Source organism: Ictidomys tridecemlineatus, chromosome 7 (genome assembly GCF_052094955.1).
Source record: "Ictidomys tridecemlineatus isolate mIctTri1 chromosome 7, mIctTri1.hap1, whole genome shotgun sequence".
NCBI lineage: Eukaryota > Metazoa > Chordata > Mammalia > Rodentia > Sciuridae > Ictidomys > Ictidomys tridecemlineatus.
In genome coordinates, this window is record NC_135483.1 from 88,877,822 (window position 1) to 88,949,910 (window position 72,089).

At 45.3% G+C, this 72,089-nt stretch overlaps 1 long non-coding RNA gene across 1 annotated transcript; it reads right to left on the reverse strand.

Annotated features, from left to right (window-relative positions):
* Positions 1 to 43,065: 43,065 nt before the first annotated feature.
* On the reverse strand, positions 43,066 to 55,051 carry LOC144365315 (uncharacterized). The gene is made up of 3 exons (XR_013423623.1): positions 54,995 to 55,051; positions 45,382 to 45,449; positions 43,066 to 43,091 (listed from the first exon to the last, which is right to left on the reverse strand). It is a non-coding gene; the product is annotated as an uncharacterized LOC144365315 (long non-coding RNA).
* Positions 55,052 to 72,089: the final 17,038 nt, after the last annotated feature.

Below are 72,089 nucleotides of genomic sequence, written 5' to 3' on the forward strand. Positions count from 1 at the left end.
AACATTGCAGCTGAATAGAGGTGAGCCTGCAGGATCTAAAGCCAAGTACCAAAATCTTCTGCTGCATGTAGTAAGTGGCTTGCTGGAAGTCAAGGAAAGACATTTGTGGTTCATTTTTCTTCAGAGATGCTGACCAAGACCTCAGAAACTCAACAAGATTGAAGTCACACTCTCTTTATGTACTCTGGGTTTCTACAGTTGCCACTTGTTTTTTTCTCAAACGTTTGGTTCTTTTGTCTTGGATATATGGGAGAATAACCCTTTCTTGCTACATGGACTTAGGCATGGTCAAATGACTTACTTTGGTTAATGCAATACAAGAGGAAGGGACACTTCTGGACAATAGCTTTAAAAGCCGGTGTGTGATTCATTACCTCTTTGTCAGCCAAGTGCATGTTGAAATGAACTTCATAAATCTGAGATCCTGCATAACTGTGTAGCATAGAACTCTCACCGACCCCTGATGGACAAATTACTGAGAGTTTGGGGAAAATAAATAGAGTTTGGGGGGTCCATTTCTTACTGTAGCATTACCAAACTTATCCTGACTAATATATCTGTCTGGAAACAACATGTATGGAATTTGCCTTTTGTATAATTTAGATATAAAAAAACACTTGTTGATTAAATGGTAATGATTGCGGGGGGGGGGGGGAGTGCATGTGGACAATTGAACCTATCTCACCAAAACTAAAAGTGCATTGTGCATCTGAAAGTTACCTAAATCATTTTATTTGCTGCTTTGATCATTGTAGCCACTATTTTCTTCCATTTGCCACCAATGTATATCCACCTTTATTTGTCATTCTTAGAAAAGCCACACCCAAGAGAAAAACATTTCATGTATAATTTTTATGCATACCCTCGCACTGTACCCATCTTCTGGAAGGCCCTTCCCGTGGCCTCTATCTGTTCATGCCCCGCCCCCTGCCAGCCCCACACCTGTTAGTGCTCTCAGGAGTTCAGCTGACATGTCAGTGTCAAGTGGCTAATGAAAGCAATCAGCCCAAAATGAAGGAGTTAAGCTTTTAACCACTTCCTGTGGTGGTGTAAGCTGGATCTCAACCCAGAGGAAATGCCCATCTCTTGTACCATTTCCCAATGGGATGGTGAGTAGTAGGGGCCAGATAGACCCAGCACAGTCTTGGAGTTCATCTCACCCTTGAGGGAGCCCCAAACAAAATGCTCTGGAAGTTTTATAGACCTTGGGGCTGGGGAGGGTGCAGGGGAAAGGATTAGGAGTGGGGAAGTCCTGGGTACTGAGTCAGAGAGGGGAAAATATCTTTAAGATTTTCTCCTCCACCCCCATAAGAAGCCCCATAGAGGAAGCTGAAAAAGCTCTGTCCAAGCCTGTGAAGAAGACACCTGGCTAGAAATTTAAAGAGGTGAAGTGATGCCAGCCCAGGGCCCCGAGATCTTAACTGCACTTCCCAAAAAGGCTATGTACAAAATCTGGCATGTGGAAGGCACATTTCCCCATAATGCCTGCCAGGTAAATAGCCTTCATAGTTGTTTGATTGGGCCTGAAACATCATACATAGACTTTTAATCAAACAGCTGGATTCCTGAAAAGCTTGTCAAAATGTTGCCTTGAAGGTCAAGGTCCTATCCCTAGCCAGTGGTTCAAAGTGGGAAAATCCTTGAAATCAAAGATTTGGAGCAATGGTTAGGTACCTCCTTTGTACCTAATACCAGACACAGGACACAACCAGTCAACCTAGGTCCATCCACATGAGGAACCATGGCCATGCAACATTCAGAAACCAGGGAGTCAAATGGTCAGTCTCCTGGACCCACAGTGGGGTCCAAAGGCAAGTCTAATCCGGAGCCAAATCCCAAGGTGAAAGTTGTTGGGATGAGGGGTAGAGATTGCACGGGGCTGCTCTGGGCCTGTTGGAAGCTCTAGCGACTAGAGTTGACTGCATAATAAGAAGGTTACTGACATGTTTTTACTCAGGCTCTGAGAGAGTATGAGAGCAGGGGTTGGCAGTGTAAGAATGGCTTTTCTAATGCAGCTAAATTAGAGGACAACTGACCTCTATGGTGAGTCACCTTGCTCATTCATTAGAGACTGCCTGGCCAGATGTGCAGAATGCATCAAATTGAGCCCAGCAAATGGAGACCTCCCACTGGCTTTCCACACTCAACACAAACTAGTGGACACCATCCACATCATTGGGTGTTCTTGGTATATGAGCTTCCAGTCTTTGCACACCTGGTTCCCGAGTCTACTCTCCCCAGGTGGAACTCTATCCACCAACTTCAGATGGTGGTCCACTGAAAATTGCCTGCCTAGCCCTAACCTCATTGAAGGTAGCAAAGCCCAACAGTTTGCTATGATGACCTCATAAACTGCTGGCCTGGGCCAAGTACCATAGCCAAAGGGATCCAAACTTCCCCTCTTGTGCAACCTCACCCTCCCACCTTCTTTCCATCCCCCCCAAAAGAGGGGAAAATCAATTTCAATCAACGTGGAATGTAATATTATCAAATGTCAGCTGCTGAGGTCATGAACTTTGAAAATTATCTTTGACAGCTTCTGGTTGACTTAATTAAGTGCTCCCCAAAAATGGGGGAGGGGGGCAAAAATGCTCTGATTGCTAGTGCTATGCCTTTGTGCTTTAGAGCTTCTATTGACAACTCTAAGCAAGATTGCCTTAGGGGGTTTTATTGATAGATTCTCACCTGATATTGGAATGATTCTTGCACAAATAAATCACATTTAGATTTGTTGGTAATTGAGGAGAATTGATTGGAGCAGGAGGGAAGCCCCCAAGGGGTGGTCTCCTTGTCCTCGTTGTAGGAAACTCTGGGGAAAGTGGGGAGGGGTGTCATCAAAGAGCCGAGAGCCTGCAGGGGAGGGGTGCAGGCCTGATTGTTTACCTGTCAATTCTGCCTTCCTCTGAACCCTGATCTACCACATCCCCTCCCAAAGGAGAGGCACAGAAAGATGGAGACAGAGGCAAGGAAAGGTTTGTTCCCGTTGCATTTTGGAGGTGCTGTTTCAGGAGTGTCTTAAGTCATGTGGCCATTCTCTTGGCCTTGATTTCTCTATCTTCATTCCAAATTTGACTATGGCTCCCTGTTTAAAATACTTCAAGGACCTCCCTTTAAGGGCCAGGTTTAAACTCTATGACATGCTTCAAGTGGGCTGCTCACATCTCAACTTCCTCCCCTGACACACTATAAACTCCAAAACTTCTAGCCTCTTTCTCAACTCCTTTAGGTCAGTTTCTCCTGGGGACAGATGGCTGAGACTTCTCCAGAAACCAGAGACTCAGGTTGGGTGCAGCCAGGTGGGCTCAGAAGGTAGAGCCAAAGCTGTCTGAGCAGAAGAACCTTGTGCCCCCACAAATCTCTCAATGCACCCCAGGAAACAAAATGGGGAACAATAGAGCTGCTCTTGCTGAAAACACAAGAGCAACCACCATCCTGTCAACGGGGCATTTCTCCCTCCCACCTGCAGTGAGCCCCTGGGTTTGTTGGTGACCAGCGTTTTCCCAGTTCAACTGTATGATTTTACAGACAGCTAATCATAGAGAAGGGACTTTTCCAAGGCATCACAACTAGGAGTCAGGTTAGAGTTAGAACAGGACTCTGATCCCCAGAGTGTTTTTTGTTTGTTTGTTTGCTGTTGTTGTTGTCATCATCACTTTGGGGTTATTTTTTAGACAAGGTCTCACAAAATTGCCCCGGCTGGCTTTGAACATGCAAGCCTCCTGCCTCAGCCTCCCTAGTCACTAGGATTACAGGTATGCACCACATGCCCGGTTTATAACCCCACACCGATGATACCTTATTCCCTCTCCTTTGAAGGTGTGGGTAGTCACACTAGCTCTTAGCACCATAGTGATGGAGGCCAAGGTGGCCTTTGATTCCCTCAAGCTTCAGTTCTCTCCCTTTCTTGCCCACAACTGATTATTCCTGCCTAATTCCTGAGAGTGACTAGAGTAGAGAGACATTCTGGAGACACTTAGTGGCCGGTAGTGAATTTTGAATTGCGAATCCATTTACAGATTTGTGGTAGTCTAAATTATTGCTGCTCATAAACACTTGCTGCTCCTTCCCTTGGGAGAGTTAAAGTCCCCAACCTGCTGAACTCAGGTGTGGCCATATGGCTTGCACCAGTTACTAAATAGAGAGTAGAAATGATGAGTGTCTTCTAGACTAAATCTTCAAGAACTGGGATGTTCTTGAACTTCATGGTGTGGTCTGCCAGAGGAGCATGAACTCATGTGTGATGATGGTGCCTCTGCCATACTGGGTATCTGAGTGACTTAAGACAAATAGAGACTTGCAACAAAAAGACATGAACTGTCTTGTTTAAGAGCACTTGTTTCTGCTGCATAATCCCACCTGGCCAGGGTCTGAACAGGTGTCTGTTCTTTTACAGGAAAGCATGATTTTATGCTTAAGCTCCTCAGCCATTAGTATAGACACAGCACACCTCAGAGCCTCCAGGGGCCACAAAGAGCCGCTATGTGTGGGTCCAGCAGGCCCCAGAGTGGGGCAAACAAAAGGCCCCAAGCTTCCTTCCTCTGGAGCAGCTCCTCCTGGGCCCAGCCAGTGGTCACTACCTGGAGGACAGGTCATGGTCACCACACTAGATATCTTAATTTTCAAAAAGGTACAGAAATCTTTAATTTTTTTTAACAGAAAATCACCCTTCCTTAAATATTAGCTCAAATTTTCTGTAAGATGCTACATGAACCAGAGAAATATAGACTGTCTCCAGATTGCAAGACGCTGGTGGGCAACCACTGATTTTTGGTCTTGCCACTGACATGGTATTTATCAAGTGCTAACCAACCTGTTTGAGGTAAACAATGATAGTAATGATGATGATGATGATGATGATGATGATGATGATATAATATGCAAAATTTTTTTTCTTTCATCATCTCATAAAATCCTCACAACAAATTCAAGAGCAGAGTAAAATGCTGTCTCCTATTACCAGATGAGAAGCCATCAACCACCTCCAACTTAGCCATAAGATCCACGGAGATCTTGGCCATTATTTCTTGAGGCATCTCACAAAGCATATCTATTGCTCACTCATTTCCTATCACCATTGCTTGTCACCTACCCTGCTGACCCTCTCATTTTAAAATTTAGAAAACTGGTTCAAAGGCTTGAAGTGATATGTCCAAGGGCACACAGAAAGCCATGGATACTGGTCAAAGTCAAAATCAGATGTCCAAGTCCTGGCTGAAGATTTGAAAAATAAGAGGCAACATCTCATTCATTCTCAGGGTCAAGGCCAACCTCCATCTTCCAGGTTGGTACTGTCAAAAGGCAGTGCTGCCTGCTCTCCACTGACCTCACCCCTCCAGCATGGGAGACTGAGGGGCTTGGCTCTTCATGGTTATCTTTCAGCTGCCTCCATATTCTGAGATCCCTTCTCCCACTCCTCCGTCTAGCCTGCAACAGGGAGCAATAGCAAATAATTAAGTGCTCAAGAAATCTGGGCTCAGAGATGCAAGCACCTGTTTCTCAAAAACTCTGAGAACTCTGAGGTCCCAGCAGAAGAAACAGGAAGAGGGTGTGAGCCCCAGGGAGAGGTTCTGAGCTGGGTCCCTGGCAACAGACAATGGCTGCTGCAGAACCTAGAGGCTGAGCAAGGTGGAGGTCCAGGTCCACGTGGTTCTTAAAAGACACACATATGCTAGATATAGTGGTGCACTCCGATGATCCCAGAGGGTCTGGAGGCTAGGACAGGAGGATGGTGAGTTCAAAGGCAGCCTCAGCAAAAGCAAGGTGCTAAGTAACTCAGTAAGACCCTGTCTCTAAATAAAATACCAAATAGGCCTGGGGATGTGGCTCAGTGGTCAAGTACCCCTGAGTTCAATCCCCTGTTCCACCAACCCACCACAAAAAAAGAGACTACATATGTGATGGTAACTACAGACCCATTTGTTCATTTTTTAAACTTTGATCTTTATAGTCAGGTGCCCTCCAGTATGTCAGGACTCCCTTTGGAAACACTGCCCACCTTCTTGGTTCCCATAGCCATTCGAATTAGCAAAACTCAGACAGTGCATAGTTATGAGAGTCCCAGAAGGGTACACATCCTTTCATGTGTATACCATTGGCCCCAGTATGTGTGGAGGCCACATCTGTGGATTCTACCAACAGTATTCACATTGAAAAAACCCAAGAAAGAAAAAAAAAAAGGACTTCTTGACATCATTTCTTAAACAGTATTTTACAACTATTTACATAGCATTTAAATTGTATTACATATTATAAGTGAACTAGGGATGATTTAATGTACATAGGAAGAGGTATGTGCATTATGGCAAATACTACACCATTTTATATTTCTATTTTGGTATCTGCAGAGTTCCTGGAACCAATCTCCCACAGATGTCGAAGGACTACTGATCACGGGGAATACTGTCTGTGGATGTTCAGGAGGCAGTAACTTTGTTGAAGAGTAGGTTCGTGCCCTTTGTGTGTTTGCATTTCACCACTTTAAAGTTGTGGGCAAGGTCATTCTCTCTTCAACACAGGGAGGAGCTTAGCCCTAGAGAGGCTGACAGCCTCACCCAGATCACGGGGCCAGTCAGCACTAGCCCCAGCTTGGACTCAGGCTTAAAGTTCATTGACCCTCCTCACACCTCTGAGACTCAAGAGAATTGCTCCCTGTCCATCTCAGGACCCAGAATGTCTGTCCTCAGCAACACAGGTGGCCAGAGCTGTCCTTAGGGTCCAGAGCCATTGCAATGATCAAGAGGAGGACCAGTGACCCAGGGATGCAGCCAGGGTGATGACTGGAGACTGATCCCAAAGGACCCAAAGCTCAGACAAACAACAGGCTGCCTTCCTGTCCCCAGGTTGAGTTCCAAGTTTCTTTTTGTGGAGGGTCACCTTCTCCAAGTGCCCCTCAGTAACACTGGTATTCTGCTGGCCAGATACAAATTAAGCTGCCTGGTCCCTGCCCCATTTTTCTCCCTGTTTGGATTTCTATTGGTTCCTTCCTTCCACCTCTGCTCTTTTCAAGGTTCCTGGAGGTTCCCAGGGCTGGAGTCACAGACAAAGCATGAAGTACCTGAGAGGACCCCCAGAAGGGGTAGTGTTTTCATTTTCCCTTTCCTGCTTCCAAGCTCTCCCTGGGCATCAGCTTCAGGCTGCTGAGCAACTGAACACCTGGCTGAGGGAGCCAGAGTGGGAGCTGAAATTAGGCCATGTCCTGCTGCTTCAGGTCCAACTGAGAGCCCTAGCTACTGGGCATGCCAAATGAGGGCAAGGGGTCTCTTTTCTAATTGGGTTCACTCGGTGGGGATTGAGGAGTGCTGTTATCACAAATGCTTCTTGTGCATTAGCTTTGACCCTGATTGGACACAGATTGCCCTCCATGCCCTCTGCAGAAGGGCCTCCTCCAGGGGCAGCAGTCTTCTAGGCACCACCCCCTACTGCCTGCCTTCCACCTGGGAGGAAGGCCCTCCTCTTTCTCACTCTGCTGTTGCATGGACCCTGAGCTAGAAAGTCAGTAAAAATGCACATGTGAAGATGTCTTAATATTAAATATAATTAGATATTATACCACATGCAGGGCTGTATGATTAGTGAAATATATGATCATTAGTTATTAGATTAATGTGTCTACTTGTGTAACTGAAAACCATTTTCAAGCCGAAATGAAATAGCTCAATTTGCTGTAATTGACTGATCTCCCAGAGAGAGAGAGTCGTACATTTGCTTATGTACAAGGCAATTTCTTCAGATGTCGTCCCAAATGCAAGACAAAGAGCAGGTTTTCTCTGCACTCCAAATTGCAGGGCCAGCCCTGCCCCTAACGAACTGTTTGGCAATAGCCAGGTCACTTACAGGTCCATTTGGGAGTTCTCAGGGAATAGAGTCCCAGATTTCTTCTTGCTGAGGGGTTACCTTCATCTAACTTCTCCAAGTGCCCCCTAGGGAACATTGGCATCCTGCTGGCCAAAGACAAATTGAGCTGCCTGGTAGACACTTTACCCTGGCCTCTCCCCCATTTTTCTTCCTGTTTGGGTGTATATTGGTTTCCAGGACAACCAAACTGCAACTAACCAATAAAAATTATTGCAAAGCACTCTCCAAATAAAAAGACACAACTGGAGTACTTATTATTGTGGTTATGATCTAATAATATCCAGATGCTAACAAGGGCAGCCCAAGATTAAATTAAAAATAGGCAAGCTGTTAGGCAGGCAGAGTTGGCTCCCAGGGCTGCTTCCCCAACCTCCCTTTCCCCTGATGGCAGGTGATTCCTGTTGGCACAGGTAAGACAAGGCTTCATCTTCCAGTAAAATAATAGGTGTAGCAGCAGTAGTGAATGTGCTCTGTGGGCAGGAACCCTCTGCCCCTTTAAGGGCAGCAAAGAGAGGAGCCATATATGGGTAGGTGATGTACACCTTGACTCCAGTGGCTTGGCAGGCTGAGGCAGGAGGATTGTGAGTTCAAAGCCAGCCTCAGCAACCTAGTGAGGCCTTAAGTAATTCATTGAGATGCTGTTTCTAAATAAAATACAAAAAAGAACTGGAGATGTGGCTCAGTGGTTGAGTGCCCCTGAGTTCATTCCCTGGTAACAAAAAACAAAACAAAAGCCATGACTGGGAAATGAACAATTACCCTAGGTTGAAGCCCATCCTTTAAAAATTCCTTCATATCTCATTTTATCTTCACAACTTCCTTTGAAATAAGTGACTTAGATGGTCACTCACCCCATTTTACAGATAAGAAATCGGAATCAGAGAAAAGCCTAAGTATATAGGCTTAGGTAAATTGCCTTCCTCTCTGGATCCCAGATTCCTCTGGGGGAATAGAGTATGTTCACACATTCTGTTTTTTATCATAAGAATAGAATAACTAGTACCCTAATTTTGCTTCTAAAGATGTTTTCCCCTTTGTAGAGTGTTTAATAATCAAGAGCCTTGAAAAAACTCCTTAAGAGACTTTAACTGGAGGTTTCACTTGCAATTTTATTTGTGAATCATGCAATCAATCAAATTAACAAGTATTTATTGAATATCTAACAAGAGCTGAGCTAATGCTGCAAGAAAGCACGAAACAGAAGCCTAGGATGCGGCCCCTCCACAAGGAGCTGCTAGCTGGGTGTGGAAGCCTCTGCCACAATCCGGAGGAAAGGCAAGGGATGCACAGGGGTGTGTGGCAGCGGCCACATTCAACAGGAAGGCTTTGGATGCCCTGGGGTCTCTTTAAAGGGAATAGAAGTCACTGTAGGCAAAAGAGGACAGAGAAGGCTTCTGGGACAGCCAGGAGAGGTGGAGTCTGAAAGGTCACCCAGCAGAACCTCAGCTTCTCAAAGCACTCATCATCCTCTGATGTGCTATGCATTTTATTTATCCATCTTGCTTTTCTCAACCAGACTTGTAAGTTTCATGAGTGGGAGGGTCAAGAGAATAGTTTTATGGCTTCTTGTTTTGACGGGAAAGGGTTGGACCCTTAACAGTGTTAAAGGGGAAGATATGGGGCAAGGACTTATCAGATCCATGTTCGTACCTTCCTTGCTCAGCACAGTGCCTGCAGGGGTGCAGTAGCTACTGTCCCCATGCTACAAATTACCATGCTACCGACTTGCCCTCGACTCTAAAGAGGAATTACCATGTCCCAGCCCTGCCTTCATTCCTCAGCCTTTGGCCATCCACTGAGTGTGTGTGTCTGCCCAGCTGGGGATGGACCATACACAGACTCTCTTCTTTGCTCAAATGGGCTCATTCCCAGAACTTGGAATAGAGAAGAAGGAGAAGGAGAAGAAGGAGAGAAGAAGACAATCTAATCTTCAGGTTGAAGACCACTGAAGACTAGTTATCGTGAAAATGTTTAAAACAATGGAGAATCCAGTTGTTTTTTAAGAGAAAAACCTTTTCTAGAAGTAGCTGGTTAGACTCCCTTATTGACCAACGTGAATCACACAGCCATCCCTAGGATAAAGGAGGCTGGGGACACAGGAGGATCTGCCATGGCTAGTTTAGACCAGATTTCACTACATTGCTCCCCAAATAGAACTGGAGTTCTGATGAGCAAGGAAAGAGTGAAATGGCTACTTAAGTGAATGACTCACAGGGTCTGCCTTTCCCAACTGATATGTGTGTGTGTCCATGTGCCAACTGATGCACAAACTGAGTTAATTAGCAAGATTATAAAGGGCAGCCATTTTGAACCAACTTCCCCAGCTGGAGTTGAGCACTGGAATAAGGGTAGTTAGTGAAAGCACAGATAATAATAACATCTTTCTCAAAGGAGAAAGATGTGAGAATTAAATGAGTTCACTCATGGAAAGCAGTTAGAACAGAACAAGATTTTGCTAGATGTTAGGCATGCAGTGTCATTATGAGACCCCACGATGAACTAGACACTCTAAGTGCATTGTCTATAATTCTTGAAATAACCCTGCATGTTAATCCTAAGTCCATTTTACAGATGAAATAACTGAGGTTCAGATAGGTTAAGTAAGTTCTCAGAAGTCACAAATCAGCAGCGCAGGAGTTGGAAGCAGTCTGAATGCAAAGTCCAGGTCTTCCTAAGAGGATGTGCTCTCTTGCCACAAAATATTGACGAGTTCAGCCATAAGCTTCAGCCTCACAGAATTTCCCTCTGGCCTTCTGCAGCCCCTGAAGCTATAGTTGCCTCAGATGGGCAAAGCTGCTTCTGCAGGCCATGTGACTTGTCCTGGATTTGCACACAGGAGCTCCAGGCAGGATCTTTCTTAGTTCCTCCTGTGTGGCACCGTATCCCACCCTCCCCCTTCCTAGCCACCTCTGCAGGCAGAGGGTGGTGTGTGAAGCTCCTGCAGCATCCTCTGTGTGAAAGGCATTTTGGCACATCCACCACCTGGGTCTCACAATCTGAACTGATCTCAGGCCCTGTGTCCTTGTGTACATACCTTGTGTATGACCTTGCTCTCTTCCAGGAGGGACTTCAGGTGAGGGGTCAGAGAGCCTCAGGTCCTCCCAGCACCTCCACAGCCCTGTGTCCACCTCTCTACCTACCCAAATTCTATGCCACCATTTGGCACTCAGGCAGAGTCCCAACTCTCCCATCAAATGTACTTGGACTACTGCTGACCATGGCCCTACCTATGTCTCTGCTCCTCTATATGAGAAGAGACCATGCTTGATTCCGGTGTCTCAGAACTGGCAAGGACTGTCCTCCTCCATGCCTCCTCTAGGAACAACCACTAGTAAAATACTACGTTTCTCTTGGGCCTCCTTTAGATGCAAAGTAAGAGGAGGGAATAGAGATGTCCAAACAAAACAAAAACCTTTAATATGGATACAGAGAACCTGGGCTCAATGCCTGGCTACTGTGGGGAGGGGCCTCTGCTGTTAACCATCCCAATCCTCGTGCTGAGGTGACAGTACCTACCTTTGTAGAGGCTGCACACCCCACACCTCAAACAGTTGGTATAACACCAGGATGGCAGAGGAACAAGTGTTTGCTAATAGAGAGGCCATGGCCAGGAAGCTGGAGCCAAGTGCAAACCCACCCTAAAAATGTGTGATGACAACTCAGGAATGTAGATCAACCTCCACCAGCCAAGCCTGGTGACAGGAATGAATTTCATCCACCTACCCTACAAATAACAGCTCATAGATGAAGAAACTGAGGCACAGCATGTTTAAATAATTAGCTCAAGGTCAACAGCTAGAAGTGGGGAAGGGGGAAAGTCAAGTTCAGAGACCTCCCTCTGCAACGGTGGAGTGAAAGCATTTCTAATCAGGAATCCCCAACCGTGGTGAGGATGGCTCCTGACACATTCTCCTGCCAACACACACATTTCAGTGTTTGTAAAACGACAAAGGTAACTCTTTTGTTCTTAAAGAACTGGATGTAGCCAGATCATCCCTATTCTGCAGAGAACCCCATCTCCCCCTGCCTGCCTCTCTCCCTCCCTCCCGGTTGTCCCACCACCCTCTTGCTGCCTGTTACCATTGTGCATTCTGTACTCATCCCACCCGCAAACTCTCGACATCGCCCCGGAACAGACACCTCATACCGAATCAGCACCCGCAGTGCAGCACCCTCCGCCAGCCAGCCAAGGGGCGCCTGCCTCCATACAAGCTCGATGCAGAGGAGCAGAGCAGGACCCAGGCGGGTCCCTGCCGTCCCCTGCCCACTCTGAGCCTTAAAAACTTCACTTTCAGGCCAATTTCTAGTGGTTTTTCATTTCACCAGATAAAGCTATCTGTGGAGTACCCCATCTATCCACCCACCCATCCCTCCATAGATGTATTCATGTTAGCCACGGCAACTAAGAAAGCCATTCAAATCGAGGCACCGAAATGAACAGAGATGAACAATAAGCTAAAACATGCCTAGAGCAAGTTGAGAAATAAACAGGTTTTTAATTTTTTTCCCTTTCATCTCTTGAGTGTCTGTCTCTGATGGATGATGTGACAGAGGAAGGCAGCTCCATAAATTCTGAATTCTGAATACTAAATCAGTGAGCGGCAGCCGGGTTCTGGGAGCCGGACCCCTTCTTCCTGGTGCGGCTGTTTTATGGGGATTCTGTGACCTAGCTTTGCTCCTCCTGAGCTCCATCCCCTGACCTGACCCATGAACAGGCAGTGGGGACACAAGCCATCACACTAACCCAAGAGGACAACTTGGAATCCTTAACTAAGGAAATGAGGTTCAGAAAAGTCAGGTCACACAGAAATGCTGGGATCAGTTTGCAATAAAACAACGTGGGTTTTTGAGACTCAGGCCAATCCTAAAAGTTAAAGCCATTTCCCCAATTTGAGCTGAGCTTCAGTTAGTCATGTAACTTGCACACAGCTAGCCTGTGGCAGAGATGGGACTTGAGCCCTGTTTAGTTTGTATCCAGAATTCACATCCGTTGTAGCAGAACAATGCTTCCCAAACATTTTTAGACTGTGGAACATAAACAAAATAATATTTGTGCTGCATACTCAATAAACTAGAAGCTTATTTGGGAGTTTTTCTGTGGGGCTTGATGGAAATTTTTTATTGCCTTTTCTTTATACCATATAATTACAATGAGAAAAATAAGTATTGGGGAATATATTAAATATTGAATGTGTATAAAATTTTCGAATAATATATTTTCAAGTTTGTAATAAGAAACTAGCACTTACATCCATGAACATAATGTTTTCTTATTGCTTTATGTTTGAAATGACTACACACCAATTCCTGATCGATACCTTTTAATGATGGTCTCTTCAGATTCTCAATAATCACCACTCATAAGAAACTTTGTTCACACAAGTAGGTAATAAAAATTTTAAAACATTTTTACAGACAGTTAAAAAATTTATAACAATTGAAGTTATATTTTAAGAATCTAACAGCTTTTCCTTTTACTTTTAGAGAAAATTGCACTGGTGAAATTTCCTGTGACATTACCTTTGGAACTGAAATTTGACCTATCAAATATTTCAACAAAATGCCAATTTCAGCTCAATTTGAAGGATGCATGTGCAAATTGGAGCAGTCCCCCACCCAGCGGTTAACTTAGACCTCCCCAAAAGGACTTAGCTACAAATGGAAAAGAGTATCTAACAAACATAAAGAAAAGACTCTGGGCTCCATCTGTCCCTGAGCCTTCCAGAAAGTCCACCAAGTAACCCCCTTGGGCTTACATGCCATGTAACTTGGATATCTGAAAGTCTTCCAGCAGCTCCTAATGTTCCTTGCACTCAATGGGGGACCACTTGGAGAAACAGGCAGGTCACATAGCACTTAACGATGCATTCAGCATGCCCTGGAGGGACAGTGCATGCACTATGTGCAAGTGTCTCACATTGTCCATGCTACAGGTGAGGACCACAGGGTGGCCCTTTGGAACCTGCTGCCCCAGACTGCTCACAGCCAATGCTGAGACTCCAGGGGCTCTGGGTATCCCAGGAGTTCCCAGGGCAGAGGGCACCACTATTTCTTTGCCTACTTATAAACCATTTGTGGCTGGCTACCTGTTGGGAAGCTTTATTCTAGATTGTGCTCCTGAGAATAATTATTGAATAGAGTGGTTCATAATTTGAGGTAATAGTCCAGGTGTCTCCTCTCAGGGCTTTGATGGTGTTTCCTTTCTTTGCCACTTAGGCACCTTTTCAGGGAGGGTGGATAAAGCCAGAAATATGGAGCCATTACCTCACTTAGAATTTCAGAGAACTCTTTTGGAAGTCCTTAGCAAAACAAGAATGCATTATGAATCTCGAAATAGTTATAAGACATGTAGGTATTTGAATGTATTCACTACAAAGAAATGACAAAGGTTTAAGATATGCTAATTATCTTGAATTTTCAATACCTAATGTATACATTAATCCAAACATCATGTTGAACCTCGTGAATGTGTGCAGATGTTATGTGTCAACACACACACACAAAAAAAAAAAAAAAATCAAAGAGCTAAAATAAGAAAGCCCTTAGCATGAATGGAGGTCTAAAAGCAAGTATTTGTGAACAAAAATTTTATGGCATGTTGAAGGGGCATAGAAGTCTCTGAGCACAGATTTTTAAACATAAGATAGAGAAGAATACAAGATGAGTAAGAGTCATTTTCTTAACCAACTGCACTCCAAATCCCAGAGTCAAAGGTGAGGAGATCACCTAGCAGGTGAGAAAGATCAGAGGGTACAGGATTGGGGGTTAAATGAGGAGATCCCTGCCATGGAGCTTAGAAGCACTGACCCTTTGGAGCTGGGAAGTGGCATGGGGGTGGGGAAGGTAAAAGGAAGGCTGCAGAATGACTGAAACCCTGATTACAGATCTCAGATGGATGCAGGAAAATGTGAGAGCTGAAGGGAATATCATTTGCCTTCTCATGGGTAGCCCAATCCAACATGGTGCCTGAGTAGAAGACCTGAGTTCCAGGGGATCAGATCCGTTCTGGAACTGGTTTGCCTGGTGTACAGTAAGGAGAGCCACCATCATACCCAAACTCCCCCAAAAGAGATGTAGATGTGGTCCAGAGGACAGCCGGAAAAGAGGCCAAGAAACTACGCAGGTGGGACAGCAGCAAGTCAAAACATAGACCTGGCATCTGGAAGTCTCTGGACACTAAAGTCATATGCTACATATGGGTCAGGGGTGGAGTCAATACCCCAAAACTAAAGGATAAGGTAATCTCAACAGAGCTAGCAAGTTGCCCTTCCATTATGGCTGCAAGAAACCCAAGCTCCAGAAATTGATTACCCCCAGGAGGAAGAGTGTAAAGCAGAGATTGAACCTGAACTGAATGTTTAAATGAGAAGTGGTGAGTCCTCCTGAATTGGTAAGTTTGTTTTCCACCTTTGGAATTGAAGGGTAGAGAACTAAGGCGAGTTCTGTTACATAGAAACATGGATAGCTATAATTTTGCACATTTAAGATTGTGATGTATAAATAATCTATACCTGTCTCAGAAATTATAAATGAACTCATAACTATTCACTTTTGAGTAAAACCAACATAAAGAACTAGAAAATCCTATTTATGGAATAAACCATTACTGAATCTCAACGGGCAAAAGAGGTAAGTATTTACTTTATAAAATGATTTTTCATTTTGCAAAACATGTTACTTCTAAAGTCTTTTAATTGGCCAGGCATCTTAATGTGGTTAAAATAGTATTGAATTTTATAAAACTCATTTTTCTAGGCAATCATCCAGCTCAGTGTTGAAGAAATCTGAACTCATTTGCTTTAATTCAGACATCACCCTGCTGGCTTTGCGCTAGAACCAATGAGAAGAGAGGAAGGGTTGATACAGATGGACAATGGAACTGGGGGCCGTGTGGATGCTGGACACTATCAAATGATTTAAGCTCTGACCTCAGCTGTACCACCAACCAAATATGGGGCCCTCCAAAAGGCCCTCCTCTTGGGCTTCTTTTAGAAAGGGAAGATCAGACTCACATGGCTCTAGAGTTTCTTCCAACAATAACCCTATGGCTTTGTATTAAGAATGGACTTGGGTTATGAACCGGCCTGTTTGTGTTCTCATAGAGCATAACAAAGAATGGGATCATGTCTAGGACTATGGGTACATGCTAGGTAGCATTTAATAAGGTGCATATTGAATGCCTTCTGTATACCAGGCATTGGCTAGGCACTGTTAAGAAAATAAAAGAACACCCCACTTCCTGCCCTCAAAGGAGCAGGACGAGAACCAAAAAAGTCAACTGACTTCAGGTCCAAGGAAAACAGAGAACTAAATATCATAATTATGGTTTTCATCAATATGGTCAGCAGAACGATGGAAAAATAGGGGTTTGATTAGCATAGGAAGGATCTGGACCAATATTTTGGGGATAGGACTCAGAGAGCTTATTAGCTGACCTTAGTGTAGAATGCATCATGTAGAGATTTTCTGATTCCTAAGAGTAAGTTTAATCCCTATAATCTTAAACCTCTATCAGGATAGGTTTTAATTCTATCAGAATAAACTATTTTGTCATATATATGTGCGTGTTTGTGTGTGTGTACATATGCATATATATGATGTGTGTGTGTGTGTATATACACACACACACACACACTAGGGATTGAACTCAGGTGTATTTAACCACTGAGCCACATCTCCAACCCATTTTTATGATTTTTTTTTTTTTTTTTTTTTTTTTTTTAGAGACAGGCTCTTGCTAAGTTGCTTCTTTGAACTCACAATCCTCTTGCCTCAGCCACCCAAGCCAATGTAATTACAGGCACGTATCACCATGCCCAATGATTTTGTCATATTATTTTTATGTTTGCAGTAGAATACTTGATAATAAAATAGGTATTGAGATGTCATATACCAAGGCTAATGTGAATGGTAAGACATCTTTTTACAGGGACTGGAGTTGTGACTCAGTGGTAGAGCGCTTGCCTAGCATGTGTGAGGCGCTGGGTTCAATCCTCAGCACCACATTAAAATAAATAAATAAAGGTATTGTGTCCATCTACAATTTAAAAAAAAAAGAAATCTTTTCACAGGAGATGAGTAAGTTGATCATATCAAAATTATGACTATGATACTTAGATTTATAAGACTGAGACTAGAGAAGGATCTTAACAACAGACTTACTTGTCCAAACCACTGGTACAGTAGGATCCTGAAGTGCTCCTAGGAAAAGAATGACAGTTAGGGCATTTATAATAATGTTAGTATATTCTGATAGAGAGAATGACTGAATCAGCCTGTGGTGACGTTAAAGCCTGGTTCACCTTCTGGTAGTCGAGCTTGACTGGTTTTTGTGAATGTTAAAATAAACCATACTGCAGCTAAAAGTCACGATGATAGAATTAGCCTTATATATTCTTAAGTAATAATTAAAATTAATACCGTGAATGATACATTTGTTAGGAGAAGTGCTGGCAGAGCCCTGGTTAGTGTTACTTCATATGAAATTATTTATGCTACTGCTTGCAGGGCTCCAATTAATTAATGAGTATTTTGAATTTGATGCTCTCCGAGCTGCAGTAATCAAGTGCTGAGCTGGATCCCACAGCACCGGCAGTTTCCAGAAGGAAGAGAGGTCATTGAGGGAAGGCAGGAGCCGGAACAGAGCTTCTCAAACTGCCCAGCAGCCGATGGTCAGCAACAAAGTTACAAATCCTGCTGCATAACTGGGGATGGAGGGTGGACAGTGATAAATAGGAGAAGGGGGTGGAGTGAGCACAGCTTCAATCCTCAAACACACCTGAGGCTTTTGCTCTGGTTCTATTTTCTCCTTTCTCACCCAGTCATGTGCTGGGAGTATCTCCACAGTGCAGCTGTGGATGGCAAATCCCCCAATTCTCTTTAACCAAATTTAAATAAAAAAGAAAGAAGGAAAGAAAAAAAGAAAAAGAAAAAAGAAACCCAAGCCAAATTCTTGCACTTAACACAAAACTCATTCACTTACTTAAACAAGCCAGACTCCCCTTCTTTTATATATCATTCTTACCTTGCTGTTTCCAAATGAAATTTTGTTTTGAAGTACAGAAAGTACAAGTCAGAAATAGAAAGTTGGGAGCCATAGATACATTAGTGTAAACGAAGAAGACCAAAACAAAGTTAGTTTTGGCCAGTGAACTACACTCAGCTGTGAGCTTCCTGAAAACCAAAGAGAAGAGGGAAATCATCATACTGTAGAGCTAATAAAAGTAACTATATCAACTGTTTATAATAGACCCAGTCTTCCTGAATGCTCAGAAGATTTTAAGGGTGTTATGGAAGGTTTCCAGAAATTTGCTTTGATTACCCCAATGAATAGAATATAAAATGAATTATGTATTTATCAGGCACCTACTGTTATATGGAGTCTTTACCAAACACTGCAAGGTAACATGAGGCATAAGATACATTTCTAAGGTAGCACTTAGAATAGTGTAGACTGGAAAAACAGTGACAAGGGCTTTGTCATATCATCACAGTCTCCTTAAACAAGGCAAAAGCACTCAGGGTTGAGTGGAAACCCAATTTTGCCATCAGGAAGCCAGTCTTTTCCCATCTCTCCTCTCCACAACTTCCAAAATGGTGTTTAGCCTCACACCTAGTTCCTCATGTTACAATATGGCTGCTCTTTTATGCAACATGTTTCCATTTAGGATTCAAAAAAGGAGAGAGCAGCCACTGTATCAGGAAGGCAGACTCTTCCTCAAAATTACCCTGACTCTATCTCCTCCATAAAGCCAGAGAGTGCCCCATGTTCACCTCTAGCTACAAGGGAGTCTGGGAAGGAGTATAGCTTTAACTAAACACCAGCCTGAACAAAATTGGGCTTTGTCTAACAATAATTGTGGGTTTTTCCCCCAAAGACACTCAGTAAGTGCTTAATTTGTACCAAGCTCTCTGGGCAGCCCTTGCATACTGACAAGTTAGGTATGTCTCTTGATTTCCATTTTAACACACACGAATACCAGGCTCTGAAGATTCCCAAACCCATTTAAGCACTGCATGTTCATCCATGCTGGAGCTAGGCCTCAGATTCCTGGATCCTAGCCATTCCTAGGGTATGGTGTGTATGCTTAAAAATAATGATGCATTTATTTGGATACATTGAGGTCTATGCATCATCCTTTCAGGAAACATAAAATGAAAGTCACCTTCTGGACAAGCCAAGGGCGCAGCACAAACACAAGTTCTGCAAGTGTAGTTGGAGGATGAAGTCACGAGCAGTAAAGAGCAGGAGTTGGTGTAGTAAAAATTATGCCAGACAAATTTAATTGCTTTTTTTTTAATCTGTGGAAATGCCAGATGAGGAGATAAAAGAAGTGCAGTGACTATAATAGCTTTCGATTTCAGTGTTTCATGATAGTGACTTGGGCAAAGTTCTGAGTCAAAAAATAAATAATAACAATTCACATGAGCCTGGCGGGGAGCTGGGAATGGAAGAGCCCCATGACCTGGGTGCTGGAGAGAAAGCACACAGGAGCTGCCACACGTTGCCGAGAGCCTCATTCCCACTGAGTTCTGAGTCCACGCCTGCTGGAACCTTCCCATTCAGAGTGGTCCGGAAGCAGCACGTAGGCAAGGCCAGGAGCCTGATGGAAGTGCAGCATCTCAGGACCCACCAGAGACACCCTGCATCAGCACCTACTTGGGAAAAAGAATCTCCAGTGAAGTCACCTACACATTGTATTCCAGAAACACTACCCCCAAACACTGGGAAGTTGAGGGGCACTCTCCACTCTCTAATCCACTGCTGTCTCTCTCACCTGCACTTTGCTCCCCAGCAACATGTCATCTGGGAGGGACTGCAGTCCCCAGGTATTCTGCTCTGAATGTCACCTTCCCCACCTCCCCCACCAAACCCTCACCTCACTGCCCTGATGACAGGCCATTCTCCTGGACATTCTCAGTCAGACTAAGACACACATACTACACAATATTTATCTTTTTAAAATAAGAGCCAGTTGATGAAATGGTGGAATTCCAGGCGCTAAACATCCAGGGGTCATATCTGTGAGCAGAGGACCCCTCCCAACACACAAGGACAGAATGTTGAATGGAGTGCTGTCTGAGATGCCAGGGTCTAGGATAGACTCTTTTCTGTATTTGGTATTATTTTATTTCATTTTGGTGCTGGGGATGAAACATGGGGACTCACATGTGCTAGGCAAATGCTCTACCACTACACACCCCAAGTCCTCACCTTAGTTATTTCTCACAATCCTGGAAATTTTCATTATCTACCCCTTTTCAGGCAAAGAACCAGAAATTTAGAAAGGCTAACTTTCACCAGGTTACATGACCAGAAGGGACAGTGTGAAGCCTGACACAGACCCCTGCTGTCCTCCACAGGTGGGAGCCTCCCCACATGTGCCTCTCTCCTTGCTCTACCTACCTGTGCACATCCCCTGGTCCCACTCCCCAGGTAACTGTGAGAGACAATGCAGCTACCAAGTCTCAGAAGCTTACACACTCCTACAGGTGCTCAGCAGGTCAGGCAGGAAAACTAGGGATAAAGAGGAAGGAAAGAAAAGAAAGTCTATGAACTGTGTAGATTTTGAGTATATTCTTTAGACCCAACTTATTTCCAAAAACACTTGTAAATTTTCAGCATAAATACCATATACATTAGTCCCTTTATAATTGATAAAAGAGTGCCTTACACTGAAAGGGAAAGAAAATTTCATGGAAATTCAGGAGGAAGATGATCACATCACCAAACCCAAACTTAGTCTTAGGTTCTCTGATTGTTGAAGCAAAAAAGTACTTTGACATTTTCCAATAAAACCATGTGTGGCTGGATGAGGGTTGCTTTTTCTCTTGGCACACATAGGGGAACATCTCATGAAACTGACCCACCCCTCTGGAAAAGGATGAGGAAAAACAATCTGTGGTCCAGAAAAGAGCGCCATTTGGTAAGATGCCCCCAGATGAGATTCACTTTGGGAAGTCACAAGCATTAGCACAGGAAGGGAAAATAATCATAAAGACAGAGATGGGTTCAGTAAGTGGGGGGAATCTCAAAAGCAGAGACCCACTGAGAGAGACATAATCCCAGAGCAGAGCACAAATAAGATGAGTTTGCAATAGGAAGTGCAGAGAAATAAATAAATAAAAGGCTAGATGATTTAGATGTGCATATGCAGGGGCCAGGACACAAAGCCAGAAGGAAATAGTCTCTGGGGGTGAGATGGAGCTGGGGATATTGCAGCCGGCTCTGGGCATCTCATTACCCGACAGAGGTAGGCAAAGTGAAGAGAGTTCAGGGAAGGGCACCAGGCATGATTAGGTAGCAGGAGAGATTAATTTATGAGGAAAGATTAAAAACTAAAGTAGGAGAGCTGGGCTAAGAGGAGTCTGGCTCCCCGTCAATGTGGAGGGGATGCAGGAGGCACTCGGGCAGGTGGGAAGGCAGCTGGGGTAGGGACCCTGGGCTGGATCAGACCCATGAGGGGATGAAATGGGCCAGGGTCCATAAACATGGGAGTGGGGACTCTCTCTCACATATTTACCAGGTATTAGGCACCTGCTATGACCTAGGTGTTGTGCTCAGCATTGTGGAGACAAAGTCATATAGGACACCACGGTCCCTGATCTTTAGTGCAGACAAATCATTGCTTAGAATTCAATATAGCAAATTCTTCTATGTGTAAAAATAGAAACAGCAAGCCCTGGGAACTAGAGAGGCCAAGGTATGTGAACCGAGTTCAGACGGATGGAAGTATTAGCTAGCCAAGTAAGCAGGAGGACATGGGATTCCCAGGCAGAGGGAACAGTAAGTGCAAAGCTAGCGGGAATCTGAGAACATCATGACATGCTCAAAAAGGCTAAAAAATTCCAGTTTGCCTGGAAAAAGGGGAAAATGATAAGTTTGGTCATCTAGGTAAGGGGCAGATCACAATAGGCCTTGGATGTGTAAAGCTCAGCAACTTAAACCTCAAATGGAAGGCTCTGTGGAGTTAGCAACTAAAGGTTTTAAGATAAAATATTTTGTAGATTTTTAAAAGTTGAATCTGGTTGTCATGGAAATGTACATTCAAGGGAAGAGATGGTACAAAGACAGGTGATCACTGGACAACTATTTCCATTATCCAAGGAAGAATCTACAAGAGCCTGAATGAAGGCAAGGTGGGCAGATGGCTAGAGACTACAGACTTTTCTGGATGCCTGGCCAGGAAAAGTGGACAAGAAGGTAAAGTCTAGTGAAGAAGGTCCTAGTTGGGTCCCTGGATGGATGGTGCTACTCAGTCTTGACCTAGGGATTCTGGAGTTATCACTTATCTTAAGTAAGGCCACAGACAAATCCCTCAGAGAGGGCAGATTGTTGGGATCTCATGTGTGAGACAATGTTTAGAAGTTCCCTTTCTATCACTAGGAACAAAACCCAGGTGGAGCAGAGCTGGAAATTGATCTTAACTACATTCTCATTTTCTACACCCAACCAATCAAGATGCTCCCAAATTCAGATGCCTCACAGGTCACCTGACAAAGGCTCACTAGTCCCTTGGGAATTCCTGCCTGAGCAAGAGCCATAAAAGGAGGCAGAATGGCTGCCTGCAGCCCTAGAAATCTGACTGCCACCTCTCCTGGGGACACCATTGCTAATCTTCCCCATTCTGGATACCACCAAGCCCTTCAACCAAAGTTGGTGAAGTTTGATCTTTGAAAACCCATAGCCTCTTGTGGGCAGAGACTGTGCCCCCTTGCTCCCAGACCCCCAAAACTACCTTTCTAGCAGGTACTCAAGCAAAGGGGATCAATAGTTTTGAAAGCAATTGGTGGATCCTTGGAGCCTTAATTGAGCATTGGTGTTACCAAATCCATATTAAGACTTAACAAAAATATAAAAAGAGAGGCTGGGAGAGCAATCAGATGGTTTTGTAGAATCTAAAAAGGATTCCCACTCACTCGATCCAAATCTAGTCCCATTCTGAACACCCCCTTCTCAGGCATGATGTCATCTGCCTGGTTGTGTGAGCCAGCAAACTATTCATTCATTCATTCATTCATTCACTCAAAATGTATCATTCAGCTAGGGGCACCCCCTGTAATCCCAGCGGCTCAGGAGGCCAAGGCAAGAAGATCCTAAGTTTGAGGCCAGATTCAGCAACTTAGTAAGGCCCTAAGCAACTTAGCAACACCCTGTCTCTAAATAAAAAATATAAAAGGGCTGGGGACATGACTCAGTGGCTAAGCATCCCTGGGTTCGATACCTGGCACCAAATGTGTGTGTGTGTGTGTGTGTGTGTGTGTGTGTGTTTGTGTGTGTGTGTGTGTGTGTGTATGTGTATATGTATATATATATATATAATTTAGAAGGCAATGATGGGACAGGCAACTTTCCAGGAATGAGGACACAGATTCCTTGACCTCATGAAATTCACATTTTACTGGAGAAGACAGGCAATAAACAAATCAATATATAGTTTAAGGTCTTCAAAATTCTTGAAGGGTAAGGAGAGTGTGTGGGGTAGACATTTCATCAGAGTTCAAGTTAATGCACGAGGGGGCCACAGTCTGAGCCAGAGAAGGACCCCCAGGGAACAGGCTGGTGGGCGTGAGTTTGGTAGCAGTGAACTTGGCAGATGTTCTCCTTGCAGCCCTTCGTATTCAATCCTCGTCCTTCCCACTTCTGTCATCTTCCACTACTCGATTTCAAGCCCCTGGAATCTCCTTCTTGGATTCTGTAAAACACTTTCTTATTGTTCTCCCTTTATACCTTTCCAGTCCCTTCTCCAAGCTGCAGCTGGAGGATCTTTGCACATCTGGCCATGTGGCCTAACACCTCTCAGTACCCTCTTGCTGTTCTTTGAGTACAGACCAGCATCATCCCCTTGGCCAGCGAGTCTCAGCATGGCCTGGCTGCCCCCAGCCTCATCTTGTAACACATCCCACCCCCCAGCATCTCTCGACACCAGGCACTGTGACATACCTTCTTGCACACACAGCACACTCACATGTGTCTGTTACACTCCCCACTCAACTTTCTCTTTGTAAGTCCTGCTGTGTGTGTGTGTGTGTGTGTGTTTGTGTGTGTGTGTGTTTATTTTAAGATCTCAGTGTCTGTGAGGAAACCCTCCCCTGAAGTCTGACTTGACTAGAATCCTCCATTCTTTCTTGTTTAGAGCCATTTTTCTCCCTCCCATCACATACATGTGTGCATTCTTTGTTGTGACTATTCAATCCTGTGAGAGTAGGTGCGGTATCTGCTTTTAATCACCATGGTAACCCCAGCATGGAACACAGGGCTGGCGGGTAGTAGGCTCTCTGTTCATAGTTACTGAATGAATGAGTAACACAGTTGTTTTTGAGGGAAGGAAAGCACAGCACCTCCCTCGTATGGGGAGACAGAACAAGCCTGGCACCTGGAAATAGCAAGACTGACGTGTAGCTGAGTTCCAGGGCCCATCCCAGAACCCAGGATGGCAGAACTACTCTCACTTTCAGACCAGACAGAGAATGGAGCACTTTTCTGAGAGCAGTTCAGCAGGGCACTGAAGCCAACTTCATTTAAAGAGGCGTAACACTTGAATTGTCCTGGTCCTCCAAAGCACCAAGATAGCTCAGGAGCAATTGCTGATAAAGGCTGCCCCGTGAGGTCAGTGAGCACTCAGAAAGCCAACCTGCTGTTACGAGGAGATGATGGCACTTTGAATTAGGATGCAAGAAACATTTGAAGCATATTCATTGTGTTAATAGAAATGCCTAAGTATATTAGACATTTTTGGGCTTATTATTCATATTAGTTATAATATGGAAATCAAATTTTATTTCTAAATTGCAATCAAATGATATTTTCTATTAAAACTTTAATAGCAAGCCAAATTAAGCAAAGATATGGGTTACATATTAGTAATCCTGTTTGGTTATAACTCATAACTTTTTTATTTTATTATGAATCATCATGGGAATGAAATAAAACAAGACATTTTCCAAAATGAACTGAAAAGACTTTTTTTTTTTTTTTTTTTTTGGTGGAACGGAGAAGCTGTGTAAGAGTTCAAATTAGAAATCCTGTCTTTGGTGAAATAAACAAAGAAAAATGTTAATGGCAAAGCTTCACATTTATGACAGTAATTTGCCTTCTTCTGTCACATGGTCCTACAGAACCAAGGACTGGAAGGTGTCCCTAATAGGTCAACTAACCAAGTCTCCTGTGAGTATACACAATCATTCCTAAAAGGGTGACACCCAGTCATGAGCCATCTCTTTTTTCAAAGCATAATGGTCTTCCCTTAAACATATTTGGGTCCCCTGCTACTTTTGCACATAGTAAGTGTTCAATAAATGCTTGATAGATGAATTTAATACATTTATCAGTCACAAGTTTCCAGTCACACTGGAAAATATGTTTGCTGATTAGGTACACATATAAATCAACCCCAACAATGCTGGGCACACAGAAGGTGTTTAATAGGTGCCAGGTCTTTTTCTTAATAGATACAGTTCAGGACAGTAGTCATTTCCCTGGTTCATTTAAAAATCATTGTATTGATAACAGATAGTATTGATTAAGGCACCATGCTGAGTCCTTTACTATATTATCACATGTATTGCTCACAACAGTCAAAGATGCAGGTTCTTTTATTATCCCCACTGTCTAAATGAGGCCCATGAGCAACTGAAGAGGAAATACAGGTTACCAAGTTTCTAACAATAGAGTCATACTGGCCCCAGCAGCTTGGAACCAGCACAAATGCTCTAACCACTTGGAAGCACTGCCTCGTGCACAAGACAGGTTTCAGTAGCACCCCACCTTCCCCTCCAGGGCTCTCTGGGGTGCTGAGGGTAGGAAGAGTGTTGATTATCACTTCAGGATCTACTTGCTCACTCCTCTGAACCCTCAGAAGCTGGAAGAGAGAAAGAATCACAGGGATTCCTTCCTGCCCCTGTAAGCAGCTTGCTCAGGTCACCATGGACCAGGGGTATAAACATGACCATAATTACAGTGAGCCACCCAAGGCGCCCTTGCCCTATAGGAATTCAGGAATAATTGTCCCAGACCTTTACCAAGTCCTAAGTCCAAAGCTATTTCACTGGGTCCGTGTGTGTCATCTGTACTAAATTAAACAGTATCATCCCCCACCCCACCCCAAAACTCATGTTCACCTGGAACCATGGAATGTGGCCTTATTTAGAACTAGGGACTGCAAATACAATCGAAGGAAGATGAGGTTAGCACCTCCCAGATCTGGATAGGGTGATGAGTGTCCTTATAAAGAGAGGGGTGCTTGGACACAGGCTCACAGAGAAGGAAGACAGCCAGGTGAGACAGAGGCAGAGACTGAGATCAGGTGGCTACAAGGCAAAGAGCACCAACAATTGCATGGAGCCACCAGTAGCTGAAGTAGGGAAGCAGAGAGAGTGTGGCCTGCTAGAGCCCTCGTTTTGGACTTCTGGCCTCCAAGCTCTGAGAGAATAATTTCTGCTGCTTTGAGCCACGCACTGTGGCAGCCCTGGGAGAATGACACACGGGCTCCCCCCACTTCCTCAGTCCCAGCTCAAGCCAGTCAGCTGCTGAATTGAGCATCAAGCACCTCCAAGAGCACAGCACCCAGCAGGACTCAGTGGTCCCCAGACCCATGCTGGGCCCCAAACTTTGATATCAGCCCACGAAAAATGAAGTCCAGAAATTGAGCATTAGCATTTAGGAGCTTCTGACAGTCGGACAGAGTAATTTTATGTTTGTTGGTTATGTGTTACATGTCTTCGTAATATCCTTTTTCTCATGATTCATTTTTATGGTATTTTATAAAAGTACCAATATATGACAGATTGAAATTTTAAAATAAATAAAATAAGACTTAGTCCTTCAGCTTCAAGAATTCAAGAAACCATGCAAGAGACCCAGAAGGAGCGTTTCCCCAAACAGCTCACACTCATTAAAAGGCAGGTGGCATCATAAATAGCATTTCAATTTTTTCCTTTTGTAGCAGCAAGTTTACTCCTTTTCTGGGATTGTCCCTGTTGCTTGTGTTAGTCAACTTTTCAATGCTGTGACCAAAATACCTGACAAGAACCACTTAGAGAAGGAAAATTTATTTTGGATTTATGGTTTCAGAGGTTCAGTCTATAGATGGCTGATGCCATTGCTCTGGGCTTGAGGTGAGGCAGACGGTCATGACAGAAGGGTGTGGTGGAGGAAAACCACTTAGGAAGTAGAGAAGGGGGAGGATGGGACCACGGACAGATATGATCCAAGGGCACTTCCCCAGTGACATTCTTCCTCTAGTCACATCCCATTTGCCTACAGTTGCCGCCCAGTAGTCCATTCAGATCATTAATTCATGAAGTGGATTAATCCACTGATAAGGTTACAGCTTTCACAATCTAATCATTTCACCTCTGAACATTACGTTGTTGCCTAACATATGAGCTTTGGGGACCATTAAAGATCAAATCATAACATCACTCTATGAAACTGTTGCCACCTCAAATTTTTGCAAAGGAGTCCCTGGGTATCTCCCCACCACCAGGCAAGGTTGGTCTCTAGTTGTCCTCTCTCATCCATTCAGACCTCAGGTTCAGGCCCCAGAACATCTCCTCAGACCCACACAGCCTTGGCTGGGCAACACACCCAGCTCTAAGGTAGGTGGGACGCTGGCTGGTGTTCTCTGTTCTTCCAGAAATGTGGGTTGGTCTCCAGATCTTACAGTTTAAGCACATTCTTTGCTTCTCTGCAGCCCCCACCCTCTCTAGAAATCAAACTGGGGCCCTAGGGACAGCTTAGGCAGGGATGGTCTGAAAAGTAGACCTTGTACAGAATCACCACTTGGACAGACCTGGACCTACACACACTCTTGCCCTGGGAAGGGCTTCATCCCAGGAGGTCCCTCAGTGCCCTGTGTGGGCACTCTAAGGATAAGCTGCCTCGCCAAGCATGCACCAGCAGGCCTGAGCTCTTACTGCAGACATGGGGGCAACTGTCAGCTGTGATCAGAACAGTCAGTTACAACAGCTAATATACCTAGAGCACATTCCACGTACTGCCCAATGTTATAACTGCTGGGGCCATTTTAACTCAGTTAATCTTTACAACACCCCTGTGTAGCAGATGCTACCATCTCCCCATTTTATAAATAAGAAAAATTAGTTATGGAATCATTCAGAAACTTACCCAAGGTACCAACAAGCAAGTGGTAACGAGTAGAGCATGGTCACCTACGCATCTGTTAGTTCTAACAGGAGACCAAGGCAGACTGTGTGCCTACTTCTAATAGAGAGTATCTTCTATGGTTTCGTAGACTCTGCATCATGCCATGTTATCAAAGCCCAGCTCCTCTTTGTCTTGCAGGGAGACTTGCTGTCTTACAAAAACCTAGATTGTGTAAAGACATCAGAAGGCCCAAGTTGGCATCAGCATTTCGGTTTGCCCTACCCAGACCACACGACCTCTCTCGGGTCCTGTTGACCACCCTCCTCTTCTTGTAGGCCAGCCCAGGAGCACCTCCAAGAGAAGGCAGGTGACCTCAGAGCATCAGGATGGTCAAAGAGAAGAAAAGGCCACCTGTTCTGTCTGGCATGATTAGTGTCTTCTTTTGGCTGCATGTTCATCGGCTTGATAGGAGACAGCAAGAATAAAATCACACATCTTCACTGCAAAGAGTGTCAAACTATACAAAAGCACAGGAAGGAAATAATTAACACTCCTCCCCAGTCCTCCCCCTGAGTTTAGAAAGGGGTGAGGAAGATGACTAGGGGCTATGGACATGGTCGAAGTGAGGAGGCAGGGAGTCTCAGATGGAGGGCAGAACAGGGAGATCGGAGCACTGTAGGTGAATGGCAGCCTCAGACTTGAGCTAAGGTCTGGTCCTTGGAGGAAGGGAGGGAAGGAAGGAAGCCTGCTGGAAATTCAGGTATGGATGGAGCTGGAAGGAAACTCAGAGTGCACACAGGGGGCTACAACCCAGCAACTGGCAGCCCCAACATACCATGAGCACCCACACAGCAACACAACACACTGAGATTTTCAGCACACTTTCTCTCTCTCTCTCTTTCCCTGTGTCTCTATCTATCTCTCTTTCTCCCCCTTCTCTCTTTTCTCCTTTATTCCCCTCTCTCTTTCCCTCCATTTCTCTAATGCTGGTGAGTCCCTGCTATTAAACCGAGAGGGATGAGATCTGAAACCCATCCTGTCTCCGGGTTAACAATTCAGCTGGAGCAGTGGAACTGACGCTGCCCAATTCTCTATTAGCTCACCTAGGGAATCACTATATATAATAGCCTCCCCACCCTCTGCCTCCCCCAAACAAACAAAAAAACCCAACCTCGTCATTTCCTCTCCCCTGGGGTCCACTGTGTTTCCCTTCAGAATTAAGAGTAAATTATCTCCAAATAAGGGTTCATTAAGAATAAATAATAATTTGCACTTTTAGTGCACCTTTCATCTAAGCATCTCACCTTAGTTAATTAATTAATTAAGAGAATTAATTAATTTGGAAAAAACTCATGGAGGGAGGGAAAGCATGCTTAATGATACCTGTTTTCCAGATGAGCAAACTGAGGTCCAGAGCAATGGGTTCAAGATCCCTACAGGAAAAGTGGCTGCATGAGATTGGGTTGGAGGTAAAACTAATGTCACCCCAAGGTGTGAAGACTTTCACAATACAAGGGCAGGCAGGGCTGTGCAAGCCCAGAAGGAAGGAGCCAGGAGATTACTGAGACAAGCTGAAGTCAGGGGAGAATGAATTTTGAATAGTCCCCATAATTTGGTTTGTTCTATGCTGCAATGCAAGTGTGAGGGCCCCTCAGGAATTGCTGCTAGGAATGCAATATTACCTGAGTACGGCTTCTGCTTGTCTTCCTGCTTTCTCATAATTAAGCTTTATTGAGTTGTAAAATGAATAACAATTAAAAAAACTGTTTATTGATCCAGGTGCAATATACAGATAAGAGGAAAACCTACAATCTCTGACCTCACCACGTAGAACTGGCCCTACATGTCCTGGCTCTCTCTCTTTTCTGCTTTGGTCATGAGACACAGGCCACTGAGCTAGAGATAGAGCTCTCTTAGATGCTACAGAGGCGACTACTGGTTTCTGTGCTGGGAAGGAAGTAGGGTCTAACTAGGGACTGTCGGAAGGGTATAAGTCTGCTAAGGGACTTCTCATTTCCTCTTGATGTCTGAAAATCTATTACTTATGATGTCTCCCATTTTAGATAAGGCACTGCCCTATCAACTATAATTAACCTCAGGAAGGAATCACCATTACAGCCTCATGAAAGTGGACAACCTCACAGGACTTCTGAATTTTCCAGGGAGAGATCCAGATGGAAATTCTCTACAGAAACTTACCTCCGTCAATTTGGACACTGCAGCTAAAGGCTGATTCAGGGCAGAGGACTGTTTGGAAGTGGCCAGGAGGAGGTGATGCCAGGTGGTTTGGGCAGCAAGGGTAGGAGCAGACCCTCTGAAAGGCTTCCAGGAAGATAAGAAGGAGGCTCTTTTCCAGCCTTCAGTCTTGTAGATGAGTTCCAGAAATCAACCAGCTTAGTCAGCTGGGGAATCCAGAGATTTCTATTACTCCAGGTCTGGAAACCAGTTATCCCAATCTTCAGGTCCAGATTAAATTCACAAACTGGACCCAGCACAACCAGAACCTTGTTTAGTGAACAGTCACCCACACCAGAGAAACCACATGGAAGAAAGAGTTCTAGCTGATCAGGGAAGGAAGTACCATGCAGACCTCACACCTACCTTAGGAAGAACATGGCTCTGCAGAGTCAAGGGCTCAGGTTACTACCATGTCACAAATCCTGGCCAAGAAGCCAAAGTATCTTCCATTTCATGTGGCTCTGGGGAGTCCCCACCACCCTCCCCACCCATCCCCACTGAAGATAGGAATCTGAATCTTTGCCCTCCCCACCAAAAGAGAAAGAACTGCTGAGACTGAGGCCTTTGTACCAGCATCTGTTCAGATGCAGGTGCCTGGAGCTTTGGGAAGCTCTCTGCTCAGAGCAATGCTTTGGGACAAAGCTCTGGCCCCGCCCTGTGGGACTCCTGGTGGGAAAAAGATAAGGGTCTGGCTGGTGCCCAAGGAGGAGGCTAGTGCTTAATGTGGTTGACACGGGCACACACCTTCCTTGGGCGGTGCTGGCTGCTGTGACAGAACATTTATTGACAGCTTGGCCTCAATAACAGGCATCCGTCACTCAGAGTCTGGAGGCTGGAAGTTCAAGATCAGGCTGCCCATAGGATCAGGCCCTGGAAAGGGCCCTCTTCCTGGCTTACAGACAGTGCCTCCTCTCCATGTCTTCACTTGGCAGAGAGAGAAGTGCTGGCCCCTTCTCCTAACAAGGGCATTAATCCCATCATGGGGACACAGGCTAATCACCTCATCTAATCTCATTTTCTCCTAAAGGCCCGACCTCTTAGTACCACATATTTGGAGTTAGAACTTCAACATAAGGTTATTTGGAGGGGGGGATACAAACATTCAGGCCACAGCCACACCCAGCATCAGCAGCCCAAGAACACAGGCCCTAGTTCTCTGCCCTGTCATTTCTCATTTTTCAAGACAAGTTGTTGGGGTGAGGGTGTTGCTCCTCTCCCTCCCCCTCTAAATCCTTCAGAGTAGCCCTTGTCACCTTTTGTGCCATTTCAAGGCTAGTAGCAATGCTTATTTTGCCTTAAGTGGCAACACTGAGGAGTGCAGAGAGGTTCACATGGTGAATTTAGAGACCCAAACATTCCCACCCCCAGGGTGGCTCAGGTGCCACCTTTTGGGAACACCTAGGTTGACCTCATGGCATGGACGGCCTATGCCACCACCTTTCCATCTTGCTTTTGTCTGGTTGGTTGGTCAGTCTGTTGAGTGTCTGGCTTGACTTTTAGTCAAGTTCAAGTGTGCTCACCCTGGTGTTACCAGTGTCCTGCCATCATCCAAAGCTGGTCTAAGTCTCCCTTGGCAATTTACACCACATTCTCCCAGAGAGAAGAAATTAAGGCAAATTGCAGTCCCCAAGAGGACAAATGATGGCAAAAGAGACCTGGTTACCTGTCCTAACACATGTGGCTTTCCTAAGACCAGCAACTTGCCTGCTCGTCTGTGTAGAGAAGAGGCCTTTGGGGGAAGCCCTAGAAATCACCATCATTTCCAGCAATGACATCCCTCTCTACTGGGGCTCTCCAGCCCAAAGAAATACTCTGAGAACTTAGGCATTTCCACAATAAGGACATTGTAACTTCACCAAAAGAGATGGCCCCTCCAGAACCCACTGGCCCATATTAGCATGAGTAAGAGCAGCGGAGACAGAAGGGCAAAGAAGCTAAAGCAACTCCTGTTTCTGTGGGCTCCTCCCAGCCCTGGAAGGAGCTGAGCCCCCCTGTGCAGACAGCATATTTTTTTTAAAGAGAGAGTGAGAGAGGGAGATAAAGAGAATTTTAATATTTATTATTTTTTTAGTTATTGGCGGACACAACATCTTTGTTGTTATGTGGTGCTGAGGATCGAACCCGGGCCGCTCGCATGCCAGGCAAGCCCACTACCGCTTGAGCCACATCCCCAGCCCAGACAGCATATTTTTGAACAATATCACATCAAGTAATGATAGCTACCAGTCACAGGGCACTGGCAGTGACAGGCTGTCTGCTAATTGCAACCTTCAAAACAACCCTATGAGGAAAGTTCATCTCGCCCCCATTTCATATACAAGGACACTGAGGCTTAGAGAGGTTGATTAGAACTTGCCCCAGTCAGTCACTTTGCTAATAACTAGAACTGACCCTACACCTGGCTATTTACAATCCTGGTGCTTTTCTCTTGGATGCACTGGTCACTCCAGGGGCACAAGCTGTTGCTGCCTCCTCCCATGTGTCCTCCTCTGCTAGCCAAGCCCAGTGCCCCACTAAGCAGTCATGAAAGGACCAGAGCCATTATCACTAGCACAAAGTCCTGCAAGGCTGACATCCTGAATGCAGGGACAGGATACCAGTCAATGGCATTCTGTTTTAGCAGACTTATCCAACCAACACAAATGTGTACATATATCAGGCACATTAAGCACATTTATTTTGGCACAAAATTCCATGCTGAATTCCAGGGGCTTCATCTCTGAATGCATGCGACAAAACTGAATTCCTACAAGCAGCCACTTGCTGTGCCACAAGTCAAGGAAGGAAGGAATGTGCAAGAAAATGAGGAAAGGTGGAGTTCAGCCCTGAGTTTAGGTTGTGCATCTGTACTCTGTAGCCACATAGCATGCAGTCAAGTACCTCACATGGAGGCCTGCAGATGTCTGCACACGGGGTGTGCATCTGTCTTCCATGATGTTTAGACAGGAGGTGCACGTGCTCATGTATGTGCATATATGTGTATAAAATGTTTGTACACATAAGGTTTATAAGCATGCAAACAAGGAAAGGGCCTCCATTATGGACAATATTAGTAAACACTATGCCTGTATTAATGTCTGTCTGTTGCTGATACATGTATGCATGCAGGTTCCCACGCATCCTTCTGAGTGTGTGTGTGAATAGTGACCACACTGCTGGCAGTTGGGTGAATGTCTGAAGGGCTAGCAGAGCACGAAGCCCTGTGTGCCCTGTCAGGATCACTGCTGCAAAGGGAGGGGGTGCTGGAGGCAGCTAGCACTAGAGTAAAAGCTCCAAGGGCACCACAGTGGGGCAGGGGGCTGACGTCAAGGCCATTGGAGTCCATAACCCTGGAGGCTGGGGCAGCTCCCTAAAGGAGGAGAGTTCACCAGCATTAGGCACAACCAGGAAAGGGGGTGGAGTTGGGGCAGGAGGGAAAGTCAATGCACAAATAGACTTGAGGGTGTAAAGTCCCCAGAGGCCCTTTCCCTCCTCAGTCACCAGATTTATCTCCTGGGAGCTTGACAGCACTAGACACGTGGATTTATGTCAGCTGTGTCGATGAGAGAGACCATGGATGATGTTTCTGAAACATAACATTCAGTTTATCGTGGTTCCGAGGACACTGAGGCCTCAGAAGGGTGTTGTCTAGGTTAAACCGTGAGCAGGCTTCACCCAGGTTTTAGTATTCAGTGAATGAAGAAATAAAGGAGCAGATGAATGGAAGGGAAGAAATAGAAAGGATTGATTGAGTGGATAATAAGGACCATCCTGATTTTTTACTGTCCATTTCTTTATTCCAAAAAGGTGATAGTTATGAGAAGGCTAGTAGAGATAAAGTCACAAAACTGTGGAATACTATTTGCTGAAGTCAAAGATCTTCTGATAATAGGAAAGATGTAACATAATCACAATCACTAAGATCAGCCAGAGGCAGTGGTTTACACCTGTAATCCCAGCAACTTGGGATAATGGGGCAGAAGAACTGCAAGTTCAACCAGCCTCAACAATTGGGCAAGACCCTTAACAACTTAGTGAGGCCCTATCTCAAAGTAGAAAATGAAAAAAAGAGAAGGTAGCTCAGTGGTAAAGTAACCCTGGATTCAATTCCCAGTAACAAAAATAAATAAATAAACAAAAATAAAAAGATAAACTAACTCATTCATTCCACACACGTACTCAACATGGAGCTGGGGACTATGGTGGATGCCACAGTAGATCAGACCCAGATTAGACCCTGAAGGAGCCCATGATGATCAGGCACACTTGTTGACATCAGAATCAACAGTGAGATGGCAGGTATCTAAGAGGGATGTGCAGGTGAAGGGCAAGATGTTCCTAGAAGCCAAGAGGGGAGATTTTGCATGGTATAGTTTGGTGCTTAAGGGGCCCCTAAAGGTTCCTGTGGTAGAGGTGTGGTCTCCAGCCTGGTATATTGGGAGGTAGTGGAGTCTTTGGGAGGTGGAGCCTGGTAGGAGGTCTTCAGGTCTTTGGGGGTATGTCCTCGAAGGGATTCCAGCTCCTTCCTCTTCCTCCATTTTTACTTCCCAGCCATGAGGTGAGTGGTTTGCTCTGCCATGTGCTGCCATCATAAGGTGCTGCCACTGGCCCAAAGCAATAGGGGCAACCCATCCTGGACAGAAACCTTCAAAACTCAGAGTCAGAATAGACCTTTTCTCTTTATTATTATTATTGCAACGCTGGGGATTGAACCCAGAGTCTCATGCATGATAGGCAAGTCTTCTAACACTGAGCTACATCCCCAGCCCACAATCTTTTCTCTTTAAAAGTTGATCATCTTGCCAGGCATGGGGACGCATGCCTGGAATAACAGCAGCTCAGGAATCTGAGGCAGGAGGATTATGAGTTCAAAGCCAGCCTCAGCAAAAGTGAGGTGCTAAGCAACTCAGTGAGATCCTGTCTCTAAATAAAAAATACAAAATATGGCTGGGGATGTGGCTCGGTGGTCGAGTACCCCTGAGTTCAATCTCTGGTACCCTCTCCCTCAAAAGTTGATTATTTCAGGTACCTGTTAGAGTGACAGGAAGGTAACTAACACACTGTGTATGTGCATATGCACATCTGTGCATGTGTTTGTGTGTGGGGGGATGAGGGGCTTCTGCATTAGGATTTTCCCCCCAAAACTAGGGATTGAATACAGGAGCCCTTTACTAATAAGCTACTCCCCCCAATTCCTTTTATTTTATTTGGAGACAGGGTCTCACTAAATTGCCGAAGCTGGGCTGAAATTGTGATCCTCCTGCCTCAGCCTCCCAAGTTGCTGGGATTTACAGACATGAGACCCAGCACCCAGCTCTGTAGTAGAATTTTAAAATCCCTACCTATGACTGTGTCTGAAATCTATTATGTGAGGAGAGTTGCTACTGTAATTTCCTGTCTCCCATGCAATTTCGCCCTCATTCAGAAGAATTTTATTCAAACTTCATGGGTGGGATGACCATACAATTTTTTGTCTAAACTGAAAGTCACTTTAATAGTGACACTTGAAAGTCACTGTTAATCATGCTGGACAAATAGCAGAACCTGGGGCTGTTCTGTGCAAACTGGGGCTTGTGGCTAACCTGGCCATAGAGGTGAGCAATGGACTATTCTGGAATCCCCTGCAGCTGCAGGATGGACATGCTAGTTCTCTTCACCAAGGGAGCTTTGCTCCCCACCATCCCCCATCTAGAATGTGGGCCCAGACCCCTTGTACTCAGCAGTGGGCTGACCCATGGGGCAGGGGCAAGCACTCAGGGAGGGCCAAGAGGGACAGCAGACTCCCTGGGCCTCAAATGTCCCGCCTCCCCACAGTGGGGCTTGGCACTGAGGGCCCACTGCGGTCAGTGAGCCTGCTGCTCAGCCTGGGATTTTAGCACTTACTCCATCCACTTTAGCACCACTGATGTCCCTAGTGCCAGCCCAGGCAGGCGGCCCTAATGGATCCCTTGCATTATCTCCCTCATCACTGCTTAAATATTTATCAGACCATTATGTATTTAGTGGCCATGAGCAGGGAGGGGCAGGGCCAGAAGGCACTGTGGCTCTGGCCAGATGTAAGGGTTAATTACAGATTGGATAAATCCCCCGATTTAAAAATTAAATAAATAAGCAGGGTTGGGAGATTAAAAGGGAACTGTTACTTACATGTGAAGAAGCACAGAGCAGCTCCACCCAGGCTTGAGTGTCTTCTGGCACTTCGATTCATGATCTTTCTGTTCCCTTCTCCTACCTGCAAACGGAGGGGGGGGCTGCCTGAGCCTTCAACCAGCTTCTAATTAAAAAACATACTTAGGTTTTGCTCCTGAAGCAACCAGTGTGCGGGAGGACTCCCGTCTCCTGCCACGGGAGTCAACATGAGCCTCATAAAGAAGTTCCGAAGGTAACTCCAGGGCTGGTGCTGTAAAATATTGTTCATTATAACGAAGCAGCTGAGATAATGCTGTTTTCTAATTTCCCTTTCTCAGTCAGAAATTAAATAAAAAGTTATGTCTAAATTACAATACTGGATTGAGATCAGACGAGGGCCCCATGCAGAGAACTCATGATCTATCCTTCCCACATCTTACAGCCATTAAAAAAAATTATCCTCGTTTTTTTTTCTCCTCCCTTTTCTTGGAGGCCATTTACATTTGTTCTGAACTCTCACTGTGTTTTATTTGAATCTCTTAAAAGTGCCAGTACGCATCACAAGTCAATCACAAACTTACATTAAGAAAAAAAAAAAAAAAAACAGGCGCCCAAGCAAACTGGGTCTCTGAACTTCAGGCTGAGGTACTGAGAGCCCTAACTTGGCTGCTAACAGTCTCCTTCCTGGCCCTGTCACAGTGTCCACTCCCTGGTCAGCAAAGTCTTTTCCAGGGAGAGTGAGGGTAGGGAGGGCTTACTCTGAGCAAAAATAGGTCATGCTTTTAGAAACCTCCCTTTAAAGAGAAACACCTGTGGACCAACTATCAATGTTGGATGGGCTGGTAAAGGTTTTCTTTTTTTTAATGCTAATGAGACTTTAATACTATATTTATTGAGCATTTAATACTATATTTAATTATTAAGTACTAGATATTTAACTGACTACTCAATTAACTAGGGCAAGAGGACATACGCACATTTTTTCAGTCATAATTCAAGCATTCTCTGTTCTGAGAAGTTGTTGGTATTCCCAGAAGGCAGCATGGAAAATTGGTACTGAACGTCATTATTTTTGATGGATTTTATGAGACAGCATCATTATGAATTGTTTACTATGTGCATGCTGGTGCCTATCAGTCATTCACATAGTACGAATTGAGCACCTACTATATGCAAAGCAGTATGCAGGAATGAACAAGTAATGGTCTCTTCCAGTGACATGAGCTATATACTTCAGTGCTCACTCTCCAGCCAGGACAAGAAAACATTTAGATTTTCAAATGCTGCACAAATCACTGTGAATTCTGGGCTGCCCAAGGGCCCAGACACTCAGAGCTCAAGGCAAGCAGGTCTCTGTGGGTCGCATTAGTTAGCTGGGATTAGGCAGGAGATGGGCTGAAGCTGGGCTTTGCATACAGCTAGAACTTAACTATGAGGACACATGTTGGAAAATACACCAGAAAGTAGCCAAGTGTGAACCTAGATGTGGGATGTGCAGGGTGGTTAAGGGCTGTTGTGAGATCACGGGCTGTGCAGAGGGGTGAGGGAAGAGGCAGCCACCCAGTCAGCCAGCCAGCCATTCACTGAACAAATATCAGATGAGCATCTTCTGCGTGCTAGATTCTCTTCCAGGCTTCGGTCTAGAGCCAGCTGACAGTGACCCTGGATGTTTAACCATATTTTAGCCTTTATAAACAGGATGGTGGTGTGAGAGGAGGCAGAAGAGTGAGGAAAAAATCTTGTAAAGGAACAGTTAGCGAGTCCGGGCTACTGTGACTCTTTCACGAGGTCTCTTTAGATCTTACATCTCTAGTTTGAGTGTGTTGAAGTCAAGGACATATCCTCATATAAATACACGACCAATGTAACTCCACATCATGTACAACCACAATAATGGGATCCTAATTGGAACAAGTTATACTTATTCTATGTCATGTGAAAAACTAAAATAAATAAAAATCTTAAAAAATAAAGTTAAAAAAAGGTCAAGGACAATATCTTCTCCTCTTAAATACCCATGAAGAACACAGCACACAGAATGAAGTAAGGCCTCCAAGGAGCGAGGATATGGTGACTACAGGAACTGCTTTCATCCTTCCCTTGGGGGGTCTTGTCCACAGCCTGGAGTCTTGGCTTTGCCATCTAACAGCCCTATGACCTTGGTCAGTTTAAATAACCTTTGTAAGCCTCATCATTTACATCTCTAAAGTGGGACTATGGTTCTCAGCTTATTGGGGTTGTCACAATTACATTAGTTAATAAACATAAACACATATCCCACCACCTGGCACCTAACTGTCAATAAACAGGACATACGATGATGGGCAACTGACTTCCCACATCATCCCCTGAACCCTCTGTTTCTATGCTTTCAGGGATATCATAGCCTGCTTTCTGGTATCTCCAGACACAACTCCCCTGCTTGCTGGGTGCTATGTTTTGTGTATCTCAGAAAGGGGCCAAGGGATATGATGCCCTTAACTTTCTTTCTTTTAACACAACTCAACATAGATTCCTCCCTGCCCAGCATCCTCCAGTCAAGAATCAAGAGCACTTTCAACCATGTCTGATTTTCTGCTTCATGAATAGCTTCCTCATGTGGAAGTAACCAGTGAAATCGTTGCTGAGAAAATGAAGTGCAGAAAGAAGGAACTTGTCTATCTGTGCTTCTCAACCAGTGTGCCACAAGTAAATTACAGTGATGTGGTCTCTGACCCTTTCAGTTTTAGGACACTGGGACAGGGCCTGGGGCAGACAGAATACCTGGAGATGGATTCCTGTGGCCTCAAGAAATCTTGTCTGTGGCTCTTCAAAAAGCCACTCATGGCTGGGCATGGTGGCTCATGCCTATCATCCCAGCGACTCGGGAGACTGAGACAGGAGGATCGTGAGTTCCAAGCCAGCCTCAGCAAAAGTGTGGTGCTATGCAACTCAGTGAGACCCTCCCTGTCTCTAAATAAAATACAAAATAGGGCTGGAGATATGGCTCCGTGGTCCAGTGCCCCTGAGTTCAATTCCTGGTACTAACCCCCTGCAAAAGGCCACTCAAAGTGGATAAGGTCCAATGACATATTCTATGGTCCCCTCTACAGTGAGCCTGACAAGTGGTACCTGACCTGTGCTGTTCTCCAGAGCTTCAATGAGCAGGAGATACTCAATCACCAGACACCTGTGAGCCAGCTTCGAGCCCCACTGGTCACCATCACCATCATAGAGACAGGGAATCTGAGGAGCTGTTGGAGCAGCTCAAATACCAAGGAGTGCCATGGGAACCCCCAAGCACAACAATCAAAGGAGAAAAGGTGCAGAAAGGCCAAGTGAGGTTCAATGGCAAGCAGAGTAGCAATGACCCTGACTGAGCTTCATCTGTCATATGCTTTCTTCTGTTCACAGTGGTTGTACCCTTGCAGAGTTACCCAAGCCAGTCACTGAAAAAATGCTCCAATAACACAAACACCATATTCCCCAAATTAGAGTGCCTTCGTTATTCTGACTTCTTAACATGAATAAGTTCAGTTGGGCTGGAAACCTGACTGTGTCATCACAAAAACTTTCAGTATTACATTTATCAATGAAAGAAAAGGGAGAGCTATTAAATTCTTTAAATATAATTTCAACTGCCATGAATATTTAATGGTTATAAAAAATGGCTTTAAATTTTTTATCACTTGTGCAAAGTTTCTTATCAAGGGTGACTACCAAGAATTTGTAGAGATCATCCTTTAAAAAGTCTTAATCCGGTACTGTGCAAAACCATTTCAATCATCCACCCTGGTTTGAAACATTTCATTCATGGAAGGAAACAAGCTCAGGTTTCTCATTAAAACTAGGAAATGTTTTATACTAATTCAATATATGTCTTTCTTTATATATAGTATTTAATTTTTCATTTTGCATTTCATAATAGAGAAAATGAAACAGCTCTTCCCTCCACCAAGTCCCCACAGATGCCCCCCAGTCCCCTGCAGCATACTCCAGTGTGCAGACCAAATATTCTCATTTTCTTGTGTGTTTTGATCTTGAAGGTTTAGGGATCCTTTCTCTCTTAGATATGATACTTGATCTTCATGGATCCGAGGAAACATCTGAGTCTGGCTGGCATCCAGCTGTCCCTTTGCCATTCTATGAGATCAGTGTCACCACAAACCTTCCCTAGCACCAATGTAAGGGCTTTCACAGTCAAAGGTGACACTTTGTGACCTGAAGAAATTCCCCTTGAAGTTGTTCTCTGGTAACCTCTTCCTGTGGGTGCTTCCAGAACTGAACTCCCATTGGTAGCAAGACTCAGCTTAGTTAAGAAGAGGGAAATGTGTGCAGGCTGGGGAGGTGCAGTTCCCAGATAGCACAACCATGCTGGCTGCCTGCCCCCATCCAATCCTTCTTCTGTACATCTTCTAGGAGGCTCTCTTCTCCACCTCTTGATTTTAAATAACTTCCTGAACTATAAATGCAAAGAGTTCCAAATGAAAACTGATTGATAGCCTCGTATAATTATATAATAAAAACACAGTGATATGCATATACATTATGCGTGGGCTCATATGTCTATATGCATCTGTATCTATTCCAGAGGGAGGAATATGCAATAACATCTTCTGAAACAAATTGTCAAGGTGTCAATAAGAAATCTCATAATGAATGTGTGGGTGTGATATGGGGTAATTTCATTGCAATTATGTTGCTCAGGCTGATTTCCCAAGAGAGGTCTTAAAGGCACAAGTTCCATTCCCAAGCCAAAAACAGGAGGTTTTGCTTCCTATGGAGTCTTCAAGGCAAAAATGCCTTCCAGGCCAAAAATGCCTTCCCTGGAGCAGGCAGACCCATCTGAGTAAATCATTAAGAGCTTTAGGCCACAGCTTCAGGCCACTGCTACAAGCTTTTAAAAGTGGGGGGAATTTTTTGTACCTGACGCCCTCCCAATCAGAACCATCAATCGTCACTAACAAATAAACAAGAGAATTGTTCCATAAAGGAGTTACAAATCCCAGGAATGAGGACTAACTGTTCACAATGGTAGGGAATGGTGAAATGCAAAGATGGGAACTGGGCAGGCACATACTGCAGCGGCGAGGGGATCTATGCAGCTCCTAGCCCCCAAGGAAATCCCAGCCTTCCCCAAAGGATAGATGCACAAAGAAACACTGAGAGCTTGATGAGAAATGGAAGGCAATAGAGATCTAAGTCACAGGCACCTGGATCTAGGAGGTAGAAGAAAAATTTCAATCGTTTTTGTACACAAAAAAGTCCCTCTCTCAACAAAATTTTGTTGAATAAAGTACAAACTCCATTTAGGAATATTCTAAACAGCAAGGACAAATAACCCCAATCACCCATGCCTGAGGCCAGGCTACAGAATTTGCTGTTAGGAAAGCCAATTGTTGTCCAGAAAATTTGTGCCGATGCTGGGCCCCAGCCACAGGGCCACACCTGAGCCATGCTTGTAGTCACTTCCACAAAGCTCCAGGAGACAGGCTGGAAGAGGAAAGGAAAGGGGAGGGCTGCGTGGTGAGCTTCCAGAGGAAATGTGCAAGAGCAGAAATCCTTTTCTCTGCCTTCCCCACAATCTCTAAATCTAAACCAGCCAGCCCACATCAGAGACCAGTGACATTCAGGGATACCTCGTGGCTCCTCATCTCTGCGGTGACCCATTCCCCACACAGCTGACCAGTGAGTGGTACCTTCAATATGGCCTTGGTGACATCTCTTAACTCTATTTCCTCCTTCTTCCCCCCATGTCTTGTTCAGTTCCTCCTTGGATAACTGTAATTTCTCATCTGGACCCCTGTAGCTATGTCCTGACTGACCTTGAGCATCCAATCCATCCACACACTGCTACCGGTCTGATTTTTCAAAAATACTTAAAACTCTCCTCACTCTCCTCCCTTAAACTTTTCAAGTGCCCCCTTCACCTCTCAGATAAAGCTCAGATCCATCGGGCCTAACCAGTGACCTACAAATCCTTCCTCTCCCTCTGCCCTTCCAAATGTCCCTTTCTTCTCTATTACTAGGTTAATTTGTAGGTCATTTTGAAGACTCCACTCGGGCTTTTCTGCTGGGATCCACCATCTGAGGGCAATACACTCCTTCTTCCCTGCCCTTATCCCTACCCCATGCTCCAGAGCTCTTTGTGTGTGTTGACCTCTAGAGAAAACAGTTGATTATACCTTTGTTAGTCCATCAAGCCCCTGAGCTATGATAACTTGCTACCAAGGACGATGCCTATTTCCTGTGAAAACTTCGTACTCAACACCCAACACAGCTCCTGGCCCATAGCATGTGCTGAATCAATATTGGAAAAGAAAGAATGAGAAATGTTTGAACAGATACATAGATGGATGAATGATGGATAGATATGGATGGATGGATGGATAGATGGATTGACAGTTTAATGGATAGTGGATGGAAAGATGAATTAATCAACTGATGGTGCTTAAGTAACCTGAGGAGTAAAAAAAAAAAAAATAAGACTCCTTCTTGTTTGCACCCCACCAACTAGTTCAGTCTCTAGTATAGTACATCTGATCCCCCAAAGAACTTCAAGGCCTGAGAGGTGAGCAGAAAAATAATAGGAGTTTCCATATGGCATGGTAGACAGGGATGTCCTAAAGCAGAAGCTTAACACAAAAGATCTCAGGAAGGAGAGGAGAGCATCCCCCACCAATGAGAATGAAGTGGCTTACAGTGTTGCCACAGGCATCCAACCAATTGTGAAGGCTTTTCTTACCTATAAGTCAGACAAATGGCAAGGAAGTATATGAATCCACTTCTCTTTCTGGGGTTTCTACTGGACACAGAATAAGTGAGAATAAGCAAGGTTATTTCCCATCACACTAAGATATGCATTCTTATATATAATCTGTTATATATATGCATTCTTATATATAACACAATGCTGTTGCCTCTGAGTGCACTCTTAGGATAACAATCTAGAAGAAAAATTACCGATTTTAAAAGCATGGAGATTTTGAAGGCTGTTAATAAAAATGACCATATTCGTCTTTAGGAAAGCTGTACTCATGTGCAATCTCATCTATATTATATGAATAGTTATTTCTCCATGCTCCTACTAGCACTACAGAATCTATTTTTAAACCTCCACCAGTTTGATAAGCAAAACTAGGATTCCCATTGTTTTATTTTGCATCTCTTCAATAACTACTGGAGTTGACACTTTTCATAAGGAGGACCATTCTGTGAACCTCATATTAATTTGCTTTGCCTGCCTCCCTATTGGTTTTCTCATCCTATATTACTGATTTGTAAAGGTATTTTAATCTATCGACATCATTAACCTCTTACCATACAGTGCAAATACTTTTTTCTGTCTCGTAAGAAATAACTACTCTGCTCACTCCAAGTTTGGAAGTGGATTAATAAAACTTTGTTAAGAACTTAGTTCAAGGTCCTATGCCAAGTGCTCCTGGGTGGGCAGGGATGAATACAACATGTCACTTGACCACAAGAAGCCTGCAATGAGAAAGCCCAATGAGTTCAGGGCAAGCGTACAGAGCTCTGTGATGTGAGCCATGGGAAGTGAGGCCAGCCAGGGAGGGTCTCGATGCCCAGACTTCCTCACAATGCTGTTGTTCCTCTCTCCTGGCTAGGGCCATGCAAGAGCCTTTGTCTCTTTGCCATCCTGATATGTGTGCCTGCTCTGTATGTCCCATTCTTTTATGATGGCTGTTTTTTGTCTGAATTGATTAGCCTTTCTGGGTGGGAGCCATCTGCTGTCTGTCAGGAACCTTATCTCACCAGCATGTTGATTTCAATAAAATGTTATGGCACTTCGAGTCTGCTGGGGAGTTCAATGCGATGAGTCTCACGTGTCTAAATCAGATCTGAATTGAAAGCCAGTTAATGCTGTTCCCCTGCTGTCTTCTCTCTTGGTCAACAGCAAGGTGAACCATGGTAGGTATTATCTTGAGCTTCCCAGAACTCTCTGTGTCAGCTTCTTTCTTCTTGGCCATGGGACAGAGCACTTGACTCCATTTCTATCCATAACTTTATATTGTGCATATGAATCTGTTTACCCCCTCACCTTCTCACCATGACCCTCAAGGTGAGCTTTATGTAGGACAAGGTCGTGTGTGTTACTCTGCCCTGTACCAATGAAATCTAGCACTCACAGTATAGGGATTGACACAGGATAAGCTTATGACTCAAGAGGGCTTATGAATGAGAGACGCTGTCTTTCTACTGCAGAGACTGGGGATGCATATTTGAAGCTATTGGTGGACATCTTTCCTGGCACATAGAAAAAGCCAAGCAGAGACCAGCAAAGATGAAAGAGAGTTTTCTAGAGGTGTGGAGCCCTCTACATCTCTTCTTTCAGACCTAGAAGCTACTCAATTCCTTCTCAGGTACGCATGTCTTTATGTTTCTTTTTGCTTAAGCTAATGTGAGTGGAGTTTCTGTCACCTGCATTACAGTGACTCCTGAGTATAAAACATCATAACCATTCTGGTTGCCCAAACCAGGAATGTAGAAATCATCCTCACTTTTTCCCCCTCTCTAACCTCCACATCTAATCAATCACCAAAACCTCTTGATTTTACCTTTAAAATCTCTTTTCCATTATTTGACTCTCCTCTCTAGATATCTTCTGGATCATACAACAGCTTCCTCACCAGTTGAGGATCTTGACTCCTCCCAAGTCTATCTTCCAAAATGCTACCAAGGTGGTCTTTCTAAAATCCACCTTTACTTCTAAAATTTCAGAAGCTGTCCACTTTGCTTATGAGACAAATCCAAACTCAGAAGCATAAGATACTGGTCAAAGCGACCTCTTCAGTCCCAACTCCCAGTGAACCCCCTCTTCTACCTCATACCTGTTCTTTCCCTTGGCTAGAAGGCCTGCCCACCTTGCTCACCTGGTTACTGTCCTGTCTTCCAAGAGGGAGTCATATAACACTTCCTTTGCAAAGTGTTCCCAGCCTGGCCCCTGACAACATGTCATGACCTTCCTTTGGGAATTCATGACACATTGGTATTTGAGTTAATGACAGAGAGAACATGTCATAGTGCAGTGAAGTGGAGGGGCTCTGACCTCAGTCCGAGTCCTGGCTCATGCTTACCAGCTAGGAGAACCTGAACAGGCAGCCAGTCCTTCTTGGTGGTAAACGGGGGAAAGAAATGAGGATAGCTGTAAAAATCAAATGCAAAGACTGGGTAAAAATTTTAGGTAGAATATAGCATATTCTTAATACAGCTCTAATTGTCCTATTTATAATTTTATATTGTGTATAGGAATCTGTTTACCCTCTGAGTTGCTTTCTCACCCAGCCCTCAGTGGAAGCTCTTTGAGGGACTGAGTGCTCTATCTTACTCTGCCCTATATCCATGAAACCTAGCACGGTGTCTGGCACACAGTAGGCACACAATGAAAATTTGTTTAATTGTTCTGCTCATCTCTCTGCAGCCACTTCCTCACTGTGGGTCTTGCTGGAGCAGGAGGGCCCTGCTATGACTCCCCCGTTACTACTGGATCCTAGTGGCTGAAAGTGACTCATGATGGAGTCTCCACAGGAAATAGTTCAGCAGTAACAGCCATGAGTCAACGAGACTCACAGAGGATACACTATTACTATCGGTGCCCTGATACAGCAATACCATTAATTGTCCAAAGTCTCTTTGCCAGCTCTTCTTTGATAATTACACTGTATCTTATCAGTTCCAACTCTCAGGGGAGTTGAGATTCCTCATCTGTAACTTCATCCTAAGACACCTGCACCAGCTGGTAATGCCATTGCCCTTGCCAGAACTTGGTTTGGAGACAGGCAAATCATCCTAAATGCCAGGGAGAGGAAAGCCCTCTGTGGAGATTTTGGGAAGGATTTCTTTGTCCTTAAAAAAATATACAAGGCTGGGTGCCATGGCACATGCCTATAATCCTAGCGGTTCGGGAGGCTGAGGCAGGAAGATCACGAATTCAAAACTGGTCTCAGCAACTTAGTGAGGCTCCAGGAACTCAGCAAGACCTTGTCTCTAAGAAAATATTTAAAAAGCACTGGGATGTGGCTCAGTGGTTAAGCACCCCTGATTCAATCTCCAGTACCAAAAATAAATGAATTTTTAAAAATAAAAATGAACAAGGGAAAAGGCAATCCCTTTCCTTCTACTCAACATTATTACATCTACAAAAGATACCTTGAATGGAGACACCACTAGCTCATAAGCACAAGGGAAGCCTAGTAAGAGGACAAGAGAGAAAGGGAAGAATATGAGTCCCCAATGGCATTGTCAAGCCACAGAGCTTGCAGACCCTGGAGCAGCCTTGCTGCTGAGCTTCTTACAAACTAAGAGAACAAATTTATCTTATTGTCTAAGTCAGTCAAGGCAGAGATCTCTGCTCTTTAGAGCCAGACATATCTGAAAAGATTTGCCTAGGTTTACAGCCCTTCTCTCAAGAAGCCCTCACCCATCCCCTTGAGGTCCCCTCACACTCTCACTGCACACCCCTTTCACTCATAGTGCACGATTCACCTTTCACTTCTTTCTGGATAGCTTTTCCTAACCTTCTGAATTTCGATTCATCCTCCCTGAGGCCTGGATCTGACCACTAGCACGGTTTCTCTTAGAAGTCTTACCTGATTCTTCTGAGAACAACTTGAATAAACCCACCACCCTGACATTTCTCTTCTGAACTCCACTGGCACTTTGTGCACATTTTAATTCACTTTTAGTTGTAATTATTGACTTTGTTGCTAGTGACAATCACGGTCCCTCAAGGAAGAGCACTGAGTCTTGTTCTCTGGTGTTCCTCGATCTTAGCACAGTGCCTGGACAGGAACGTAATAAGTGTTCAATCCATGAAGGACAGATGGTGGATACATGGTAGATGCAAGGATAGTGGATGCACAGTCTCTACCACTAGTAGGCTTACAAACTCATCAGTGAAACTAGAAGATGAACAGACTATGGAATGAAAACGAATGATGTCACACTGTATGGTGCAGATTTCCTAATAATTAAAGAAACAGATACTCATATAATGTTAAGGTATCATTACATGATATTAAATTGATCCAAATAAATAAAATGTAGAAAATCTGACTAGGTGGACCATGGAGAAATAGCACCCCTATAACTGTCAGTAGCATTGTAAATTGGTTCAATCTGTCTGGAGAGCAATAGGGAAATATGGAACAAAAACTATAAAACCGTTCATATCTTTTGACACTATAATTCTTTAAAAGGAATATACCCTGAAGAAATAACCCAAGTCTCCCCTCCACACACACACAAAAGCAATTAAATGAAGACATTTATAGCTACATAGAGTAAAAACAGCAACAATCTAACCTCTAATGGACAGCAAAGCTAAGCAGATTATGGTATTTTAGGTAGGAGTGAAAACTCACAATGTCCACATATAATGGCATAAATAAAATTGGGATAAATAAAAATACATAAAATAGCAACTGCAGACATGAACACTACATAAAATTTCATTTAGAAATCTTTGCCTGAATATTACAATAGATATTAAACAGAAATAAGAAATTGTATAATGTTCACTTGTTGCTTGTATTCTCATAGAATTCATCCTCCAACATCTGGCATTCATATCTTACTTAGATGTCCACAGTACATACATCTCTGCTCTCCAAGTCCTATCAGCATAATGTTGTCAGTATGCTGAATCAGCCCGATTTCTTGTAGGAGGAAGAGATAATCAAATTTCTTTGTGAACTAAATTGTGACACAGAGATGGAGAACTAGAACAATAAAGTATACTGCAATCCTTACCAGGTGAAAGAAAATTGTGCCTTCTTATTGGGACTAAATATTTGAAAAGTGCCAGCCATATAGATAGCTGCAGATCAAGTGTCAAACACTAGGTTATTTGCTCCAGAGAGGTGGCTGTGTCTAGAATCGCATTTGTAATAATCTATAGCCATTCACCAAAATAGCTCCACTTTCCACTCTGAACAAATAAGTGATTAAAATGACATGGTGATAGTACACCTGCATCTTTCAAGACTTCTATGGCTGTAATGATTCCCACCCACCATGGAATGGGTTTGGGGTTCATGAGCCAACTCTAATGTCAAAAAATATGTCATTTGATCTTTGAAAGATGCCCTGACCAGTGGCTCACAGTTGGATATTGGATCCCCAAGAATTATCTCAGAATCCATTAAAAAAATATTGAAAGCACAGAAGTCTCCTTTTCCCCAAGCAATCCTTACTAGATCTCTTAGAAGACAGCCAGGAGGAGAATTTGTAATATATGCATGCGATATAATTTCAGGGTCCTTCCTCAAAGGTATCTGGTATCTTCCATGAGCTCTGGGCCTGTGGCTCAAGTTTAGAAATTGAATGCGGACCGATGATCCTCTTTATTTGGTGACTCACCTTGTAGCAGCCAGGAAGCGATGAGAGAGAAAGAGGCTGGGGTCCCGAAAGTCCCTTCAAGGGCACACACTCATGACCCAATTTCCTCCCACTAGATCTCACCTCTGAATGAATGGTCCCATCACCTCTCAATAGAACCACAGGCTGAGCAACATGCCCTTATCCCACGGGCCTTTGGGGATCATTTAAGCCCTAAACTATAATACTCACATTAACCCAAAGAGACAGGTTCTCTTATTCCGACCTCCAGCTGGATTTCCATAAGAAAACTGAGGTTAAGAAAAGATAAATAAGTCATACAAGACCTGAACCCAGTTGGTTGACTAAATGCTCTTAGGGCTTGATTCATTTAGATTTATTTAAGTGATAATTAGTGCCTCATAGATTCTTATGTGATTAATCCAGGCTAAAAGTATACATAAAGGCTGGCAGTCATGTTGGAAGAAAAGACAGAAAATTCTTCTTGAGAAAATAACACTCTTGAGTGCACACCTGAACCCTGAGAAAGAGAGAAAGAGATGGTTGCAAGATCCTGGTGTCCCTGAGCCCTAAGAGTCCAGTCAACTAGAGAGAATAGAGAATAATTCTTCCCTCTCGGAGCAGTTGTGTGGCTCCTCCATGAATGTGAGTAAACCTTATCAAAACTTTAAAAATAAGGCAATCAAGGGTTTTTTTTTGCCTATGAGCTTCTGAGGAATGAAAACCCTGTTTATTCATAGTCTCACCTGCACTGTTGACACCATCAGCATGGGATGCACCAGGTCCACCTGGACAAGGGCCCATCCCACCTGAAAGCATGGCACATCCTGTGGTCAGGTTTACCTTGCTGGAAACCTGTATAGGCCATCTGACTGTCCCTCGTGCTTGGTCCCTTCCCTGAGCCTAAGGCCTGAAGCCATGGGTGTGGAGCCCCCTGCATTCCTCTGCCACCCCAACATTCCTGTGCAGAGAGGGGACCTCTTGGGCATCCTCAGAGGATCCTTGTGGGCAAAATTGCCTATTCTGCCATTTTGTAGGCTGCCACCCCTGCCCACAGAGTTGCTCTAATCCTAAAAAGAGGCAGCCAGGTGTGCGCACAGATAGGACCCCTTCCTCTCCCATTTTATCCAGAAGGATGGAATGAAATTAGATAGAAAAATGTTCAGGGGGTACAGCAAAGCCACCAGCAAACAGAAGTAAAACAAGACAGAGAATACCAATGTCACATTGTATAGTCCTCTGGTTCCCAGGCTGGCACACACTGTAGATATTCATGGCCAGACTGGCCAACAATATCAATCCCATTTGACAGACAGGAAAAGGAGCAGAATGGAAGACCCTGGGCTGAGCCGGGGCCAGAGCCCCCCACCTCCGAGTTCTCACCCAATCTCCTCTCCTGTGAGCCTTGGGATCTCTCTAGCAACTCATGAGAGCCTACACCACACCTTGTCCCAAAGCAAAGGACACACCAGGCCTGATGCTGGACAGGAGCCACTGGACTTGAGTTCTGAGTGCAACTCTTCCTTCATTGGAGTAGCCCTTTCCTTTCTTCATCCAAGGGACTTCATTCACCCCTGGCAAGAACCTGGCACTATTTGTGTCCTGTGAGAAAACAGCTTAACAGGACCACAAACGCACCTCTGAGAAATCTCTGCCTGGAGAGCCCAGAGGTCTCATGTCTTCTGTTCTGCAAGGACTTTGTGTGGCCCACACTTGAATGGAAGAGGTGACCATTCACTCTGTCTCTTCTGTGTTAGAATGGTCAGGGACACCGTCAATCTTCTAAATCTCTGGGGAGTTAGGGAAATGGGTTCACTGTCACTGGAGGGTCACTGTCACTGGGGGGGGGTTACTGTCACTGTCATCCATTAGAGTCGTTCAAGTCTTTAACTAAATCCTCTTCCAGGAGGACATAATGCAGAATCATCAGGCTGGTCTGGGCTGAGCACGGCCGCTGCAAGCACACCAGCCCTGGATCATCTGGCTTCAATCTGCTGCGGATGCAGCTCTGCCTTCTTAAGTGGACGCAACCGTACTACAGGTTTCTGTGGTGATGTGGGATGGCAACGAAGCTCCATTTTACATTCTTAAATATTCATAAGGAGCTTTGCAGCATTAATATCTTAGATGGCTTACAAGAACACTTAAATACCGGGTCTTCGCTCCCCTCTCCTTGCCCCAAAAGTCCCAATCTGTTCTAATTTGTGTAATGCATTGGGCCATTTTAATAATTGTCCAGGGATTTATTTAGTGGTTCTGCTGCCCTGTTGCATAGGGTGTAATTATGATCCTGGCTTCTCTTATCATGCGCTAATCCTGCTTGTTTCACCAGCAGAGAAGCCAAGATTGGAATGGGCAAGCGCAGGCAGGGCTAATGTGGAAGAGCTAAGTCATGGCCCAGCCGCCCTCTGCCCCTTCCCTCTCTCCTCTGCTGCTACAGAATGGGGAATGAGCAGCCATGTCCATGTCTGGAGGATGTTTTTAATTAAGAGTGTGTTTTAGCAGATTCAAAGATTGGGAGACCAGGAGCATCAGTGAGTATCCAAACAATAAACTTTTGGCACACACCACTTGGAGACGGCGGCTTCGAGATGTGTGTTACCCTAAGGTGGTCTGAAACTCTTCTTGGTGTGATTTTGCATAAAAGCAAAATGGACTAAAAGCTGCCAGTTGTGACTGAGAAGTGAGGGGGATTCTTGATATTGTAAAACTTGTGGAAATTTTCTGATGGTTCAAACATCAAGGAACTTGGGAAATGGTGAAATGAAACTGCTGTATAATCAAGTATTCTAAAGAAACACAATTATGGAAGGTCACATGGGAGCAGGAATAACATTATTTTGTGAGAGTCAACAATTTGCCTAATTACCTCTTGATTCCAGACCTAAACTAGGAGTCTTAAGCTTGGGGCAAGCAAGAGGGGTGGGGGGACTGGGTTGTTGTTGAAGAGCACGACATGTAGAAGCCAGTTCCATGCACCGAAGAATCTGAGCAGCAACATGCTGGGCCAGAGCCGTGAAGCTTACAGAACTCCAATCCTGAATCATTTCAGCAGGGAGATAAGCCAAATACACACAAAAGAGCATGAGACCCTTTAGAGGTGGATGTATAAACACATGCAAATAAATATAAAGCTGATTACAAATATCTCTATTCTTCCTGGACATCATTGTCTCCAACTGCCAGCCTTTCAAGGCAACACTCCTATAGTCTAATTCAAGTTCAAGCTCTGAAACTGGCAAAATTATGAGCTATCCTGGAGCTGCCATCAATCCTGTCCTGTCTCTCCAACCAGGACTGCTTCCTTGACCTGGAATAGTGCTGGCCTTTCAAGGAGGCAATAAGATCAGCCCCAGTTGATGCCTGGGGTAGTGAAGTCCTGTCCCCAGAAGCACTGGTCAGAGGAGGCTGCTGGCAGGGGTGAGATCTGAATGGATCTGATCTGGGTTAGTGAGAAGGGGCATTTGGAGATAGAATCAGGATAGGATTAGGGGAGAAAAAAGACAATCTGTTTTTAGGATGACTCACTGATTTGCCTGTTGGGGATAATTTTTCCCAAGAACATGTAGGAGATATGGCTGGAAAGAAAGACTGAGGCCAGTCTCCATCTTCTCATCTCCTAAGACCTCAGGGGTCTCCCGCTGCAGTTGGGACGTGGCCTCACCTTGTAGACAGATGCCTCAAGCAGACTGCGGAGATGGCTTTCCCACGCAGCCCTGCTAGCACTTAATTAATCTCAGCATCCATCTCCATCTCATTCACACAAGATTCTGTGACCGTGAGGAGGCCAGTGGCTTCCACAACAGGCTCCCGCAGGCTCCTTGATATCCCAACACCAGGCTCCCGGACCCTCCTAATCAGGACATGATTTACAACTCTTGGAACAGTTACGTAAATTTCCATAAACATCAGCAAATGCCTCAACATCACATTCCGGGAATGCAAGAGGGGGAGCAAAGTGGGGTGCTGGGGGTGGGGGGCAATGAGGTAGTTCCATGCACTGGCGCCACCCCAGCTTCCCCAACTTCAGGGCACAGAAGCTAAATTGGACTAATCGTGAGCAGCTCTTCCTCTGCTGAGCACCTGAGTGCTAATTACATGCCTGGTTAATTTGGTAATGTACATACATGGCTGAGCTGCGCGGGCTCTCTTCCTCCACTGGGTGGCCACCAGCCATAGATTGCATCTGTAAGTCTTGGAGTTCATTATCCCGCTAATGCTGCCTTCTTTCTTAGATCATTAGAAAGAAACTTCACCTGACCTGTGAACTCTGAAATTGATTGTTGCCTTGAAACAGTCAATAGCCCATTTTCTAATCAATACATAGAATAATTTTATACATATTTAAATTATATATTAACTTTAATGCTTGTTAAATTTATCTCCCACTCTCCTCCTGTGCTTCTTTTAAATTCTCTCAAACTCGGGCATGTATATTTACCATTGGGTGGGAGGAAAAGGGGGGACCTAGGCCAAGATCAAGTAAAGGAGGAAAGGGAGTCCCAGGGAAGAGCCTGAGGGAGCAGAGGACCAGGTCCTGAGTGTGTGTGTCTGTGTGTGTGTGTGTGTGTGTGTGTATGTGAGAGAGAGAGAGAGAGAGAGAGAGAGAGAATGTGCATATGTATTTGCCATGTGTATGAAAGCATATGTGCATCTGTGACTATGCACATGCGTTGTATGTTATAAAATATTCACATATCATGTATATGAGAGTATGTGTAGATATGAATGATGTGCATGGATGTATGATGAGTGTGTGTGTGTGTGTGTGTGTGTGTGTATGTTGTAGCTGGGAATATATGTATGAATCTATGTGTTTTCTCTCCCATGAATTCTCTCTCCCAACTTGTCAGTCTGTCCAGACACCTTGCCTGACCTCTGATATTGAGAATTAGACCTTGTTTCTCCCCCTAGTGCACATTAAATGACTGTTGATGCAGCACTTTTGCCTGAAAAGGCAGGATTCAGAACATTATGGTTATCCTGAGTGTGGCTTGAAATTTCCAGCACGGAAAAGGGTCTCCAAAGCACTAACTATCTGAAAAGAAAACCAGAACTGCTAATGGTCTCTAAAGCAGAGGTTCTTAACCTAGTGTTCATAAACCCCAAGACCCCTGTGGATCAATGAATCCCTTGAAATTGAAAACTCTGTGTGCGTGCGTGCGTGTGTGTGTGCGTGCATGCGTGTGTGTGTGTGTGTGTGTGTGTGTGTGTGTGGTGTACAGGGAGAATCTTCCTTGAATTCATTATATTTTCAAAAGGTTTTACTGTGGATGATAGAGTCAATGCAAAATAGATGGTGGTGTGTCAGGGCAAGGGTGACCTTCTGTTCCCTCAGTATCTAGGACTTTCCAACACAAACAGCCCCAGCTCCCCTCCCTTTGCTTCCATCTGGGGCAGTGTTCAAACTTGTGCCAGGGACAAGAGCTTAAGAGAGTCACTCACACTCAGAGCAGAGCAGCCTCAAGCAACCTTTCCACAGGCTCCAAGTTTAGAATCAGCATGCACTTGCCACATCTTCTGGCCCAGACCTTCCAGAGTGGGGGCACTCCCCAGACTGACATTAGCTGCTCATCCCTGTGGGTGGGATGTTAATGACTGTAACCAAACCTGATGGAAAGCAATACCTTCTACCCCAGTTGTTTTACTTCCAAGAATCTATCCTAAGGAAGTAATCATATACAAAGATTTGTGCTCAAAGATGTTCATCAGAGCATTCACACCAAAGCAAATGACTGAAAACAAGCTGCTAGAAGCAGCATTAGCGAAATAGCTAAAGAAAAGCCCTGAACCACTGCTGGCTCTTCCCCTGGAACTTATTTGCTTGCTCACCAGTCATTAAACTGCATGTTACATTTAGGAACTATGTAATTAGATGAACTCTCACTAATTTTAATTGCTCAACCTCTACTTACAAAATATGTTTAAAAGAAGTTTTTTTAATGACGTGGGGAAAATGCTCGAAGTACAATTATACTGGAAAAGCCAGATATGGTGGGATTTAAAGTTTTTAATGCATCTAGAAACAATTAAAATCAAAGTACAAAATAATAATAATAATTATCTAAGGTGAAGTGATTTTTGTGGACTTTTCATACATTTTCATACATTTTTGTACTTCCCCAATTCTTGTTATCAGCATACATTAACTTGACTTTTTAACATTCAGTTAAAAAAAATCTCTGCTTTTCAATTCATCAACCAATGTCTTCCCTACTCCCAGACCCCAAATGCATGGATTCTGTATTTCTGTCTCCCTCCTTCTCGGGAGCAGTATGAAGAAACTAAAATGCCTCACCAAGACTGGATTCGACCTCAGTGTCCTTGTAATAAAAGCAAAACTGTACTCACCTCTCCTATTCTTTCCCATTTCCACATTCATTGCTGACTCCCAGAATCCTGTCAGGCCATCTGCTTTAACTTATTCCCCTCTCCTCTGTTAAAGAACATCCCAGTCCCTCATTTACAAATAAACATCTGGTTTGTATGAAAGAGCATCCCCTGGGTTGCATCTTCCATGGGAAAGCAAGAGGAGGAGGTTGGGCAGGAGGGAGAACAGAGGACGTGGGTGAGGAGGAGGCCGGCTTCCTTGGGTGTGCTGCCGGCCGCTTCCCACTTTCCTGGGAAGATCAAGGTCATCTCACATGCACTGCCCTGACTTCCTTCCTTCTGCCTCAGACACTCCCTGCATCGTTATCATCCGTCCTTTCATCCTTCCTCCCATCTCAAGGAAGACATATCCTTCTACTTTGCTAAGGTGCACCTTCCACCTGGACTATTGATCCCATCCCTTTCCATCTCCTTCCAGGCCTTTGCTAGATCAATCATCCCCAAGCTCTCTGGTATCTGCCATCTCCCCCTCCCTGGAAGCTCTTTCCCCTTCTGTAGAGTCCAACTGTGCAGATTTCAATCCCTTCTCTGCTCCTTGGGAGCTGGGCAGGCTGCCGACCCTCCCTCTGCCTCAATCTCCATGTCTGGAAACTGGAATTATTAAGGCACTTACCACACAGATACCTGGATGAAATGAGATACCCCCATAAAACCCTCAGCACAGGGATGTCACAGCAAACACTAGCTACTTTTGTTATGTTTATGGTCCTAAAGTGGGCTCAACTTGCTCCATCTTGAAAATGCCTTTCCTGGCCCACTTCCCCACTCTTCTAACACCCTCAATCACTCCTGCCTGTCAGGGGAAACTTTTTCATTGCCTGGAATGTTTCAGCTTCAATCAGATCTCAATACCTTGTCATCTGGGTGCCACCTCTCCACTAATCAGACTGCTCTCTCTGACATTGCCAATGGTAGCCCCCTGCCATGATGAGCACCTCCTCCCAAACTGTGGTCTCCTGGGCTTCCTGACGCTGTCCAGTCCTTCCCATGAGTGACCCTGCTCAGGCCACAGCTCCAGCCATTGTCCACACAATGATCACTTCCACTGAGCACTGCATTAGAAAGGGACTTTTTCTTTTTAAGCAGGAAAGAAGAGGGTGCAAATAAACAGCTGCTGAAAGGGAAACAGACAGTGTCCACCAGAAGAAGGGAAGGAGAAGGGGGAAGGGAGGGGCGCTCAGGGCTGGCTTCACATACAGACTGGCACTGGAGTGATTTCCCAGGGCTCTTGATTGGCTATGGGTGCTGCCCTTGAAGAGTCCCCGCTCTAGCTTAGGGCTTGAATTCCTATTTGGTTTTTCTCTGTTTCTCTTCTTCTTTTTTTATGTAATTTACATGTGTGACTCCCAAGGGGATGTGGAAATGAACAGGAACAAGCTAAGCCTTCGGGGTGCTGCCAAGACCCCAGCTCCACCAATGACTGTAAGATACTCTTCCTCTCCGTGCACTGCACCCGTGAGTCCAGGCCATGATTCCAGTCCTGAAGGGCTGTGGGAAGTACTGTGGCCAGTGGTTAGTTTTCCACTCTTTTCCTTATTTGGACTCAGTTTCTTCATCTGTGAAATGGGGGTGACCGCGTGGATGAGCTCTGCATGTAAATTCCCTTTGGCATTTACTCTGCTTTTGAAGAGTTGGATGCTGTTCTCTGACTGACTGAGGAACTGACTCCTGATGAGACTTTAGAGGTCAATAAATAATCCTCCTCTTCTGATGACTCAGAAGAGCTGAGCCCAGCAGAGAAAGAACTGGCTTCAGTGTTGTCAGACTGCAAGACGCAGGCTCAGATCCACCACAAAAGTGGACTTGCTAACTTGTCATCACAGAAACACAGCCTCCCTCCTCTTTGGGACACCAGCCTCTCTTCCTACATACTGCATGCAGGAGGCTGCACTCCTGCTTCTTTCCCAAGCAATGACAGTAGGATGGGGGCTCAGGACAGTCCTGAAGATTCCCAGCTGGGGAGGAAGGAGTCAGAGCTGAGGTCCACATTTCTTGCCACTGCACTGAGACAACCACATGTGTAACAGGGAGCGATGCCTATGATCCAAGCAGTGACAGAGGGCAAATTACCTAGGGCCTGTTTCTGCATGGGGTACACATTGAAAGACTCGACCCAGAAACTCTTGTGTCAAGCAGATTGCCTTCCCTACTAAGAGTGGCCTTACCTGATCAACAAGACTTGAGAGAACAAAATGACTGACCATGGAGCTGGGATCTTGGTCTTTCCTGATTCCAATATAGACCAAAACAGGGGCTCTCCTGTGTCTCAGGCCTGTTGACTCTCCACCTTGAATTTACACTATCCACTCTCCTGGGTCTCCATCCTGCCAACTGCATGCAGACCTTGAGACTTTTCAGCTTTTCCAGTTGCACGCCAATTTCTGGTAAGAAACGCACGCATGCACGCACACACACACACACACACACACACACACACACACACACACCTGATTCTGCATTGGTTCTATTTCTCTGAAGGACCCTGACTAATATACTCACTTCAGCTAACATTTAATGGTTTGCAGTTTCCATTCAGATGAGGTTAAATGGAGGTTCTGGCCAGCTTCCCTGCAATTGAGAGTACTGAAATTTTGACAGGATGGCAATGAACCACTGGCTACCAGGAGGTTAGAGGAGGCCACCAAAACGAGATTCCAGGGAGAAAGAGGGATGACAGTCATGGGATTGTCAGGGAGGGACACAGAGAGGGTACACTCAGCCCTGTAGTCTGGAAGCATCCATGGGTTGGCAGACCTGCTAAGAAGAAAAGAGGGTAGTGACTAGAAGGGAAGAAAGGGTTTGAGGAGTCCCCTGTCCTGTACAGCCTCCTGTAAAAGATGTCACTTCCTCTCCTGGGTCCCGTATGCTCCCACAGTATGCCACAGCTGCCTCTTGGCTCCGGAGTTTGCTGGTTCACGGAATCCCCGAGAAGAAACCAGTCCCCCTTACGGCAGCACACCTAGCACCTGGCACAAGTAGGTGCCCAACAACGGTGGAAGTGGGTGTTGCTGGTCAGATGCCCCAGGAGTGGGCTACTCAGTTCACTGTGTATTGTAGGTCTGCTGACAAATAAAGAGAAAGTCACCAAGGATGAGCAGGAGTGAGAGGTGGGAAGTGGTTCCTGATGGCAACAACAGGAATCCTTGCAAGACAATAGAGCATCATGGGAGACAGTGCTCAGACTCAGATCCAACTGAGTGGCTGACTAGCTCTGTGGACTTGGGCAAGAGTCTTAACCTCCCTGGTCCCCAGTTTTATCCTCTGCAAAATAAGGGTGAAAGCAGCACTCACTTCAGAGGACTGTGGGGAAGAGTAAGTGAAGTGCTCAGGACCATGCCTGGAGCATGGTAAGCACTGGACGTGGGATCTGTCCTTGCCACCATCAGCACTTTGCCCAGGTCCATCAGGCATCTCCAGTTAGCCTTTCCAAGTGAGCAGTGTGAGTTTTTCTGCAAGTTTGAGCCTCCAGAAAGTCTCTCTTATGGAGACTACAAATGTGTCACTGATTCTGATCCATGGTCCCCCCTCAAAGGAAAGACCAGACCCAAATGAAGACAGTAACCATAGCATGTAACCTCAGATGTCCCCAAATAAAGCTTCATGTATCAAGAAACTAGAAAGAGAAATACTAAGTCACCAGAAACATTCAGCTTCATTCAAGGGGGAAGGGAGTGCTGCTATTTGTTTGTTTTAGCAAATATTAAACTTTCCAATTTTCTTATAACAGTGGTGGCTCCATCAGAAAGCTGGAATTGGATACCCAGATTATTATGAGACAGGCTGTGGCTTAATCTTCTCAATGTTTTTATATTTGAGAATAAAGAGGCATTTCGCACTTATCTAAAATTACAACGGCAGAGAGGGAGAAAAGCCCTTGCAGGTACACAGCTGTGATCTGCATATGGACATGCTTTTGAGTTCATGATGGAATCACAGAATCAAGATGTGTCAGAGTTAGAAGCAGCATCCCTCTCTTCTAACCCTTTCCTCTTACAGATGGGGAAACTGAGGCTGGAGGAAGGATATGAATATTAATTTCCCAATATCACTCAGTAACAGGCTGACTCTACTGTCTGTGGGGAGGTCTGTGAAATAAAATGGGTGGGCAGAGAGAAGGCCCACCTTCTGTTTTAACAATAAGGTGCCCTCTACCTACCTTCTACAAATTCAGGAATGTTCTAGAATATTCCTGCTGGGCAGGGAGAGGGCCCACTTTCTATTTTAATAATAACAAGCCCTCCGTTACCTTCCTTTTTGGGACAGGAATGTTGTCCAGCCTTAATTTTGAGGCCTGCCATGACCTGGCACAATCCAACCTCAGTCTCCCACCTTGGCCCTCCCTCCCCAGGACCCAGCTTGTCCCTGCTCCCTGGGGCTCACTCCCCTCCTACTCCCACTCTCCCAAGCCAAGTGAGAGGCAGCTTCACCTTTGAAGCTTCTTCTTACCAAGGCAGGCACTGTAAGCACTATGGACCTGTGAATTCATGCGGGAGCTCAGTCTTCAGAACAAGGCTGAGAGGTACAGGGTGGAGGTGAAAGGGCCCCAAGGGAGTCTGAGAGTCCCACGACTCTGTCCCATCTCTACTTCTTGACTCTAAATTTCCCTCTCTGAACCTCAGTTTCCCCTGCCATAAAATATGCTTAGCATATATAGTTGTTTTGAAAACTAAATGCAACCACACATAGCATAGTAGGTACGCAGGTACTGGGAATTTACATTTCAGGATACATTATTTAGTTATCAATATATGATACCCCCCTTTGTCCTATATTTTGTTCTTATGTGCGTTGATTTTGTCATCACAGCTTAGATTATAAGAAATTTCAATGAAATTCCATGGGGTCAGAAGTTTTCTCTTTTTATTCCTTAAACTAACCCCTCTGCTTTGTGCCATAGCTGGCACATAGTAGGTGCACTCAGTATACATTTGTTGAATGACATTTTTTTCTTTCATCCCCTAAAATAAAAGAATTTAAATCCACCATTATAAGAGCAAGTCTTGAATTAGCATCGCTATTTACATTTTTTGAAGCATTTCACATGCAAAAAATTTGTTTGCTACTCAGATACCCCTATGAAGGAGGAAGGTTGACTGATATCATCTGCCCCCACTTGATAGTGGAAGAAACTTAGCTGCAAAACTGAGAGCTTGAGCCCCCCCCCTGTTTCATAAATTCAGCTTCTGTCCACCTCATGTCTGCCATACCCAATCAGTGCTCACAGAAGGACTGATTAATTTGGATTATGATTTTGATCAACCTGGTGAAGCATTTGATGACTGTATGAAGAGCCCAGAAGAAAAATCTCTCTGGGAGTGGTGGCCGGATAAAGGGATGCCCAGGCAGGGAAGCTGGGGCATTGGGAAGGAAGTGAATGAGAGAAACTCTTCCTTCAGCAAGACAAATTTGTGCAGGGAAATCATGCTTGGCTGGGGAAGCCAATTGGAAAAGAATGATAGCGGACCAGCTCTGGAGGTTCATCAAAGTCATTTGTTGCAGGTAAGCTCATTTTTCACAGGCCAAGGGGATATTCACCTGGAGTACACCTTTAAGGAATAGCCGACAGATTGAATGGTACAATGCTTTATTATATGTCACACCCTGGTGATTCAATATGATGGAGGCAGAAGGAGGGGGATGGAGCTGGGGAGGGAAAGCCACAGAGAAAGGCAGAAGAAAGAGACATTATAATGGCCAGCCATGGTGTGACCTTCTTCCCAGGTTCCCTGGGGCCCTCCTCAACCACAGTGGAAGGTACTGGATGGTGTACAAACAGTGGTACCCTGGTGGAGGATGCTGACCAGGGAGTAGGGAGGGGACATAAACTGACCTCAACTCTTCTTCCTAACCACTTGGCCTATTCTGTCTCTCCACCATTTTCAGAAACATGTTCGTACAATTTGTGTAAACCCAAAGACCCGGATTCTAGTCCTGGTTCACCACTACTCTGGCTGGGTGAGTTGAAGCACCCATTTCACTCTGGGCTCCAGCTTCCTCATCTGTAAAAGAAAGAACTCTCTACTTGTTTTTAGGTTCCGTTCTAGCCCTTATATTCCATGATTCCCAATCAGCTCCAGAGACCCATCTTAATCAGGGAATAGCTGGCCTTCCCAGCAGCCCCCTCACCCCCTGCCACGGCCACCTGTCTCCAGTCTGCTCCGGTCATCACGGGAGAGGACGTCCTCCATCCACACATTGCCTTTGTTCCCATTTCCAAAGGAAGAAATGATGGTCTCTTTGCCAACTGGCATCCCTCAGTAACTCTCTGTAGTTCTGTCACCCAAATATTCATCTCAACCCTCTGGGAAGCTCTTTAGCCCTTCCCACCACTTACCACCTTTTCACATCTCCAGTCTCTCCATGGAGACTTCTTCATCAGCTGTCATCTCCTCACTCAAGATCTTCCATTACTCTCCTCTTGTCCCTTCAGAAACAGCCCCCTCCCCCCAAGTGTCTTTCCCTTTACTCAAATCAACCTGGTTCACAACCTCAGCTAGGAAGTACACTCTTTTTCCCTTTCTCCTTCCTTCTGTCTAGAATGTATATGTGATGGCTGGAGCTGTGGTGGTTATCTTGTGACAAGGTCACCTTGAGGATATAACCCTGATAGTGGATCAGGAATCATAAAGGTCTGAATTCTTGACTAGGGAAGCAGAACCATTCGAGCAACCTGACCTTGCCCACCTCTGGACTTCTTCCAAATGAAAAATGAATAAACTTCTCCCTTGTTTATGCTGTTTTTTTGTTCTTGGACTTTCTGTTGTGTGTAGCTCAGCCCAGTTATTAATGGCTCTAACACTCTTCTTTAAGGATCTCTCCACTGCTTCACAATCACACATCCATGAAGATGAATCTTCATAAAAGAAGGCAAGAGGGGCTTAATGTCTCCCCACTGGTTCTTTCTCCATCCTTCCTTCTCCCTGGCCATGGCCAGATGCTGAGCAAGAATACCCCGGGGCTGGATACCTCCACAGGCACATTCATAGCATGGCAGGCGTGTGTTTCCCAAGCTCCGACGAGGGGAACCCGCGGCCACTTCTATGTAACTATCACCCCTGACCCATAGGTATTTATGGTCTAGGGCACACAAATATCTAGAATGCAACATGATTTCAAGAGACCAAAAGATGAATAAATGAAGGGATATGGGAGCACCTAGGAATGAAACCAATGAATTCTGCCAGAGAGTGGAAAAGGCTTCCCAGGGGAAGTGGCTTTCAGACAGCATTTGGCAGTCTGCAGACAGCCTGGCAGGCAAGGATGTGGGGGTGTTCCAGAGAGTGGGGGGCAACCCAGCGAAAGGAGCAGGGTGGGGTGGGCACAACTGGGAGAGTCAATGGGGGAAGCTGTCTCAGACTTCTAAATTGTGTCCCTGGGATGGGGGGATATTATCTGGACATAGCCTCCCACAAAGGACCGCAGTTTTACCATCAAGGAAATGTTACTTTTCTCATTGCCCACAAAGATGGCACATGGCATTTCCTGGGAGTGGGTCTATTTATGGAAAGGGCTTTGTGAAACACAGGTGGCTAGTGAGGTCAGCAGGCCACATGCCAATGCACTCCTGCCTGCCCCCTGAATGCTACACCTGTGGCGTCTGGCCTGCCTGTACCTTCTGGAAACACAGGCTAGATAACTAAATGCTTGAGTGACATTAGAACTCAAGCCTGTGCCTGGTAAAGAACCCTGGGATGCTAGAACCAGCACACATTTTCCTTCCCCTCTTTCTTTTTTTCTTCCTTCCTTCCTTCCTTCCTTCCTTCCTTCCTTCCTTCCTTCCTTCCTTCCTTCCTTCCTTCCTTCTTTCCTTCCATCTTTCTTAGAGGAAGTAGCATACACTTTTCTTTAGGCATTGGGTGGCTCTGAGATCTTTCTACATGCCCAGCTCCTACTATGACAAAAGGCCTGTTAACCCTGGTTCAGGCCTCTGCAAGCTCCCAGCAGAACTGCCAAGGCAAGCATTTATATGATGATGTCACCGAGCCTCCTTGTCATGTTCCAATGAGGGCCATTTGTCCCCCCAACCACCACTGCCACCCAATCGCCTGCAACCAAGTTGCCATTTTTCTTTGACCTTTCTGGAGACAGATGGCAGTCCATAAAATACATCATTAGCAACGTGTCATTTTATCTTGCTATAGTCTCCCCACGTGGGATGGCGGCATAGCCTGTTCTACGTCATGTTCTACAGCACAAGTGCCCCAGTTGGTGGACTGACTGGTTATTGGTTTTCCTGACAAGCTGACCTCACTCTGGGGTTGAGAAGTCAGAGGCTGGTGGAGGGCAGTACGTGTGGGGTCCAGATGGAGGAGAAGCTGCTGAGTGGCTGACCTTCATTCCCAGCACACTTGAGGCTCTGTCTCCTTTTTAAAGATGGATCCTTAGGCTGTAAATCATTTCCCTGGGGATCAATCTAGAGGAGTTCCAAACCAGCCCCCACCTCTGCCCACACGTCCTCACCTACCATGTGCAGTTTCCCAATGACTGTCACTTTGGCAGAGGGTTTTGGATTCCTTAGGGACAAGTGATTGCTCTTACAGTGACATTACTGCACACACGTTCCCAGCCATGTTTTCTGACGGGAAGTGGAATGGAGGATTGCTACTTTTGGCTTTGCAATGATTCCCATAGCTAGTATTTTTTAAACCTTTTATTTTTGTGACTACCTTCCTGAGGTAGGCAGGCAGCGGTAGTTACCGCCAATTGAAGAAACAGAGGCCCTGAGACCTTAAGCAGTTCACTGCTGCCTTCAATAAATACTCTACCATGTGCGGGCTGACCCTGTGGGAAACCCAACCCCACATGTCCATGGTGCCAAGGCTGAGCTACCTGCAGTAGGTGCAAGGAGTGTGGAAGCCAAGTATTCAGCCCAAGGCTCCATTAACTTGCTGATGGGCATAGGCCAAGTACCCTGACCTCTCTGGAGTTTGGAGTCCATGCTTTCTGGGGCCTCTTGAGAGCCAGGTGCAGAGACAGCCATCTCTGTCCACTCACCCTCTTTCTTATCCTGAATGTTGCTCTTCTACCCACTTCCCACCTTAGGGCCCCAGTTTCATGACCCCACCACCTAGACCACAGGTGCACTGCTCCCTGGCCAGGCTGAACGGCCCAAGAGCAGGGGTTTAACCCAGATCAAGCCAGAGAGTTTCTCTGAGATTTTTTCAGCCTGGGATTAGAGACAAAGCCCTCTCTATGGAGGCCAAGTCATAAGGCATAGATTCAGGAACTGTGGGGATTCCTTGGCTAAAAGGAGGGAAAGACTGCCCAAGAGACAAGAGAGATGGAAAGTGGAGCCCTGTCACATGCTAGAAGCAGCTCCCAAGGGCCCAGCCACACTCTGACCTTCCTGACCTTTGGCTATGGAAGCTGACTGACTCCCCCTTTGGCCTGTCCTAGTGTGGACGGGTGGGGTGAGCCGTGTCAGCGGACCGTGGTCGCCATTACAAGATGGCGCTGATAAGCGCCGTGGCCTGTGATAAACAACTCCTTGTTTTGGGAGAGTTGGCACGTAGCTGTAAAACACCCTATGAGAAAGGTCCATGTGGCAGTTGTGCATTGGGGCTTGATGTGCTTTATCAAGGCTGGGGCGCTTGGGTGAAGGAGTAGTGGTAGAGTAGAAGAAGTAGTGGTAGTAGTAGAAGTAGAAGTAGAAGTAGGAGTAGTAGTAGTAGTAGTAGTAGTAGTAAGGGAAGATTTCAGAAACACATAATTAAAGGCCTGAATAAACTGCTGAGAGAAGAATCCTGTGTTGTGTCTTCCTTGCTGGCGAGGGGAGTAAGCAGTTGGTGGCCCGGATGGGGAACACCTCCTCGGACCCAGGATCCAGAACTTTCAGCAGTCAGGGTGGTGCACCGGTAAGTTCCCAGGTAAAGTGGGAATCCGCAAATGAAAGTGGGGCGCTCCTCGGTAATTAAAGAGAGAGCGGGGGAAAAAATAGTAAATAAGACGCTCCTCTGTAGATAAAGAGAGAGCGGGGAAAAATAATAAAATAAGATGCTCGTCTGTAAATAAGGAGAGAGCGGGGTTTTATATTTTCACTTTCTTTATACTGCTTGGAACAGTATGGGTGCTACTTCCTCAAGCCCAATTTTGCTGGCCTTGGACGAGTTACTGCGTTCCAAGGGACTTAAAGTGAAGCGGAGCACATTACAGAGGTTTTTAGAAGAGACTGACTCTGTAGCTCCTTGGTTTGCTTTTTCAGGGAGTCTCACGATTCCCAGTTGGGACAAATTAGGGAAAGATCTGGATTTCGCTTACAAACAAGGAACTTTAAAGGGCGGTACCATTTCGCTTTGGAAATTAGTGAGGGGGTGTATAATGGATGGTAAATGCCAGAAAGCTGTGAGCGAGGGTCAGGCCGTTTTTGAGAAATTGCATGAAGAAAAATCGGAGGGGTCACATAGCGAGGTAGCAGAAAGTATTAGGAGTAAGAGTGGTGAACAGACAAGGGAGTCTGAAATTAAACAGAGGAGAAGGCTCTATCCGGACTTGACTGAGTTAAAAACTCCTAAGGACACAAGTAGCTCAAACAGTTCTGAGGAATTGGACAAGTTATTACAACAATTACGTAAGACTAAGATAAAAAAGAAAAAACGGGAAACAACAGATGTAAAAGCCTGCTGTGAGAAGGGTAATAAATCCAGTTCTGGGGAGGAAGTTGAGAATCTAGAGGAGGAGCCAGTACTTGATGCTGCTCCACCCTTCCCCACGCCTCCAGCAGTTCTGCCCCCGTATGTGGGTGGAGTCCAAGGCTCCGGGAGGATTTTTCATTCTCAAGTTTGGAGAACAGTCAATACAGATCTCAGACTTTGTTGCTAGGATGGTGGATGCTGCAGGAAAATTTTTTGGCGATCCCGATAGAGCCATGCCCTTGATTAAACAATTGGTCTTTGAACAGTGTACTAAAGAATGTAAGGCAGCTATTACTCCTTATAAAAACAAAGGCATAGAGGCTTGGATGAAAGTCTGTAGAGAGATAGGTGGGCCATTAACTAATGCAGGCCTTGCTGCTGCTGCAGCAGTTACCGCCGGAGTAGCCATGGCCAGCCAGGTGCAAACTGCTGTCACTGTTAATGAAATTGTTCAACAAACCTCCACCATACTCGAGTCTCAAAACAAAATTAATCAACATATTTTGTCAGGGATTTTGGCTGCTAACCAAAAAATAGATATACTTCAAGTTCAGCCAAAAGAATTATCTGACCTGGTACTTTTGGGTTGCATTGACCAACGTGCACATTTGTGTATAACCTCTGTCAGATTTAATGATTCCAGAAATGCTTCCCACATCATCGGTGACTATTTGGCTGGGAATTGGTCCATGGTGGCGGAAGACATGATCCAGTCTCAACTGACTCAGATAGCTGTCTTGAATAACACCCGTGTTGATCCCGTGACTTTGGGTCAATTCACTAATTGGATATCTTCTGCTTTTTCCTTTTTTAAAGAGTGGGTGGGAATAAGCATTTTTGGGACAGTAAGCTTTGGTGTGATACTTTGTTTGTGGCTTCTCTGTCGTCTTAAGGCCCGCAGTGCTCAAGATAAGGCTATGATCATGCAAGCTTTTGCAGCTCTAGAAAATGGTATCTCGCCGCAGGTCTGGCTTGCGCAGCTTAAACAGTAAATTTTCGACATGGTTGTTGCACCCCAAGTTATTTTAACATTGCACTGGGAACGACATGTCCTTCTTTTGTCTTTCTTCTAGTGCTGGAAAGCCCTTGCACTCTGCAGGCCTTGCTGCCATTGCACGCAGATGGGTTTCCACACTAGTGCCTTTGACATGGTCGTTGCACCCCAAGTTATTTTAACATTGCACTGGGATCGACATGTCCTCCTTTTACCTTCTTTCCAGTGCTGGAAAGCCCTTGCACTCTGTAAGTCTTGTTGCCATTGCACGCAGAAGGGTTTCCACACTGGTCTTTAGCTATGGCTTTAAAGCCCGTGCCTTTCTCTCAGGGTGTCGCCAACTTAATTGTGGTTGTCCTACAGAGGTAGTCCCAGCTACCCCCTTATGTTCACCATCGTCACAATACAGGATGCGAGGCAAGGCACTGCACTTGAGTGATCCTACAGTGGACCTCAAGGAGAGCATGTCCTATTGCATGCGGGTTGGACGTCCACGCCCCATCCCACGAAAAAAGGCGTTGGCTGATATAAAGTCAGATCTGGGGAAGGCGCCTCCTTAGGGCTGAGCCATACTATGCAGCCACTTCTGCACAGTGGGATAGGACCTCTACTCTCACCTGTATTGTCTTAGTAAAACAAAAAGGGGGAACTGTGGTGAGCCGTGTCAGCGGACCGTGGTCGCCATTACAAGATGGCGCTGATAAGCGCCGTGGCCTGTGATAAACAACTCCTTGTTTTGGGAGAGTTGGCACATAGCTGTAAAACACCCTATGAGAAAGGTCCACGTGGCAGTTGTGCATTGGGGCTTGATGTGCTTTATCAAGGCTGGGGCGCTCGGGTGAAGGAGTAGTGGTAGAGTAGAAGAAGTAGTGGTAGTAGAAGAAGTAGAAGTAGAAGTAGGAGTAGTAGTAGTAGTAGTAGTAGTAGTAGTAGTAGTAGTAAGGGAAGCTTCCAGAGACACATAATTAAAGGCCTGAATAAACTGCTGAGAGAAGAATCCTGTGTTGTGTCCTCCTTGCTGGCGAGGGGTCGCGGCAGACGGGGTTTCATGACTTGCAGTCAACAGGTCCTGATGACGCTCCACACTGTTCCCTCCCCACTATCAACTCCAGCAACACCACTCTCTGGCCTCCTTTGAGGCCACCACTCCAAGACACATTCTAGACAATGAGCTGGAGGCAAACACCTGCTGTGACTTCTTTTTCTTCACATCCTTGAATGGTGCCACTAGGGTCTAGAGTCTCTAATTCTGGCTGGTCACTATATCTCTTATTTGCACAGGATGGTGGGAGAGGGGGTGGGCAAATGCTTCTTGTTCAATCCCAGCTACTCAGGAGGCTGAGGCAGGAGGATCACAAGTTTGAGGTCAGCCTTAGCAACTTAGGGAGCAAGGGCCAAAGCAAATTAGTGAGATCCTATCTCAAAAAATAAAAAGGTCTGGGGATATAGTTCAGGGGTAGAACACTTGTCTAGCACATGCAAGACCTAGTTCTGAAGGTGGGGGGAGAACACTGTCATCCTTTGCATGCAGCCCAGACCCCCATAGGCCTCACAGGCAGCCTGAGGGGGAAGCAGGCAGGAGGATTGTTCTGAACACATCTCATCAGATAATTTAGTAGCCTCCAGTCTGCAAACTATGGGTCTACTGGGAAGTGGTTTTACAAACCTTGACCAAGTGTTAAAGTTAGACATCCTCTTCAAGATTGTCTAGTGCAACACCTCATCCCCAAATGAAGCACCTGAGGTCCCAAAAAGGACCTGGAGATGCAGGACCAGGTCAGGAACCTCTTGGCTCCTCCTCTTAGGCATTTGTCTTCCTCTGGTTTATTGAATTATTTTTTGAATTTAAAAAATTGTACTAGAAGATACTCAAATGATCATGAGCATCCCATATGCTTCTGTATAACAAATTTACCCACAATTTGTGGTAGAACGCAGCAAGCATTTGGTATCCTATGATCTACGCTCCAGGGATCTGGGAGCTATAGCACCAGGTGGCCCTGGCTCAGGGTCCTTCATGAAGTTGCAGGATGGAGAGTCAGGCAGGTTGGTTTTCCTGGCATGGAGAAAGCAGGGGAGAGCAGGGATCCAGTGAAAGGGGGGTGGTGAATCTGGGATGGAGAAGAGTTGGGTGAGGCCAAAGCAAAAGCAGGGTACAGGCAAGAAGTGGAGAGAGGTGAGGCCAGGCAATCTCCAACCTCTGTTTCCACATCACTTCTCTTAGAAGCTTCTGCAAACCCCTCAAATCTGCATGCACCCTGCTTGCTCCTCTCCTCCCCAAACTTGCCAATCCTGCTAACTTTGCAACTGTGATCTCCCTTGGCTTCTCTCTCTTGCTCAGCAATGAAAACGATGGTGGTGGTGGCTAGCCAAGGCTGGACTCTTACCAAACTAAAGCCAGGCCAACTCCTCAGCAACTGCCACAAGCAGAGGACAGTATTTTGAAATAAGAACTGCCTTTTGCTTCCCTCCTCACCTACTCATTTTGTCCTTCTTGCTCTAGGGTCCCCCGTCTCCTATGAATCAGGGACATAGGGCCAGTTTAGAACAAAGAGGTCAGAGAGTTGCAAATAGAATATTTGTTTTAACCCACTGAAGAATACTAGTCCTCAAAGTATTTTAGTTTGAGGAATTAGAAACTTGACAAAGACATGAGGGTTTTAAGGCCAAAAGCCTGACTTTGCAGCAGGCTGCTGACCATGGCTCTCACCCACAGGGACAGAGTTGAGCAGCAGCAGGGGGAGGAAGAGAGGACAGCTGAGCAGTGATTGCCAAGGTCTTTGAGAAGGGATGGGCAGGCTGCAGGGCAGGCTGGATAACAGAAAGCCAAATTCCTCAGGATGCTGGAGGTTTTAAGCTTGTCTCACCTGGACCTGCTCATCCAGGTAGTCAAGGTTAGAAGGGTATGGAGTGCCTGGGCCTGACCTCATAGCAGTCAGTGTGTGTTGGGGGGAGAGGCATGTGCACATGCACCCCCTGGATAAGGTAAACACACACACACACACACACACACACACACACACACTCTGCCACCCTTTCCCTCAGATGAAACTGACCCTTAGGAAAAGGGGAAGGAGGAAAAGCCAGAATTTACTGATATTGACCCCCAAAGTGGCTCTATTTCATACCAGTAAAGACAACCTAGAGTTAGCAGAATTGAATTTTCTGTTCCTATGTGGATAGAGCTCATGAGCTAGGTCCCATTGGGGAAAATGGAGTTAATTCTGCTTACCTTGCCACCTCCCTTCCTCATCTCCTAAAACAGTGGGCCCCCGAGTTTCCCTGAGTCCAATCCACGTGTCTCTGGCCTCAGGCATTTGCTTTCTCCCAAGTGGGCATCCCCACCTTACCCCTCTGGGTACCTGCAGATCACAGAGAGGTGGAGAACATGCCAAATGCAGAGGGAACAGCCTGGGTTCTGGAAGGCTCCAGTACTATGGGCCATGAGACCACAGGTCATTAGACTTCTCAAGCTCCATGTCATAAAGATGGGAACATGGGTGATAAACCCTATTCACACACAGTTTCTATGAGGCTCCCAGAAAAACAAGAGCATACCACCATATGCTAGACACTCTTCTCAGACCTTCTATGAATTACCTCATTCCATCCTCAAAACAACCCAATAGGGTGATTCTTCTGGTAACCTCAATTCACAGATGGGGAAACCAATGTACAGAGAGTGCTTGGTGACTTGCCTCAATAGCATCATTCTAGACTGCCAATTGCTGGCCCTGATTCATCTGCCATTCTCCAGGGAGAGGTAGTGTCCTCATTTCCCCGGGACTCACCCCAGCCAGCAGATCCATCGACCCAGCAGTTCATGATGGTAATTGACCACCTTGCATTTTACACCTCCAGGAACCCAGCAGAGCTCAATAGTGGAGATAATGCCCCCCCCCAAGTCCTCAAGTCCTCCTGCACTGTAATGTAGACAAACCAGGGGCAAAGATCCACTAGGATCGAAGCTGGCTTAATACAGGGGGAGGGTCTCCACGGCACCCAGGTGTACAGGTTTTAATGCTTTGGAGCTTAGACTGTAAAGAAGGGGGAAATGAAGAAGTTCAGACAAGAGAAGAGCTGTGGCCAAGGCATTCTGGGGTTTGGGCAGCTAACATGGAAGCACTGGGATTATAATATGTTGTCATCACAGGAGCCCATGAAACACGCAGCTGGTTGTTGGTGCTGGACTTGCATTTGGTGAAGGATGAGTTGATGTAGAAGCTGGCCTGCTGGTGCCCAGCTCAGTTCCCCAATCAGTCTTCCTCAATGGGAACCCTCTGAGAAAAGGTGATGGCAATGCAGATGGTGTTTTTCCTGAGCCGCTGGCTTTCCTGCCATTCCTCAGCTGCCTCCCCATCTTGTCCAACACCTCACAGTCTGAGAGTAATTATCCAGCAGCCAGTTCAACCTCCAAGGTACAGGCCAGCCCTAGACTCACCCTTCCCTGGCTGGAGCCCAGATTTCTAGAACTCATCCGTCCTCCCCGTGCTGTGCCGGTACACAACTCCCCGGGGAGATATGCCAGATATGGAGCATTTGCTGATTCTGTGGTGAGAATACTCCAACTGTGGCCAACTCCAAAATACTAATGGTTAAACAACATTCCTGAATATTTAACAATCCACTGTTGCAGGTTTATAGGAGGAGATCCAGCACACCCTTGCTAACCTGCTCAGAAGCTCCAGGTCTCGATGGCAGGAGGCTTCTGGGAGAGGACAACTCACCCACCATTGGGTCAGAACAGGATCCACTCTCCTTAAGCCCCCACGACCACCACCTCCAGATCAGGATACCCTGAAGTTAAAGCAGTGAGTCTTTTCCCCCTATGCCCGAGGATGGAGAAAACAAGCCACCAACCTCAACCAATATTACATATAGATGCAGATAGAGAAATTTCCCCTGGGTCTCATGTATTGTGCAGCCTAATCAGAATAAAGAATGGGCACATGATAATTACAGTTACTACTACCATATTTATTGTGTTCTATTATATTTAAGATTGTCCCTGGGAGAAGCATCTGGATTATACCCTCAACTGTGAAAAAGTTTCTAGAATCAATGCCATCATGAAGGGTGTCCCACTTCCCCTCCCTTGGTGGGGATCCCTTCCCCAAGCCCATTAGCAGGCATCCAGTGTAGCCACTGATACGTACAGATGATGGCCACTGGGCCAACGGTGTGTTTGCTTTTCGTCAGTGTGAAGGTTGACTTGAGTCATTTTGCATCCAATTACTTTGCAGTAAATTTGCCGGATGGTTCTTGTCCTGCCGTATTAATCCAGCATCTCACCTTGAGCTTGTTTATTGACACATCAAATTCAGAAGTCAGACCCCGCTCGATTGACCACTTCCCAATTAGGGCATTTATATGATGATGTCACCAAGCCTCCTTGTCATGTTCCAATGAGAGCCATTTGTCCCCCCAACCA